This window comes from Schistocerca americana, chromosome 6 (assembly GCF_021461395.2).
Source record: "Schistocerca americana isolate TAMUIC-IGC-003095 chromosome 6, iqSchAmer2.1, whole genome shotgun sequence".
Lineage (NCBI taxonomy): Eukaryota > Metazoa > Arthropoda > Insecta > Orthoptera > Acrididae > Schistocerca > Schistocerca americana.
Window position 1 is genome coordinate 590,044,815 of NC_060124.1, and position 70,473 is coordinate 590,115,287.

The window sequence follows — 70,473 nt, forward strand, 5'->3', positions numbered from 1 at the left end:
GCTACATGTATTCTATAGTCTAAGTGGTTACAAGGAATTAAATATTTAGTTTTGACTTATTAGCATGAAAGGAAATGGCATAGTACGCTGCCTGCTTAAAACGGAAAGTGGTAAATAACTTAGTATTTGCGCCAAGCAGTGCATGGAGCTATTGCAGCACTTAATGAATGAATATGAACTGCCGACCTGTTGGTACAACTAACAGCACAGTTCTATGCCTGTTATAAGGGAAGTAGGATACATAAGCGCTAAAGCAGCTACATACACTGAATGGCGTAAGTAGTTACAAAGATGTACATATGTAGTAGCGCCGTCACATTAGCATAACGAAAGTAAATACAAACCTGTTTATGACAATCAGTACAATCGTAATGAGCAAGTTTCATTGCTCTATCTGGGGTAACGATGTGAACAATTACCGTATAGCGTTTTGTTTCATTTTAAGGTAGTTGTCATGAAAAAGTTTTACATCAAGCATATGTTGAAATTAATAATATATGAGACCAAATACAGAACATGAAAAACCTCAGTCAGAAGCATTGATAGCAATTAGAAATCAAATAGTAAACCTCTGGTTCTTTATGCAATCGAACTCCCATGTTTTGAACTCACTTGTAAAGCAATCTGAAGTTTATGCTGTTCGAGTGTGTTAAATATCTGACATTAGGAGTGTAAGCAAGAAAATATTGTTAAGCGTTTTTGTAATCATGCTTAGCGACGCCCAACTAACATTGAATATCCTCACTACGTAACACTAAGTCTGGTTGATTTGTGCGCCGTGAGCTATGCATCCTATAGAAACATACGTAGATCGCAGGTTTCATACGGTAAAACAAGTATTGTAGACCAAATACTAAGATTCTCCCTCTTAATGAGCAGATTATGAGTCATTTGGTTTCCAAAATTATCTTCTTAAAACTGAGTCTTTAAAATTTTGTTGCTCCTAAAAGCCATTATACAGGCAAAATGCACCTGGCGCTGGGTGTCATGAACCGAATTAATAGTGTAGTAATATCTATCTACTGTCTGTGCTGTATCCTTCAACGTCTTACATTTATGGCTATCCACCAGCAGTAGTGAATGGGGGCAGGGTGCAAGTCTGCCTTGTCTGACAGATGTTCTGTTGTAATACTGGTGTCATCCGTCAGTCAGTAACAACTTTTTACATAAATGTTATTAATTGGTTTGCAGGTACCTCCCTCCCTGCGCGCCTAAGAAAGTAATTTAACGGAATTTACATTACGTCACAGAGCCAAAGAAATTCTCAGTGACAGTAACGAGCACGATCGATATTCCTGGCCTTTCACAGACTGAAAACTACACTGGGAACGTCCCAGTCTGAAAACTGATTTGGCTCAGCAGCTTTCGGATCCAGAATGCCCTCTCGTATTGGATACGAAACTGTCACAAAGGCTGCTTTTTTGGCTTCTGGGTATTCACTGTCACACGGAATTATCTTCTGAGGGAGTTTCTCTATTGCTCAAAATATTTTCATTGCTTAGTAGAGTGATCGGGGTCATATGTAGATGTAGTCTAAGAATGTCCTGTTTCAAATTATTGAGCAAGCCGAGAATATTTACCAGCAGCTCTTTTAACATTTTTTCTCTAATCTATTGTCACGGTCACCATACTCTTTGGACGCGACCAGTTCCGTGTGAGACAAAAATAGAATGACTAACGTAATTTGTCCCTGCTGTAGAGAGACTAAGTACGCTGCTGTAGAATTTTATTAACTTCTTCCGATTAGCGTGCAAAATGCACGTATATTAAATCTGTTCAAATCAAATGCACACCAGTTTCTCTTAAATGTCTCATTCCATTCTTGTGAGGAACATTGGAGTAGACAGCTTACCGAAGGTAACCGTCAATTCTTGAGCTGTATCTTTCTATAAGTATATCAGCGATCGATGTACTTTCATATCTGTAGGTGACAACCTATACGTGTCTACAGATGCTTGGGTGCTGCTAAGAAAGCAACGGAACTGACTGCTAGAGAATCTTTTCAGATACATGAGAAGTAACCAACTTTGATCCCAAAAGGAATCACTGTGCACAGCGACTGTAGATTAAGGATAAGGACACTGCAATTAGAAGAGGAATGACTCAGCATATCAGAAGCTCTTTTCCAGGGTCAACCATCTGCAAAAGTGGGATCATATTAAAATACGTCAACTGAACATTGAGAGCATTACGAGAACCAAATTCCAAAGCTTTCAAGAGGTACTGTTTAAGCCCATGGTCGACATTCTTTTCCTAAATACTGGGATATGATATCGTCAGTGCAACGTATCACCATGTCTACGGAGCAGTCACGCGTCCGGCGTAAAACCGTGAATGACGACTTGCTATCCCATTCCATGAACTATATTCGTCAACTCTGAATCGAAATTTGAGAAGTGACCATACGTAATATCTACAAACCGCCACGTCGTCCCTTGCTAATCCCTGTTGTTGAAACATACCGACATCCTGCACCAGATTCAATGGATATACACACTGACGTAGAAGAAACCCAACACCAAAAACTACAGTGATGAAATTTCAGGAATACATTTGTCTAGGTGACATATTTAAGTGACCAACATTGCGGAATCACAGGTTAACGTCAGCGCGAAATAAGCCATTGCAAATGTGAAATGCTGTTACATTAACAATCCGTGTAACACCCAGAATGTTGAATCTAAGCATGCAAACGTGCATACATTGTGTTTCACACGTGTCTAATACCAGCGTGTAGGACTGAGATACACGCCTGTTGCACTTAGCCAATACAGGGAAGGTTAACGCTGGTTGCGGATGACTAGCTGCCTTCGGATAATGTCCAGTATTTGATCAGTGGAAGACAGTTCTGGTGACTGACCAGGGCAAGGTAATGTATCTGTACTCTGTAGAGCATGTTGGGTTACAACAGCGGCATGTGGCCGAGCATTGTCTTGTTTGAAATCACCAAATCTGGTGTCAGGGTGCGTGGGGCAGTCACGGCAGTCGTCCTGCTGTCATACAAAGTTTCGCCCGAGACGAAAACTGCTGGTTTGGGTCCAGTGTGTCCAGCAAACAGGCAGGAGCATTTCTTCAGGGAACGTAACTGACCCCCACCCTGCCCTGCCATGAGCTCTCCCTTGACACCACTGAAGTTGCAGACGGCGATGGTTTGGTGTGAGTGGAACACACGCCACAGGTCGCCTGGCTCAGCTCATCTCTAATCAATTTGGACCAGCTCCTCGTGTCACTGTGGTGCCAACAGCTGCTGAAACTGCTGCTGCACACGCACTACCATGCAGCAAAGCTGTAATTCCAACATGATGGTCTTCTCGGTAGCACTACATGGTCGTCCGAAGCGTGGTCTTTTGACCATACATCCCCATGACCAACTCTACCAGCAATCATTCCTTTTAAGTTTTTCTGCAATATCGCAAAAGGAATATCAATTTTCTTGTAGCCCTACTACATGTGTTCCCTCAAACTCAGTGCGTCGTTATCGCCTGAAAGGCATTCTCTACTAACGTCAGCGTATCACATCCAATCTCGAAAGTAGAATCAACGACCGTTACAGCGTCTATTTGAAGCAAACCTGATTTGTATCCTCACAGTGGAGCTAGTAGTGGCTGTCACGCGAATGGAGCGATATCTGAAGAGAGATCTTTCAGATGTTGTAACGCAATGGGCGAGTTGTGGCGCCCTCAAAATCTTCAAAGTTCGGAGTGTGCATGGCCGCACGCGCCACTCGGCAAGCAGGGGCTCGTCAGCAGCTGCGTGGTGCCCAAGACTAGCCAGAGCGAGATCAACAGGGGCAGCCACACTCTGGGCCGACCGCGTCGCTGCCAATTCAATGTCGAAGCGGTGTCAAGGAATGGGCTTCGTGTCTAGGGAGATCTGTGTGCTGGGGGTGCCAAAGCTGGTCGACTTTGTGAAACCATAATGGCAGACATTTCACAGTTCATGTAGAAATTAGTAATAGCCAGGGGAATCATGATACCTTAAGAAGAAACATGTACATCACCATTATTTGCATGACGATTCTGATGGTGTAATCATATTTTCCGTATCTATGTTACTTTTAAGTTTAGTATCTGCGAATTGTACAAGTAACAGCCAGCAACGAATTTCCAAAATCTAAACCGTTCATCCGAGTTTTTCTATCGACATCAGAAAGCTATTGGTGTAAACCTAAATTGGTGTGAATTACAGGCATGTAACATCAATAGTACATGAATTATTGAGGTCAAAGTGGTCGATTACTATTTGTCGCGTTACACGACGATCGGTTTGTGCCGCGCTCAACTGCGCGGTTATAAGCGCCCATACAAATTCCCAACCTTTGCTCAGCCAAATCTCGCCACTTTCATGAATGATGAAATGATGAGGACAGCTCGAACACCCAGTCATCTCGAGGCAGGTGAAAATCCTTGACCCTGCTGGGACCCTGTGCTCGAGAAGTGAGAACGCGACCGCGAGGCCATGGGCTGCGGACACGGCTACACGAAAAAAAGGTAGAAGCATCCTTGTAAATATATTTTTCCATCTAGGTCTCTGTTTATATCCGATATATACTATTCATGAAGAAATTTATCAAATATTTACTGTGTTTTAGAAAGCACAGAGACATTAGGCTACTGCCCTACTTTTGTTTCTGTTCGTTTCATGTGTGTTAGATTGGTCTATGTATTTAATAATGTGTCTGAGTTTATGGTCGAGCCACAGGAATATTTATTTATTTATTTATTTTTAACTCATTTAAATGTAAACCCTGTATTTTGTAAGCGTTTCAATATGTTTGAGTGTGCATTGGCTTTGAGACATTGCGGAAGCGCTCTAGTCAATCACAGCGCTCGTTACTACCGAGGTCAATGGAGAGACTGTATGGAGGTGGGGCAGCAGCATCAGGTCGCACAGGACATGGAGTGCTGGAAATGCTTTGAGAGTGTTGAGCATTTTGCGAGTGGTCGCCGAACATAAAAATATTTCGTAGTGCCAAATTGTGAGATTTCCGTGGCTTCTGCAATGAAGACGTAGTATGCGTGTAATAGTGTATATCTTGCGAACTATGTTCATAACTGATTACGTAAAGTAGGAATCTATTGTTCCCTGTTATTCAACTAATATTTTATTTAATTGCTGGACCATCGACAACAAAAGTCATTTCGCAGTAATAAACTGCATTCTGCAAGGTACTTCTGCTATCGTACTCATCATTTAAAGTCGTTAAAATAGTACCAGCAGATTTTAATTGCCACCTTTCACTTATAAATTTCCATGTTACACTCAAAATTCGCTATTGCCGAGTAATAGGAACCTTCGACCATTCGATTCATGTGTATTTATATTGTATACGTTAGACTCAGCAGTACTTGGCCTGTAATGCGGCAACTAGGTATTAAAACCCCTACACAACGAAACGAGCCATAACTTAATTACGTAACCTCATACTCAGTTGAAATATTTAGGTCGAATTTTGTTTATTTTGAAAGACCGCAGTGTGGATACACGACTATGAGCTTTTGTTTATCTCTAACAGCCCTTCCTTGTTGCTGCTATTTTTCCTTTAGTGTAGAATAACTCATCAATATGAGGAAATAGATGGAAATAACATCCATTTTTCTTTCAATTCTTTCAATTCAGTTCAGCAGCTTGGAAAAATGGTTTCCAGTCAGACTTATGTTTTATCACTGCTAATGGAAACCATAGCTTGTTCGCTGCAACTGAAAACATTGTCAGATTTCCCTCTTAATACTATCTCTTTATAACAAGCCAGCACAAGTATTTCATTTATTAGGATGCTGTTTAAGTTTGTATCATTTTTGTGTAACTTTAATAAACACAACATACATAACAATTTAGACATTCTTAATATATTATCCTTGGCTATTCAAATCTGTTTGCCTAAGCTGGGTGTAACTTTTCGGTTCAGTAGCTGTGCGAATAACGTGAATTTGAGGCGAGTAAGTCTCACGAAAGGAAGTTTCTTGGACGCAGTTTGATAGAGCGGAAAATCTGAAAGATCTGAGAGTGCAAGATCAAGCGAATAAAGTGAGTGTTCAATGACTTCACAGCGCAATTTCTGTATAGCGTTCTTTTGTCAGTCTAGCCATGGGGGCGGGCGTTGTCATGGAGTATCATCGCATCAGGCAGTCTACGTTATGGTCGTCGTTGGATTGCGTCTGCAACACGTCTCAGTTTTTGCGAAATATCAGTAATGGTGAGGTCTCGGGGAAGCAATTTGTAGTACACCACATCGTCCCTGTTCTACCAGATTAATAAATTATCTTTTGTGGAAGCGCAAAGGTCCTTGTAAGCGGAGTTGTTTCTTTGTTTGGCCTCAACCATTCATCTCTCTTCTCACGTCAGCATGAAGAGACAGTTTCCCGTGACCACTAACAATACAGGGTAAGAATCTTCGCTGTCGTTCACGAGCAGATTTATGATGATCATACAGATGCACATATGACCACCCCCTGATTTTCGCTTAGAGCATGCAGTACCTATACAACCCGTTTTTAATCCTTCTCATTGCATGCTAATATCTCACGGTGGTGGAATGATCACAGTTCACATTTACGATTCCTCCAGTAAACTGACGTGAATCATTTGTGGATTAATTCATGAAAGATTTTAAGTCCCTAAAGATCTTCCTGTACCTGGAGACAGTCACTAATGACTTTTAACTAGGAAACAGTTTGTCGTGTTTTGTCCAGTGGTATCTCCACACACACACACACACACACACACACACACACACACACACACACCTCATGTTTCTGGCTGCCTCAGCTGCTGTCACTCCACTACTCAACTTAAACAGAAGAATATGTACAAAATTGCAATTTGTCCATATGGCACTGCATTTTCTAGCTCCATAGCTCCACTTCCTCCAATGACAAAATACCAGTATGGAAACCCATGTGAACAGTGAACTGCAAATAAAAGTAATCCATCAATCCTTAGCAACCGAAATACCAACATGCGAAACAAAAACGCCATTAGCTTGTGCACCAACCTAATATAACAGCAATTCCTCAGTCCATATTTAACCGAAAAAGCGGACTGGAACGTCTTCCGTAATAAACACCTTGACTGGATTCTACCGTCTGCCGGTATCTTCAAGACTTTAGTACGAGCATTTACCACATGGACGAATGAGCGCAAGTCCTGAGAATCTCGGGAAAGATATTCTAGGCTGGCACAAGAAATGTGAGGATCACCACAATGGTTTTCGAAGTGGTGGTTACAATTATCTGATGAACTGAAGCACAGCGTTGGCACGAACAGGGGGGCGGCGAACACGGGACGTTGGTGTGGGAGGCACGTCCACAATGCCGACAGGTAGGGTTGGCGTCACATCTCTATGACATATGCCCAAACCTCCAGCACTTAAAGCAGCGTTGGGAGGAGGGACGTAAGGCTTAACATCACATCGATGTCGACCTTCTCGGGCAGGGTGTCACCCTCTAAAGCCAAGATGAAGGCGCCGGTGGCGACCCTACTACCTTTAGGTCCCCTGAAGACACGTCGTACAAAGTGGACACCACGGCGTTCCAGATTTGAACGGAGCTCGTCGTCAGACTGCAACAACAGGTCACGATGAAAAGTTTCTGAACCATATTGAGGTTCTTATGAGGCGTAATGGAGACAAACATCACCGAGCTTGTCACAAGCAAGCAATGCAAATGACTGCTGGGGATGCTATCTGAATGATGACTGCTCCAGACCTCATTGTAGACATTCCCTCAACTTCTCCACACTTGTCCTCTAAATTTTCCACAAAAACTGAGGCTTTGTGGTCAGAAATGAATCCGCATCTGTTCGGCTGCAAACCAGAAATAGAGGAGAATACGTCTCACCAGGTAATTTAGACCGTCGTTCCTCCCCTGGTGTGGGCAGGGAAGGGAACAATTGGGGGTCATACTGTAAAGCATTGAACTTTCCTTTCTTAGAGACTCGTGCTTGCACACTATGCGTATTTCGTTTCATGGTGGTCCCACGAGCAGCTAAGGAAAGGAATGTCCACCCAGACAGAGCCCCACTTGCCTGGGTAAGCCTAATACAACCAGTACAACCGGGGGCGGGCGGGGGGGGGGGGGGGGTGGCAGGTTCCCAGAGTTCGCCCGCTAACAACTGTTCTACCTCAACAGCCGTGCGTCTCCTCAGCGCGTAGCACACCTTGAGATTGATTTTTTTTATAGAGGTTTATACCATCCTCGCGACCCAGGCAGTTAAGCCAAGATCTGTGGGCTCTGTACCGTACGACGTTCCACCGTCGCGCCTTACGGTGGTCGTTCAAGCATGCTCAGAACTTACAGGCAACTAAACGCTGAGCCCCTGAGTGTCCCTGTGTAGTGCAAGTGTTAAAAAACATCAATGGATTACACTAGGTTGAAACTTAAATTTTTTTGCTTTGTTACGTCTAGAACAGCCAAGGAAAACCCTCCTTGTTTCTGTACAAAACCAAGGAGCAACTTTCAGAACAAACTCAATGAAGTTAAGGTTAGCAAATCACAACACACCGGCGCTGTAATCGCCGAGTGCAGTCTGTCGAGACGTGGCTGAACGCTGCCACGAAACAGGGCGGTCGGTTGGCCCAAATCCTGAAGCGTGTGTAGGGGTCTTTGAACTGTTACATGTTCTATTGGCCATCAAACGTATTCTAAGTCTAAGTCTACCCCAGCCTGTGGGTAAAATTACATTTTCTGAGGGATAAAAACTGAATCATTCAATTCTGTTTCGGTCACGAAACAATTATTTTCAAAAGACCATTAGTATCCTCAATTTTGTAAGACATTCTGATGATTTAAGCTACCAGTAATTAGGATGAGATTTTCACTCTGCAGCGGAGTGTGCGCTGATATGAAACTTCCTGGCAGATTAAAACTGTGTGCCCGACCGAGACTCGAACTCGGGACCTTTGCCTTTCGCGGGCAAGTGCTCTACCAACTGAGCTACCGAAGCAAGACGCACGCCCGGTACTCACAGCTTCACTTCTGCCAGTACCTCGTCTCCTACCTTCCAAACTTTACAGAAGCTCTCCTGCGAACTTTGCAGAACTAACACTCCTGAAAGAAAGGATATTGCGGAGACATGGCTTAGCCAAAGCCTGGGGGATGTTTCCAGAGTGAGATTTTCACTCTGCAGCGGAGTGTGCGCTGATATGAAACTTCCTGGCAGATTAAAACTGTGTGCCCGACCGAGACTCGAACTCGGGACCTTTGCCTTTCGCGGGCAAGTGCTCTACCAACTGAGCTACCGAAGCACGACTCACGCCCGGTACTCAAAGCTTCACTTCTGCCAGTACCTCGTCTCCTACCTTCCAAATTTTACAGAAGCTCTCCTGCGAACCTTGCAGAACTAGCACTCCTGAAAGAAAGGATTTTGCGGAGACATGGCTTAGCCACACCCTGGGGGATGTTTCCAGAATGAGATTTTCACTCTGCAGCGGAGTGTGCGCTGATATGAAACTTCCTGGCAGATTAAAACTGTGTGCCCGACCGAGAATCGAACTCGGGACCTTTGCCTTTCGCGGGCAAGTGCTCTACCAACTTAGCTACCGAAGCACGACTCACGCCCGGTACTCACAGCTTCACTTCTGCCAGTACCTCGTCTCCTGCCTTCCAAACTTTACAGAAGCTCTCCTGCGAACCTTGCGGCCTAGGTCTTCTTGTCTTCATTACGTATGGGAGTTCAGAACCCTTCGTTTCTGCAGAGGGTACTGAATATGCCGCACTTTGGGTGGGTCACTCATAGTCCTGGATTCACTCCATTAGTGTTAATGGTGAAGCTGCTATCAGCAAGTCGTTTCGCCAGTCGCAGGGTTGGGAATCTGTAACCAGCTCGGCTTGTTGTCAACCCAGGAATATCTTCATGGTGGGAACTTGAAGACTATTCATCATTTTGGAATATTCTTTCAAAAGTGCTTCTTGTCTTCTTACCATAGGAGGGACTATATGGCTGAGTATTGGAAGCCGGTATAGGGGAGCAGTTATCTCCACCCAGAGATGATCCTTGTGGTTTTATTGAGCTGAGTGTTTGTCCTATTTACGTGCCGGCTGTCCAAGCACACCGGAGCACAACACTCAACTGCGGAAGTTCGAAGCCTTTCTACTGATGCTCTACAGTTAGCACTACAAAGTTTCTCGGTAAGTTTCTTGTTTCATCGCCGGCATTGATTTTTTAATGTAAAAATGTCTTGTTGCATCGTGATTCTGGTTCCCATTGAGCTGTTGGTCCCCTTGAGGTTGGTTGTGGGGGTAAGTTCAAGGGTCGGAGGAAGACAAGGGCGTACCACATTCTGTAGGAACACGCTCAGCAACGCATAGGGGTATTCAGATCAGCCTCCGGAACGGTGACAGCCTCAACTTGTTAATGTAGCCACCAATGACGTAGCTGACACGTACTGAGTGCCTTTAACACAGAGCCCAGGTCTCCAAGGCGAAGCTCGCTGCCTTGGTTTCTGACATAGTTGGCGAACGCTCTGAAGTTATTTGGTAGATCACGCACATATCATGCGGCTTTACTTACGTAAAGATGTATTCGTATACGGTATCTTCTCAGGACTGTCTGTTGCGTAGAAACCTGTCTCTCGTTACATTCGTAGACGCTCGATCGAAAGTTCGTACTAGTTTCCTATAACGTAGATAACTGAAATGTGGTCATTATCAAGGAAACTGCAATGTGAAGAAATCTGCTACTAAACGTAAATGATCTCTGCTTCAACCTTATACAACCTCTACTGAAAGAACAGGTTCTAAATTGCTACGTAGAAACAATGACGGACCGTACAGGGTGTTCGTAAATTCCCGTTACAAACTTCTATGACTTGTAGAGAGGAGTGAGTACGTAACACTTTGAGCAGGAACACATGTCTAGAAACGTCATCCAACGTCGCTGCAGAGCCTCAAAGTTATACTGTGCACACATACATTTACAGGCGCCGGTGCATATGATTCCTTAATGATGTTACAAACTTTCTTGGATGAAAGCAGGAAGATAAATGTATCAATTTGAGGTAAGGGTCCCTGGTCCGGAGACGAAGGACTAAGGTTGCAAGAGAAAGTCGTTCTTATATCTCTGGTAGCGGAATACATGTACCGCTACTGTTGTTGCTGAAATTGTAGGGTAGGCAACTTTCGGAGGTAGAAGTATTCACCCAAAACAAGAAAAGACATTTAGCAAACGTGGGCTTTAAAATGTATACCTTAAGAGCTATGAACACTTGTTCAGCAGAGGAGATGTTTCACAGCAGCATAGATAAACAAGTGCTCGTAGCGCCTCAGGTATGTGTTTTAGAGCCCTAGTTTACGGAACGTTTTTTCTTGTTTTGGTCCCTACTAGCACATCCGGAAGTTGCTTGTCCTAAAATCTTAGCAACAACAGTACCAGTACATGTATTCCACTGTCAGAGGTATCAAAATGGTTTTCGCTTATAACATTCGATCGTTCGTTGCCGTACAAGGACTTTACTCCAAATTGATACATTTATCCTTCTCCATCGTCTTAGAATGTTGTAACATCATCACGGAATCATCCAGCATATACTTACATTTACAGACACCGGCGCATGTAACTTTGTCGGTCTGTAGCGTCGTTGGGTGACGTTTCCGAAAATGGGTTTCTAAACAAATTATTATTCACTCCACTCTAAAAGTCCTAGAAATCTATAACGGGAATTTGGGAATACCCTGCATGCTAAGCACTTAATGATGAACTTATAGGGCTAAAAATTTTTATTGCATCTTGAATAAAATTTTGAACTCAAGCTTGACTTTTCTTTCTTTGATATTGTTTTCCTTCATCAACTCGTTAGCGCTAGGAATGATACGCAACGTGTTTTTAGTGATATCATTACATCACAGTCTCGACAGGTTATTTTTCCACGTTTATGTATGCAGTTCATGTGGTGCACGCTCTATAGAACGTGATGCAGTTAAGGGATTGGAGAAAAAAAAGTATAAGCGCTATGTCTCATCTCTTTCTTTATGTTTTTAATTGTCTTTTTTTGTTCTGGATCTAATTTCATTCTTCCCAGCTTAAGCGAAATACTAAGGGATCTTCTGCAAAGCAAGGCAAAAGTAAATAATTTGAAAAAAATTCTAGTAGTTTACACAAATTTTAAAAAAAGTTAGCGAATGAAATAAGATATTTTTTGCCCTAAACTGTCTGTCAGTGGCAGTTTACTTACTTCTTTGTTCGTATCGATCATTTGGATTCTCAAAAATGTTCGAATGTGTGTGAAATCTTATGGGACTTAACTGCTAAGGTCATCAGTCCCTAAGCTTACACACTACTTAACCTAAATTGTCCTAAGGACAAACACACACACCCATGCCCGAGGGAGGACTCGAACCTCCGCCGGGACCAGTCACACAGTCCATGACTGCAGCGCCTTAGAGTTTGGATTTTCGAATGAGTTGTTCTTCACTTCATCCTTCTAAACAATACCTCTCGTTCCTCTTGTTTCTCCCTATTTTCGTCTTGTTTTTGAGCCCGGTACTAGTCCAGCTAGGATATCCCACTTTTTTCCTGTGCCACAATCTATCTTGTGTTTCTGTGCATCAATCTTTTCCAATATCGCAGTTGCTTCCCATTATTTTCCGACTTCTTTCACTCAGTTCTTCCCCGTTAAATCTGTTTCGTTCCACATCTTTTGAGTCAAATTCTTACCGTTCACAATCATGATGTGCTTGAAAATCTCAATCTTCTCTTCTGTAACATGCTTAAATCCATATATCCATATATCCAAAATTCACCCTGTTTTTCCGTTCGCCAAATGTCTCTTCAAATTTTCAGACCCTTATTCGCCAGATGTATGCAGACTCCCTTGCCCAACATGGTTGCTTCAGATCCGTACATCTCGGCATTTCTGATTATTTTTGACATATTTCTGTAATTTGGCTGTAATTCATTACAGACATTATAATGTCTGCAAGTTGTCTTTTCAGCATATCGTGGTTTTTGCAGTATGTAAGGCCTGTCTAATATGATCTTGTTCATCTGTTGGTAAATTGTTATTTGGCAGTACATACTAACTGATAAGGGAATAAAAAACTCTTACAATTCCCTGTCTTTTTCTTCTTTAAAACGTCAGATGGCATTTCAGGTCCACGACTCTATCCTGTAGTTACGTTACTTCTATCATGTTGGATTTTGATGTGTAGATTGAAACCATTTATGATATAAAAGAAAAATTAAAACTGTTGTCTGTGTCAGTCACCTTTATTTTGTTTATCTTCTAACAGATAATTGGTCTACATTAGCATTTCTTTTCATGGACGTAGCTGGATGTCTGTCTTAGGCTTCATTTCGTTAAAAATGAGTTATTATGTCCCACTTGTTATCATAATATGTCACTGAAGGCACACATTATAAACGACGACAAAACTTCTTATAAGATGATAAATCAAAAGGCATATTATATGTTGTTATGTATACGCGTTTGTGCAACTGATTATTGCTAGACCACGCATTTTTTAGGTCGTGAAAGTACATTTTTGGCACCTAAAATATGCTCTTTTAGATCTTCATTTTGGCTATATAAAACCTGAAATAGGCCCTAAAAAGTATTATGTAGTAGAACTAACTACAATGTAAAGTAAACATTCTTGACATATGAGCATATTGTTACTCATAAAAAAAAGGAAAATATAAATATGCACAACAACTCTACACAGCAGATGCTATACCACTTTCATGCACAAACTGATCTCAAACCTCCTCAGTTTTCCTAAGGTAAAAATATAGTATAAAACCCATACAGCCATACGTTGAAATAGTGTAATATGTAATGTAATTAATTGCTGATAAACCAGTGGTTTCATACGTTCAGACCATAGCTGGCCTCGCGCTAAATAACTAAAACCTTATCTACGTTTTCCAGAGTAAAGCTAAGGTGCTTGTCAGTCAGTATTGATCTATAAGCCGGAAAAAAAGTTCTTCCTCAACAGATGTGACAGGGGTGAGTTTTACTTTCGTCTCATGTTAGACATGAATACTGCAATCAAGGGACGAGGATTTTCCGTTACTTATGTATGCTGTTGTATAGTAATTCAGCCGTTTTCGCTCATGCTTTTCCTCCCACTTCACTCGGCGCTTCATTAACTTTCTTTTTCACTTCCTTCAGTAAGGATATGCTCTCGTTGGTCGGTCTCCCGAGCCTTCTAATTCGGAAATGGTCCTCGCTACAAATGTGTAGTGGGCTCTAATATATGCCATGTCCCGCTGGATTGAAGAATTTTGGAGCACGTGCTTTGCAAAAGTTACAGAGGCGACATCGTACATTAGATTTCCAGTTACCTTCTGCGGTCCTGGCAGGTGCTTATTGTAGCCCACTGCCGCTAACCACCTGCTCCAGCGATTAACATGTTTATGTGGCTGGGAAAAAAAATTCTTTACTATAGAGATAATTTAATTTACGTTAGGGAATTCTAGCCATACTTGCTCTGCTATACGGTTGGTGCCATGTACATGCAGTATGAAAGGGTAGAAAATTTGAAGCAACTGAAACGCTACAATCATATATGCAGCGGCATCTGGAAGACAGAAGCACCTCGTTTCTATCCAGGCCTTTTGGATTCAGCACATTCAAAGTGTGCAATTGTTTGCTAGTTACTCTTTGGGAGCTGTTTTGAACAAATCAGCTAAGTCCTAGAAGTGGCATCTGGGTCCGACGTGCCAACAATCAGATTTACAGTGTACCGGACAAGACTGTCAGTATTTTGATCAACATAAATCCATGTGCAAGATTCCGTAATATTCTCTCGGGTTCTACGCAGTGCGTCAGTGGAAACTGAATCCACGTAATTTTTACGCAACTTTGCCTTTGCCGGAACCGACTGATTGCAGTACTTTTCAAGAAAACCTTTGAAATTAGGATTTTTTAGATTTCGAAAAGGGATGTTTGATGCCACAATAGCATGACACAAGTCACCGCTGAAATGGTTCTTTCTGATGGATTCTTCAGATTTCTTTGTTAAAAGCGATTGCTTTGATTTTGATTTTCGTTCAACATTTACCTTATGTAATGCTCCACCTCTATGATGACGCCAAGGGGATTTTTCACAACGCACGTTACCAAGGGGTGAGGGGGTGAGAGCGTACTTTGTGCCCTCCCGAAAAAAATCAAAAGAAACAAAAATTCGTTAATTGTTGTTGATTTATATAAACAACACACTTTTTAAAGAGTTGTTGATTTGTAAGAATGATCTAGAGACTCAAATCACGTTTTATCACGTTCTTTGCAATATCAACACACTTTCAATAATGTATACCACTGACTTCATGACCGCCAAAAAAAAAATTGGAAAAATGCAAACTTCGTTCATTGTTATTGACTTTTATTTTCAACATACTTTTTAAGAAATACTGGTGTGTAAATACGGCCCTGAACCACGAACCACTGAATAACACACTTAGCGGGAAAGTGAAAACTGTTACAGAGACTTAAATTTGTGGGTAGTGTTTAACTGGAAATTTTTAAAGGTTCATGAAGTCTGGCAGAAGAATTCATTAGAACCAACAAACATTTTTCAGAATTTTAAAATAAAAAATTAACTGACTAAATTACAGCTTTTTCGAAAGGCGGGCATGAAGTACTGCCTCCCCCCCTTGGTATTGCGAGGGGTAAGTGGGACTTTTTGTGACTCAGAGCCTACTACAAGAAAGAAACAGGAGAGTGTATACAGGTGCATATAAAAAGTATTTGGTGTTGTTAGAGTACACTGGTACTTATTTTTAGAAAAATAATAAAGGTCAAACAGGAAACATAGAATAAAGTTTGACAATTTTAGTTTTCCATCCATCCTGCCACTGAACAGAGTTTCGTTACAACTCAAAACTTTGAGCAAATTAATACCCGGTGCATGATTTTAAGAACATGAATGCTTTTACCTATAGGTTTGCCATTTTCACACTGCTTACTTTCCCTTTGTACAAAGACTGAGCTCAGTAACCAACGTGTTCTTGTGTCTCTTAGCATGATATTAAGCAATATTTACATAATAATATGCTTCAGGAATGCTCTGGTGGTGAAAGATGTAACGACTTTGAGTAGAGGGAAAACATGTGTTCTGAGACAATTTTTTAGTGCAGGTTGCAAACATTCAGGGAAAAACTTGATTGATTTATGACCCCTCCCCTTGCCCTTAACAAATTGCTCTGTTAATTTATGTATGACCACCTGGGGATAATACGTCCTTCTGATAAAGCCCCCTCAACCCTCCCCCCTCCCCTACCCCTGCCGCTCTGGGAAACACTTCGTTGATACAAGTACACTTTTGATATCAAATTAATTGACTAATTAATTAAATTGATATATTAATTACTCCCTTCCCCTACTGAGAAATCTCCAGCCCTCCCCTCTGACCCATCATCCCCCTATCCTCCGCCACCTCTCTGAAAACCTTCAACCTTCCCCCCTCCCCCTCGCCAATATAGGCACAGTTTCAGGCCCCCTCCCTCTCCATTAGTTTGAGTGACTAATTAATTAAATCAATAAATTAATTAACCTCTCCCCCTCTGGCAAATTCCCTCGGCCCCTCCCTTTCCACACCTGGCTATTGACGACTACATGCTGGGGAGGAAGGATCTCATAGCAAGAAATTCAATTACAAAGCAGAGGATATGCTGTTTATTTATAAAATTCAATTTGGAGGAGTTGTATTTCTGTTGCTCATTATTCTCTGCCATATTGGAAGATGCATGTCTTGTAAAATAAATAAAAAAGACGTAATTGAATAGATCGCTTTTTTTTCAATCACACAAAGGATATCATCAACATAACTCACCATAAGTAATTACACTGTTAAATGTCTTTCGCACTGACTGCAAAGCATTGTGCGCCTATATGCCAACCGATTCGCTGGACTGCACCATGCACTGATGTCCGAGAGATGGCACTATGCTCTCTCAGGCCCGTTCACCATGTGATCCTGGACACGAATTTTGAGCCTCGTTATAAAACTCTGACTGATGGCTTGGCTGTTCGCTTACGTGAAATTCCGAAAGAATGAGCCTGAATAGTGCGCCTTGGCTGCAGTTGATTCATTTTTATTCTATTACTCTAATGGCCCGCCCAATGGTGTAGATATTACCTGACATCTTCGATGCAGTGTGTGTGTGTGTGTGTGTGTGTGTGTGTGTGTGTGTGTGTGTGTGTGTATGCTTACATCCCACCCTTAAATAGTGCAAGTTGCTGTCCTCTCCGGAGTTGACCTAAATTGGGCGTCTGTTTGGTTTAACCTTCCGTCTGTTAGCCACCTCTTTGAGTTGTTCTGGATGTCTGTAACGTCTCTCTTGCGATGTCGTTCAATGTGGCTACGTGGCGTTGCCGGCCTTGATTTCTGTATACTGCATTTTGCGCCCCTGTTAGCTCAGTGCTTCCATATTGACTCTGGTTTCAAAAAGGCTCTGTTCTATTTTGTACTGGACTTGTATTCCCTTCCCTTATGTATTTATTAAAACTCTTTCTGGACAAGTGGTATGGAACCGACCGTTAACACATGTCTTAGTGAGTGGTAGTTTGGCAGCGTGAGGGCCTCGCCTTGCGGAAGACGACGCGGGCCTGATGGGGTGGAAGGACGCTCGGAGCTGCGACAAGCGACGGACGACAGTTCTGCAAACGGCTCACTGAATCAACAGTTACGTAAAGCAGTTTATACGCATTTCCAAAGCGGCACATTTTGGGGGTGTGTCTCAAATAGTTGTCTTTTCTCCTAGAATGGTTGATGGCTTAAGAATTTTACGGAAAGTAATTGTAAGATTTTATTATGGTAACGCACAGAGACTTTAACATTTTCAAAGCAAAATACAGGAATTTGGGGAAGGTGGGTTGAAAGCTCATTTTGGGGGTGTGTCTTAATTTTTTTTAATGGTTAACACTTCTCTTAAGAATTGGACCATTGCAAATCTTCCTAAAGCACTCGAGTAGGTCTGTAGTTTGCGCTATGTGTATCTTTTATTTATTGATGACGTAATGAAGTAGGTCAGCAAATCGAGTTTTGTATCTTCTTCAAGTATGTGTAAATTCCTAAGAGACCAAACTGCTGAGCCCATCGGCCCCTAGACATACACACTACTTAGACTAACTTAGGCTAAGGACAACACACACACACGCACACACAGCCATGCCCGAGAGAGGACTCGAATCTCCGGCCGGCCGCGCAATCCGTGACATGGCGCGTCAAACTGAGCGGCCACTCAGGGGCATGCTTTTGTTTCTTGTTGTGAAAGTACTTTCTTTCAATGCTGCTCGTTGCGTCAATTTATATATGACTCCTGTGTGCATGTCGTATTCTTACAAGGACTTCAGTTCACTATTTGTCCTCTCTCTCCTTTTTTGCTCTGCGTTGAACATGGCTCCTGGATGTTCGACGGCACTGCCTATTTTTGTTATGAAGGAGCTTGCCATTGAAGGGGTCGAAGTCCTTGGTAATGATAGAGAAATGGAGTATACCTTTTTTCTGCGCCAGACCTTGATTCTATTTGTGCACCGTCCAGTTCCGGACGGACTTTGGAACGTTCCCGATTTTATGAAAAAGGATTGCGTTTTGTGTTGTGGAAAACTCCGCGGCATATTTCGCTACGTGCTGATTTTAACTATGTTGCGTCTTGTGGATCAGTTTCCCTGTCCTCAATTCTGTCGGAAATTGCAAGATTTAGTACATTCCTTGAAACTGCAAAACTATTAGATCTGTGAATATTTGACTCGTCAAATTTACTTATTTTACTGCTATTTCTAACTGTAGCCTTGACTGATTTTATTCATCTGATTGACTGCGTGATTAGTCGATGTTATCCCCACCAGTATGTTGTCGGTGCATAGGGACAGTGCAGCTAAATAAGGGACGATCACATAAAATATGGGACTTCTGGTCACCCTACCCCAGTCAGTCCGACGAAGAATCAGCAACGCTGGTGCCCTGTCCCTGGACTATAGTGAAGACTTCTGGATCCACCCATGTGCAACAGTGGCAGGTTGTGGTGTTACACTCAAAGACTGGTAATTACGGCGAGGTAGCCGTCTCAACCAATAACGGCTGCCGTTGCTCAGTAGCGTGTGCCAGGCGTCGCTTTACTGTAAACAGCAATCAATTGCGAAGGTCATGTACGTCATCGATCCGTCTGACCGCCTGCCTTACGAGCTACAATGCTGGGGTACGTATGGAGCGAAGTGGTGGCTCATGTTTACCTGACGACACACCGCATAGGTCTTGCTGTTACGGAGGTATCAGCGGATCTCGCTGTGCCGTGCTAGGTTAAAGAGATTTTTCTAGTGTGCGACGTGATCCTGTCCTGCGGCTTTGCCGCACTAAATTTCTCTGAGGTCCGCTGTCTGACCATCCAGAAGCGCTGGTGTTGTGTTTTCCCCCGACCCGCTCTCGGTGCAGAAATGTTATTCTTCGCTCCTGCCTCCTGTCGACTCCACCGTAATGCTAGCGAGATGGCTTCGCTCTGGGACTTTAAAAATCCTAACCGTTTACTGCCTTGTTGCTGTACAACAGCAGGTGAGGTTGACCAGCTATCTGGCCAGTGCTGTCCGAGTTAAATGCGCCGGTACAGCTGTTTGAATGTACGATTCCTACCGATGTGCGCGTAACGCACAGAATAAACTTTTTACTATTATGGTACTTGACTGTACTCGAGACTTGTTGGCTCCTGCTCCATGTGAAATAAAATCCAGTGAGATTCCAGTAAACGCGGAAGAATACATGGTGTAATCTTTACATCAGTTTCATTCTTGTGAATAACACAGTATACCATCTCCGACTGTGGCTCTTGCGGAAGAATGGATTGTCATTTCTTCCGAAATTCAGATACCAGAATGAAAGTGTCCCCAGCGGAGTTCAGTTCGTTATAAAGAGGGATACACACTATCCCAAATTAAAATCCAATAATAATTCTGGAGATATTCCTCATCAGAAAATATCGCAGGCGGTAGCTGGCATGGCGGCCTTGTACACGGGCGTGCGGGACTGCAGCGGCAACTAAAGCTGTAATATGTCACGTTAAGCATTAAAGAGTAGTTCTAAGACTGTAGTTTGGCCCTGAGAGGTCTTTTTTATTCGTGAAAGTGAATGTAATCTTGCGTGCCGCGTGGCGAGTTTCGTAGGCGGAGCGTCAGGCCACGGTGGTGTCAGCGTGGAGTGCAGGGGGCTGTGGTGACGTCAGAAGCGGACGGTGCTCACAGCGTGGAGTGCAGTGGGCTGTGGTGACGTCGGACACAGACAGCACTGAAAGCGTGGAGTGCAGCAGGCTGTGGTGACGTCGGACACGGACGGTGCTGACAGCGTGGAGTGCTGCGGGCTGTGGTGACGTCGGACGCGGACGGTGAACACAGCGTGCAGAGCAGCGGGCTGTGGTGACGTCGGACACGCACGACGCTGACAGCGTGGAGCGCAATGGGCTGTGGTGACATCGGACACAGACGGCACTGAAAGCGTGGAGTGCAGCAGGCTGTGATGACGTCGGACACGGACGGTGCTGCCAGCGTGGAGTGCAGCGGGCTGTGGTGACGTCGGACGCGGACGGTGCCGGCAGTGTGGAGTCCAGCGGGCTGTGGTGACGTCTAACGCAGACGGTGCTGACAGCGTGGGGTGCAGCGGGCTGTGTTGACGTCGGACACGGACGCTGCTGACAGCGTGGAGTCCAGGAGGCTGTGGTGACTTCGGACACGGACGGTGCTGACAGCGTGGAGTGCAGCGGGCGGTGGTGACATCGGACGCGGACGGTGCACACAGCGTGGAGACCAGCGGGCTGTGGTGACGACGGACACGGACGGCGCTGACAGCGTGCAGTGCAGTGGCCTTTGGTGACGTCGGACGCGGACGGTGCTGACAGTATAAAGTCCAGTGGGCTGTGGTGACGTCGGACACGAACGGTGCTGACAGCGTCGAGTCCAGCAGGCTGTCGTGACGTCGGACGCGGACGGTGCTGAAAGCGTGGAGTCAAGCAGGCCGTGGTAATGTCAGACCCGGATGGTGCTGACTGCGTGGAGTGCAGCAGGCTGTGGTGATGTTCAACACGGATGGTGCTCACAGCATGGAGTCCAGCGGGCTGTGGTGATGTTGGACGCGGATGGTGCTCACAGCTTGGAGTGCAGCGGCATGTGCTGACGTCGGACGCGGACGGTGCTGACAGTGTGGAGTCCAGTGGGCTGTGGTGTGTCGGACACGGACGGTGCTGACAGCGTGGTGTGCAGCGGGCTGCGGTGACGTCGGACGCGGATGGTGCTGACAGCGTTGTGTGCAGCGGGCTGCTGTGACGTCGGACGCGGATGGTGCTGACAGCGTTGTGTGCAGCGGGCTGTGGTGTCGTCGGACGCGGACGGTGCACACAGCGTGTAGTGCAGCGGGCTGTGGTGACGTCGGACGCGGACAGTGCACACAGCATGGAGTGCAGCGGGCTGTGGTGACGTCGGTCACGGACGGCGCTGACAGCGCGAAGTGCAGCGGGCTGAGGTGACGTCGGACGCGGACGGTGCTGACAGTGTGGAGTCCAGTGGGCTGTGGGGACGTCGGACGCGGACGGTGCTGACAGCGTGGAGTGCAGCGGGCTGTGGTGACGTCGGACACAGACGCAATGACAGGGTGGAGTACAGCAAGCTGTGGAGCCGTCGGACACGGTCGGTGCTGACAGCGTGGAGTCCAGCGGGCAGTGGTGACGACGGACACGGACGACGCTGACACTGTGGAGTGCAGCAGGCTGTGGTGACGTCGGACACGGACGGAGCTGACAGAGTGGAGTCCAGCAGGCTGTGGTGACGTCGGACGTTGACGGTGCACACAGCGTGGAGAGAAGCGCGCTGTGGTGACGTCGGTCACCGATGGCGCTCACAGCGTGGAGTGCAGCGGGCTATGGTGACGTCGGACACAGGCGGCACTGACAGGGTGGAGTCCAGCAAGCTGCGGTGACGTCGGACACGGACGGTGCTGACAGCATGGAGTCCAGCGGGCTGTGGTGACGTCGGACGCGGACGGTGCTGACAGCATTGGGTGCAGCGGGTTGTGGTGTCGTCGGACGCGGACGGTGCACACAGCGTTGAGTGCAGCAGGCTGTGGTGACGTCAAAGAGGTACGGCGCTGACAGCGTGGAGTGCAGCGGGGTGTGGTGACGTCGGACGCGGACGGTGCTGACAGTGTCGAGTCCAGCAGGCTGTGGTGCTGTCGGACGCGAACAGTGCTAACAGCGTGGAGTGCAGCGGGCTGTGGTGACGTCGGACGCGAACGGTGCACACAGTGTGGAGTGCAGTGGGCTGTGGTGACGTCGGTCACGGACGATGAACACAGCGTGGAGTGCTTCTTGCTGTGGTGACGTCGGACGCGGACGGTGCTGACAGCGTGGAGTGCAGCGGTCTGTGTTGACGTCGGACATGGACGATGCTCACAGTGTGGACTGCAACAGGCAGTGGTGACGTCAGACGCGGACGGTGCTGACGGCGTGGAGTGCAGCGGGCTGTGGTGACGTCAGACGCGGACGATGCTCACAGCGAGGATTGCAGCAGGCGGGGGTGACGCCGGACACAGCTGGCACTGACAGCGTGGAGTGTAGCAGGCTGCAGTGACGTCGGACACGGATGGTGCTGACAGCGTGCAGTGCAGCGGGCTGTGGTGGCGTCGGACACGGACGGTGCTGACAGCGTGTAGTGCGGCGGGCTGTGGTGACGTCGGACGCGGGCGGTGCTCACAGCGTGGAGTGCAGCGAGCTGTGGTGAAGTTGGATGCGGACGGTGATGGCAGCATGGAGTGCAGCTGGCTGTGGTGACATCGGACGCGGACGGTGCTGACAGTGTGGAGTCCTGTGGGCTGTGAAGACATCGGACGCGGACGGTGCTGACAGCGTGGAGTCCAGCGGGCTGTGGTGACGTCGGACGCGGACGGTGCTGACAGCGTGGAGTGCAGCGGGCTGTGGTGAAGTCAGACCCGGGCGGTGCTGACACCGTAGAGTCCAACGGGCTGTGGTGACGTAGGACGCAGACGGTGCTGACAGCGTGTAGTGCAGTGGGCTGTGGTGATGTGAGACCTGTACGGTGCTGACAGCGTGGAGTGCAGCGGGCTGTGGTGACATCGGACACAGATGGTGCTCACAGCATGGAGTCCAACGGGCTGTTGTGACGTTGGACGCGTACGGTGCTGACAGCCTGGAGTCCAGCGGGCTGTGGTGACGTCGGATACGGACGGCGCTGACAGCGTGGAGTGCAGCGGTCTGTGGTGACGTCGGACGTGGACGGTGCTGATAGCGTGGAGTCCAGTGGGCTGTGTTGACGTCGGAAGCGGACGTTGGTGACAGATCGTTGTCCAGCGGGCTGTGGTGACGTCGGAAGGGGACGGTGCTGACAGCGTGGGGTGCAGCGGGCTGTGGTGACGTTGGACACTGACGGTGCTCACAGCGTGGAGTGCTGCTGGCCGTGGTGTCGTCGGACGCGGACGGTCCTGACAGCGTGGGGTGCAGCGGTCTGTGTTGACGTCGGACGTGGACGGTACTGACAGCGTGGAGTGCAACGGGCTGTGGTGAAATCGGACACGGACTGTGCTGACAGCGTGGATTCCAGCGGGCTGTGGTGACGTCGGACACGGACGGTGCTGACAGCGTGGAGTCCAGGCGGCTGTGGTGACGTCGGAAGCGGACGGTGATGACAGAGTGGAGTGCAGCGGGCTGTGGTGACGTCGGACACGGACGGTGCTCACAGCGTGGAGTGCTGCAGGCTGTGGTGATGTCGGACGGGGTCGGTGCTGACAGCATGGGGTGCAGCGGGGTGTGGTGACGTCGGACATGAACGATGCTCACAGCGTGGACTGCTGCATTCAGTGGTGACGTCGGACACGGACGGTGCTGACAGCGTGGAATCGAGCCGGCTGTGGTGACGTCAGACACGGACGGTGCTGACAGCGTGGAGTGCACCAGGCTGTGGCGACGTCGGACGCGGGCGGTGCTCACAGCGTGGAGTGCAGTGGACTGTGGTGACGTCGGACGCGGACGGTCCTGACAGCGTGGAGTGCAGCGGTCTGTGTTGACGTCGGACGTGGACGGTGCTGACAGCGTGGAGTCCAGCGGGCAGTGGTGACGTCGGACGCGGACGGTGCTCACAGCGTGGAGTGCAGCGTGCTGTTGTGACGTCGGACGCGGACAGTGCTGACAGCGTGGAGTCCAACAGGCTGTGGTGACGACGGACACGGACGACGCTGACACTGTGGAGTGCAGCAGGGTGTGGTGACGTCGGACACGGACGGAGCTGACAGAGTGGAGTCCAGCGGGCTGTGGTGACGTCGGACGTTGTCGGTGCACACAGCGTGGAGAGAAGCGCGCTGTGGTGACGTCGGTCACCGATGGCGCTCACAGCGTGGAGTGCAGCGGGCTGTGGTGACGTCGGACGAGGGCGGTGCTGACAGTGTGGAGTCCTGTGGGATGTGAAGACATTGTACGCGGACGGTGCTGACAGCGTGGAGTGCAGCGGGCTATGGTGATGTCGGACACAGGCGGCACTGACAGGGTGGAGTCCTGCAAGCTGCGGTGACTTCGGACACGGACGGTGCTGACAGCATGGAGTCCAGCGGGCTGTGGTGTCGTCGGACGCGGACGGTGCACACAGCGTGGAGTGCTTCTTGCTGTGGTGACGTCTGACGCGGACGGTGCTGACAGCGTGGAGCGCAGCGGTCTGTGTTGACGTCGGACAAGGACGATGCTCACAGTGTGGACTGCAGCAGGCTGTGGTGACGTCAGACGCGGACGGTGCTGACGGTGTGGAGTGCAGCGGGCTGTGGTGACGTCAGACGCGGCCGATGCTCACAGCGAGGATAGCAGCAGGCGGAGGTGACGCCGGACACAGCCGGCACTGACAGCGTGGAGTGTAGCAGGCTGTGGTGGCGTCGGACACGGATGGTGCTGACAGCGTGTAGTGCGGCGGGCTGTGGTTACGTCGGACGCGGTCGGTGCTCACAGCGCGGAGTGCAGCGGGCTGTGGTGAAGTTGGACGCGGACGGTGATGGGAGCATGGAGTGCAGCTGGCTGTGGTGACATCGGACGCGAACGGTGTTGACAGTGTGGAGTCCTGTGGGCTGTGAAGTCATCGGACGCGGACGGTGCTGACAGCCTGGAGTCCAGCGGGCTGTGGTGACGTCAGACGCGGACGGTGCTGACAGCGTGGAGTGCAGCGGGCTGTGGTGAAGTCAGACCTGTGCGGTGCTGACAGCGTAGAGTCCAGCGGGCTGTGGTGACGTCGGACGCAGACGGTGCTGACAGCGTGTACTGCAGCGGGCTGTGGTGATGTGAGACCTGTACGGTGCTGACAGCGTGGAGTGCAGCGGGCTGTGGTGACATCGGACACGGATGGTGCTCACAGCATGGAGTCCAACGGGCTGTTGTGACGTTGGACGCGTACGGTGCTCACAGCGTGGAGTGCAGCAGGCTGTGGTGACGTCAAACGAGGACGAAGCTGACAGCCTGGAGTCCAGCGGGCTGTGGTGACGTCGGATACGGACGGCGCTGACAGCGTGGAGTGCAGCGGTCTGTGGTGACGTCGGACGTGGACGGTGCTGACAGCGTGGAGTCCAGTGGGGTTGTGTTGACGTCGGAAGCGGACGTTGGTGACAGATTGGAGTCTAGCGGGCCGTGGTGACGTCGGAAGCGGACGGTGCTGAAAGCGTGGGGTGCAGCGGGCTGTAGTGACGTTGGACACTGGCCGTGCTCACAGCGTGGAGTGCTGCTGGCCGTGGTGACGTCGGACGCGGACGGTCCTGACAGCGTGGGGTGCAGCGGTCTGTGTTGACGTCGGACGTGGACGGTGCTGACAGCGTGGAGTGCAACGGGCTGTGGTGAAATCGGACACGGACTGTGCTGACAGCGTGGATTGCACCAGGCTGTGGCGACGTCGGACACGGACGGTACTCACAGCGTGGAGTGCTGCAGGCTGTGGTGATGTCGGACGGGGTCGGTGCTGACAGCATGGAGTGCAGCGGGGTGTGGTGACGTCGGACATGAACGATGCTCACAGCGTGGACTGCTGCATTCAGTGGTGACGTCGGACACGGACGGTGCTGACAGCGTGGAATCGAGCCGGCTGTGGTGACGTCAGACACGGGCGGTGCTGACAGCGTGGAGTGCACCAGGCTGTGGCGACGTCGGACGCGGGCGGTGCTCACAGCGTGGAGTGCAGTGGGTTGTGGTGACGTCGGACATGGACGGTGCTGACAGCGTGGAGTGCAGCGTGCTGTGGTGACGTCGCAAATGGACGGTGCTGACAGCGTGGAGTCCAGCGGGATTTGGTGACGTCGGACGCGCACGGTGCTGACTGCGTGGAGTGCAGCGGGCTGTGGTGATGTCTGACCCGGATTGTGCTGACAGCGAGGAGTCCAGCAGGCTGTGGTTACGTCGGACACGGACTGTGCTGACAGCGTGGAGTGCTGCGGACTGTGGTGACGTCGGACGCGGACGGTGCACACAGCGTGGAGAGCAGCGGGCTGTGGTGACGTCGGACACGGACGGCGCTGACAGCGTGGAGTGCAGTGGGCTGTAGTGACGTCGGACACAGACGGCACTGAAAGCGTGGAGTGCAGCAGGCTGTGGTGACGTCGGACACGGACGGTGCTGGCAGCGTGGAGTGCAGCGGGCTGTGGTGACGTTGGACGCATGCGGTGCCGACAGCGTGGAGTCCAGCGGGCTGTGGTGACGTCTATCGCAGACGGTGCTGACATCGTGGGATGCAGCGGGCTGTGGTGACTTCGGACACGGACGGTGCTGACTGCGTGGAATGCAGCAGGCTGTGGTGACGTCGGACGCGAACGGTGCACACATCGTAAAGAGCAGCGGGCTGTGGTGACGTCGGACACGAACGGTGCTGACAGCGTCGAGTCCAGCAGGTTGTCGTGATGTCAGAAGCGGACGCTGCTGACAGCGTGGAGTCCAGCGGGCTGTGGTGATGTCAGACCCGGACGGTGCTGACTGCGTGGAGCACAGCGGGCTGTGGTGACGTCGGACACAGACGGCACTGATAGAGTGGAGTACAGCAAGCTGTGGAGACGTCGGACACGGTCGGTGCTGACAGCGAGGAGTCCAGCGGGCAGTGGTGACGTCGGATGCGGACGGTGCTCAGAGCGTGGAGCGCAGCGTGCTGTTGTGACGTCGGTCACCGATGGCGCGCACAGCGTGGAGTGAAGCGGGCTGTGGTAACGTCGGACGAGGGCGGTGCTGACAGTGTGGAGTCCTGTGGGCTGGGAAGACGTCGGACGCGGACGGTGCTGACAGCGTGGAGTGCAGCGGGCTGTGGTGACGTCGGACACAGGCGGCACTGACAGGGTGGAGTCCAGCAAGCTGCGGTGACGTCGGACACGGACGGTGCTGACAGCATGGAGTCCAGCGGGCTGTGGTGAAATCGGACACGGACTGTGCTGAGAGCGTGGATTGCAGCAGGCTGTGGTGACGTCGAACACGGACGGTGCTGACGGGGTGGAGTCCAGGGGGCTGTGGTGACGTCGGAAGCGGACGGTGATGACAGAGTGCGGTGCAGCGGGCTGTGGTGACGTCGGACACGCACGGTGCCCACAGTGTGGAGTGCTGCAGGCTGTGGTGATGTCGACGGGGCGGTGCTGACCGCGTGGAGGTCAGCGGGCTGTGGTGACGTCGGACATGGACGATGCTCACAGTGTGGACTGCTGCAGGCAGTGGTGACGTCATACGCGGACGGTGCTGACGGCGTGGAGTGCAGCGGGTTGTGGTGACGTCAGACGCGGACGGTGCTCACAGCGAGGATTGCAGCGGGCGGGGGTGACGCCGGACACAGCCGGCACTGACAGCGTGGAGTGTAGCAGGCTGTGGTGACGTCGGACACGGATGGTGCTGACAGCGTGGAGTGCAGCGTGCTGTGGTGGCGTCGGACACGGACGGTGCTGACAGCGTGTAGTGCGGCGGGCTGTGGTGACGTCGGACGCGGGCGGTGCTCACAGCGTGGAGTGCAGCGTGCTGTGGTGAAGTTGGACGCGGACGGTGATGGCAGCATGGAGTGCAGCTGGCTGTGGTGACGTCGGACGCGGACGGCGCTGACAGTGTGGAGTACTGTGGGCTGTGAAGACATCTGACGCAGGCGGTGCTGACGGCGTGGTGTCCAGCGGGCTGTGGTGACGTCGGACGCGGACGGTGCTGACAGCGTGGAGTGCAGCGGGCTGTGGTGAAGTCAGACCCGGGCGGTGCTGACAGCGTAGATTCCAGCGGGCTGTGGTGATGTCGGACGCAGACGGTGCTGACAGCGTGTAGTGCAGCAGGCTCTGGTGATGTGAGACCTGTACGGTGCTGACAGCGTGGAGTACAGCGGGTTGAGGTGACATCGGACACGGATGGTGCTCACAGCATGGAGTCCGACGGGCTGTTGTGACGTTGGACGCGGACGGTGCTCACAGCGTGGAGTGCAGCGGGTTGTGGTGACGTCAAACGAGGATGGTGCTGACAGCCTGGAGTCCAGCGGGCTGTGGTGACGTCGGATACGGACGGCGCTGACAGCGTGGAGTGCAGCGGTCTGTGGTGACGTCGGACGTGGACGGTGCTGACAGCGTGGAGTCCAGTGGGCTGTGTTGACGTCGGAAGCGGACGTTGGTGACAGATTGGAGTCCAGCGGGCTGTGGTGACGTCGAAAGCGAACGGTGCTGACAGCGTGAGGTGCAGCGGGCTGTGGTGACGTCGGACACGGACGCTGCTGACAGCGTGGAGTCCAGCAGGCTGTGGTGACTTCGGACACGGGCGGTGCTGACAGCGTGGAGTGCAGCGGGCTGTGGTGACGTCGGACGCGGACGGTGCACACAGCGTAAAGAGCAGCGGGCTGTGGTGACGTCGGACACGGACGGCGCTGACAGCGTGGAGTGCAGTGGGCTTTGGTGACGGCGGACGCGGACGGTGCTGACAGTATAAAGTCCAGTGGGCTGTGGTGACGTCGGAAACGAACGGTGCTGACAGCGTCGAGCCCAGCAGGCTGTCGTGACGTCGGACGCGGACGGTGCTGACAGCGTGGAGTCCAGCGGGCTGTGGTGATGTCAGACCCGGACAGTGCTGACTGCGTGGAGCGCAGCGGGCTGTGGTGATGTTGGAAACGGATGGTGCTCACAGCATGGGGTCCAGCGGGCTGTGGTGATGTTGGACGCGGACGGTGCTCACAGAGTTGAGTGCAGCGGCATGTGCTGACGTCGGACGCGGACGGTGCTGACAGTGTGGAGTCCGGTAGGCTGTGGTGTGTTGGACGCGGACGGTGCTGGCAGCGTGGAGTGCAGAGAGCTGTGGTGACATCAGACACAGACGGCACTGACAGGGTGGACTGCAGCCGGCTGTGGTGACGTCGGACACGGACGGTGCTGACAGAAAGGAGTCCAGCGGGCTATGGTGACGTCGGACTAGGACGATGCTCACAGCATGGAGTGCAGCGGCATGTGCTGACTTCGGACGCGGACGGTGCTGACAGTGTGGAGTCCAGTGGGCGGTGGTGTGTCGGACGCGGTCGGTGATGACAGCGTGGAGTGCAGCGGTCTGTGGTGACGTCGGACGCAGACGGCACTGACAGGGTGGAGTACAGAAAGCTGTGGAGACGTTGGACACGGTCGGTGCTGACAGCATGGAGTGCAGCGGGCTGCGGTGACGTCGGACGCGGATGGTGCTGACAGCGTTGTGTGCAGCGGGCTGCGGTTTGGTCGGACGCGGACGGAGCACTCAGCATGGAGTGCAGCGGGCTGTGGTGACGTTGGTCACGGACGGCGCTGACATCGTGGAGTCCAGCGGGCTGCGGTGACGTCGGACGCGGACGGTGCTGACAGTGTGGAGTCCAGCGGGCTGTGGTGCCGTCGGACGTGGACAGTGCCAACACCGTGGAGTGCAGCGGGCTGTGGTGATGTCGGACACAGACGGCACTGACAGCGTGGAGTACAGCAAGCTGTAGTGACGTCGGACACGGACGGGGCTGACAGCGTGGAGTCCAGCGGGCTGCGGTGACGTCGGACGCGGATGGTGCTGACAGCGTTGTGTGCAGCGGGCTGTGGTGTCGTCGGACGCGCACGGTGCACACAGTGTGGAGTGCAGCGGGCTGTGGTGGCGCCGGACGCAAACAGTGCACACAACAAGGGGTGCAGCGGGCTGTGGTGACGTCGGTCACGGACGGCGCTGACAGCGCGAAGTGCGGCGGGCGGAGGTAACGTCGGACGCGGACGGTGCTGACAGTGTGGAGTCCAGTGGGCTGTGGTGACGTCGGACGCGGGCGGTGCTGACAGCGTGGAGTGCAGCGGTCTGTGGTGACGTCGGACGCAGACGACACTGACAGGGTGGAGTACAGAAAGCTGTGGAGACGTCGGACACGGTCGGTGCTGACAGCGTGGAGTGCAGCGGGCTGTGGTGACGTCGGACACAGGCGGCACTGACAGGGTGGAGTCCAGCAAGCTGCGGTGACGTCGGACACGGACGGTGCTGACAGCGTGGAGTCCAGCGGGCAGTGGTGACGTCGGACGCGGACGGTGCTCACAGCGTGAAGTGCAGCGTGCTGTGGTGACGCCGGACGCGGACGGTGCAGACGGCGTGGAGTCCAACGGGCTGTGGTGACGACGGACACGGACGACGCTGCCACCGTGGAGTGCAGCAGGCTGAGGTGACGTCGGACACATTCGGCACTGACAGGGTGGTGTCTAGCAAGCTGCGGTGACGTCGGACACGGACGGAGCTGACAGAGTGGAGTCCAGCGGGCCGTGGCGACGTCGGACGTGGACGGTGCACACAGCGTGGAGAGCAGCGCGCTGTGGTGACGTCTGTCACCGACGGTGCTCGCAGCGTGGAGTGCAGCGGGCTGTGGTGACGTCGGACGCGGACGGTGATGGCAGCATGGAGTGCAGCTGGCTGTGGTGACGTCGGACGCGGACGGTGCTGACAGTGTGGAGTCCTGTGGTCTGTGAAGACGTCGGACGCGGACGGTGCTCACAGCGTGGAGTGCGGCGCACTGTGGTGACGTCGGACACCGACGGCGCTGACAGGTTGGAGTCCAGCAAGCTGCGGTGACGTCGGACACGGACGGTGCTGATAGCGTGGAGTCCAGAAGGCTGTGGTGACGTCGGACGCGGACGGTGCACACAGTGTGGAGTGCAGTGGGCTGTGGGGACGTCGGTCACGGACGGTGCTCACAGCGTGGAGTGCTTCTTGCTGTGGTGACGTCGGACGCGGACGGTGCTGACAGCGTGGAGTGCAGCGGTCTGTGTTGACGTCGGATATGGACGATGCTCATAGTGTGGACTGCAGCAGGCAGTGGTGACGTCAGACGCGGACGGTGCTGACGGCGTGGAGTGCAGCGGGCTGTGGTGACGTCAGACGCGGACGATGCTCACAGCGAGGATTGCAGCAGGCGGGGGTGACGCCGGACACAGCAGGCACTGACAGCTTGGAGTGTAGCAGGCTCTGGTGACGTCGGACACGGATCGTGCTGACAGCGTGGAGTGCAGCGGGGTGTGGTGACATCGGACGCGGACGGTGCACACAGCGTGGAGAGCAGCGGGCTGTGGTGACGACGGACACGGACGGCGCTGACAGCGTGGAGTGCAGTGGCCTTTGGTGACGTCGGACGCGGACGGTGCTGACAGTATAAAGTCCAGTGGGCTGTGGTGACGTCGGACACGAACGGTGCTGACAGCGTCGAGTCCAGCAGGCTGTCGTGACGTCGGACGCGGACAGTGCTGACAGCGTGGAGTCCAGCAGGCCGTGGTAATGTCAGACCCGGACGGTGCTGATTGCGTGGAGTGCAGCGGGCTGTGGTGATGTTGGACACGGATGGTGCTCACAGCATGGAGTCCAGCGGGCTGTGGTGATGTTGGACCCGGACGGTGCTCACAGCTTGGAGTGCAGCGGCATGTGCTGACGTCGGACGCGGACAGTGCTGACAGTGTGGAGTCCAGTGGGCTGTGGTGTGTCGGACGCGGACGGTGCTGACAGCGTGGTGTGCAGCGGGCTGCGGTGACGTCGGACGCGGATGGTGCTGACAGCGTGGTGTAAAGCGGGCTGCGGTGACGTCGGACGCGGATGGTGCTGAGAGCGTTGTGTGCAGGGGGCTGTGGTGTCGTCGGACGCGGACGGTGCACACAGCGTGTAGTGCAGCGGGCTGTGGTGACGTCGGACGCGGACAGTGCAAACAGCATGGAGTGCAGCGGGCTGTGGTGACGTCGGTCACGGACGGCGCTGACAGAGCGAAGTGCAGCGGGCTGAGGTGACGTCGGACGCGGACGGTGCTGACAGTGTGGAGTCCAGTGGGCTGTGGTGACGTCGGACGCGGACGGTGCTGACAGCGTGGAGTGCAGCGGGCTGTGGTGACGTCGGGCACAGACGCAATGACAGGGTGGAGTACAGCTAGCTGTGGAGACGTCGGACACGGTCGGTGCTGACAGCGTGGAGTCCAGTGGGCAGTGGTGACGTCGGACACAGGCGGCACTGACAGGGTGGAGTCCAGCAAGCTGCGGTGACGTCGGACACGGACGGTGCTGACAGCATGGAGTGCAGCGGGCTGTGGTGACGTCGGGCACAGACGCAATGACAGGGTGGAGTACAGCTAGCTGTGGAGACGTCGGACACGGTCGGTGCTGACAGCGTGGAGTCCAGTGGGCTGTGGTGACGTCGGACGCGGACGGTGCTCACAGCGTGGAGTGCAGCGTGCTGTTGTGACGTCGGACGCGGACAGTGCTGACAGCGTGGAGTCCAACAGGCTGTGGTGACGTCGGACACGGACGGAGCTGACAGAGTGGAGTCCAGCGGTCTGTGGTGACGTCGGACGTTGACGGTGCACACAGCGTGATGAGAAGCGCGCTGTGGTGACGTCGGTCACCAATGGCGATCACAGCGTGGAATGCAGCGGGCTGTGGTGACGTCGGACGAGGGCGGTGCTGACAGTGTGGAGTCCTGTGGGATGTGAAGACGTTGTACGCGGACGGTGCTGACAGCGTGGAGTGCAGCGGGCTATGGCGACGTCGGACACAGGCGGCACTGACAGGGTGGAGTCCAGCAAGCTGCGGTGACGTCGGACACGGACGGTGCTGACAGCATGGAGTCCAGCGGGCTGTGGTGACGTCGGACGCGGACGGTGCTGACAGCGTTGTGTGCAGCGGGTTGTGGTGTCGTCGGACGCGGACGGTGCACACAGCGTTGAGTGCAGCAGGCTGTGGTGACGTCAAAGAGGTACGGCGCTAACAGCGTGGAGTGCAGCGGTCTGTGTTGACGTCGGACATGGACGATGCTTACAGTGTGGACTGCAGCAGGCAGTGGTGACGTAAGACGCGGACGGTGCTGACGGCGTGGAGTGCAGCGGGCTGTGGTGACGTCAGACGCGGACAATGCTCACAGCGAGGATTGCAGCAGGCGGGGGTGACGCCGGACACAGCCGGCACTGGCAGCGTGGAGTGTAGCAGGCTGTGGTGACGTCGGACACGGATGGTGCTGACAGCGTGGAGTGCAGCGGGCTGTGGTGGCGTCGGACATGGACGGTGCTGACAGCGTGTAGTGCGGCTGGCTGTGGTGACGTCGGACGCGGGCGGTGCTCACAGCGTGGAGTGCAGCGGGCTGTGGTGAAGTTGGACGCGGACGGTGATGGCAGCATGGAGTGCAGCTGGCTGTGGTGACATCGGATGCGGACGGTGGTGACAGTGTGGAGTCCTGTGGGCTGTGAAGACATCGGACGCGGACGGTGCTGACAGCGTGGAATCCAGCGGGCTGTGGTGACGTCGGACGCGGACGGTGCTGACAGCGTGGAGTGCAGCGGGCTGTGGTGAAGTCAGACCCGGGCGGTGCTGACAGCGTAGAGTCCAGCGGGCTGTGGTGACGTCGGACGCAGACGGTGCTGACAGCGTGTAGTGCAGTGGGCTGTGGTGATGTGAGACCTGTACGGTGCTGACAGCGTGGAGTGCAGCGGGCTGTGGTGACATCGGACACGGATGGTGCTCACAGCATGGAGTCCAACGGGCTGTTGTGACGTTGGACGCGGACGGTGCTCACAGCGTGGAGTGCAGCGGGCTGTGGTGACGTCAAACGAGGACGGTGCTGACAGCCTGGAGTCCAGCGGGCTGTGGTGACGTCGGATACGGACGGCGCTGACAGCGTGGAGTGCAGCGGTCTGTGGTGACGTCGGACGTGAACGGTGCTGACAGCGTGGAGTCCAGTGGGCTGTGTTGACGTCGGAAGCGGACGTTGGTGACAGATTGGAGTCCAGTGGGCTGTGGTGACGTCGGAAGCGGACGGTGCTGACAGCGTGGAGTGCAACGGGCTGTGGTGAAATCGGACACGGACTGTGCTGACAGCGTGGATTGCAGCGGGCTGTGGTGACGTCGGACACGGACGGTGCTGACAGCGTGGAGTCCAGGCGGCTGTGGTGACGTCGGAAGCGGACGGTGATGACAGAGTGGAGTGCAGCGGGCTGTGGTGACGTCGGACACGGGCGGTGCCCACAGCGTGGAGTGCTGCAGGCTGTGGTGATGTCGGACGGGGTCGGTGCTGACAGCATGGAGTGCAGCGGGGTGTGGTGACGTTGGAAATGAACGATTCTCACAGCGTTGACTGCTGCATTCAGTGGTGACGTCGGACACGGACGGTGCTGACACCGTGGAATCGAGCCGGCTGTGGTGACGTCAGACACAGACGGTGCTGACAGCGTGGAGTCCACCAGGCTGTGGCGACGTCGGACGCGGGCGGTGCTCACAGCGTGGAGCGCAGTGGGCTGTGGTGATGTCGGACGCGGACCGTCCTGACAGCGTGGAGTGCAGCGGTCTGTGTTGACGTCGGACGTGGACGGTGCTGACAGCGTGGAGTGCAACGGGCTGTGGTGAAATCGGACACGGTCGGTGCTGACAGCGTGGAGTCCAGCGGGCAGTGGTGACGTCGGACGCGGACGGTGCTCACAGCGTGGAGTGCAGCGTGCTGTTGTGACGTCGGACGCGGACAGTGCTGACAGCGTGGAGTCCAACAGGCTGTGGTGACGACGGACACGGACGACGCTGACACTGTGGAGTGCAGAGGCTGTGGTGACGTCGGACACGGACGGAGCTGACAAAGTGGAGTCCAGCGGGCTGTGGTGACGTCGGACTTTGACGGTGCACACAGCGTGGAGAGAAGCGCGCTGTGGTGACGTCGGTCACCGATGGCGCTCACAGCGTGGAGTGCAGCGGGCTGTGGTGACGTCGGACGAGGGCGGTGCTGACAGTGTGGAGTCCTGTGGGATGTGAAGACGTTGTACGCGAACGGTGCTGACAGCGTTGTGTGCAGCGGGTTGTGGTGTCGTCGGACGCGGACGGTGCACACAGTGTTGAGTGCAGCAGGCTGTGGTGACGTCAAAGTGGTACGGCGCTGACAGCGTGGAGTGCAGCGGGGTGTGGTGACGTCGGACGCGGACGGTGCTGACAGTGTCGAGTCCAGCAGGCTGTGGTGCTGCCGGACGCGGACAGTGCTAACAGCGTGGAGTGCAGCGGGCTGTGGTGACGTCGGACGCGGACGGTGCACACAGTGTGGAGTGCAGTGGGCTGTGGTGACGTCGCTCACGGACGGTGCTCACAGCGTGGAGTGCTTCTTGCTGTGGTGACGTCGGACGCGGACGGTGCTGACAGCGTGGAATGCAGCGGTCTGTGTTGACGTCGGACATGGACGATGCTCACAGTGTGGACTGCAGCAGGCAGTGGTGACGTCAGACGCGGACGGTGCTGACGGCGTGGAGTGCAGCGGGCTGTGGTGACGTCAGACGCGGACGATGCTCACAGCGAGGATTGCAGCAGGCGGGGCTGACGCCGGACACAGCCGGCACTGACAGCATGGAGTGTAGCAGGCTGTGATGACGTCGGACACGGATGGTGCTGACAGCTTGGAGTGCAGCGGGCTGTGGTGGCGTCGGACACGGACGGTGCTCACAGCGTGGAGTGCTTCTTGCTGTGGTGACGTCGGACGTGGACGGTGCTGACAGCGTGGAGTGAAACGGGCTGTGGTGACATCGGACTCGGATATTGCTCACATCATGGAGTCCAACGGGCTGTTGTGACGTTGGACACGTACGGTGCTCACAGCGTGTAGTGCGGCGGGCTGTGTGGCGTCGGACGTGGACGGTGCTGACAGCGTGGAGTGCAACGGGTTGTGGTGAAGTCGGACACGGACTGTGCTGACAGCGTGGATTGCAGCGGGCTGTGGTGACGTCGGACATGGACGGTGCTGACAGCGTGGAGTCCAGGCGGCTGTGGTGACGTTGGAAGCGGACGGTGATGACAGAGTGGAGTGCAGCGGGCTGTGGGAACGTCGGACACGGACGGTGCTCACAGCGTGGAGTGCTGCAGGCTGTGGTGATGTCGGATGGAGTCGGTGCTGACAGCATGGAGTGCAGCGGGGTGTGGTGACGTCGGACGTGAACGATGCTCACAGCGTGGACTGCTGCATTCAGTGGTGACGTCGGACACGGACGGTGCTGACAGCGTGGAATCGAGCCAGCTGTGGTGACGTCAGACACGGACGGTGCTGACAGCGTGGAGTGCACCAGGCTGTGGCGACGTTGGACGCAGGCGGTGCTCACAGCGTGGAGTGCAGTGGGCTGTTGTGACGTCAGACGTGGACGGTGCTGACAGCGTGAAGTGCAGCGTGCTGTGGTGACGTCGGACATGGACGGTGCTGTCAGCGTGGAGTCCAGCGGGATTTGGTGACGTCGGACGCGCCCGGTGCTGACTGCGTGGAGTGCAGCGGGCTGTGGTGATGTCAGACCCGGAAGGTGCTGACAGCGAGGAGTCCAGCAGGCTGTGGTTACGTCGGACACGGACTGTGCTGACAGCGTGGAGTGCTGCGGGCTGTGGTGACGTTTGACGTGGACGGTGCACACAGCGTGGAGAGCAGCGGGCTGTGGTGACGTCGGACACGGACGGCGCTGACAGCGTGGAGTGCAGTGGGCTGTAGTGACGTCGGACACAGACGGCACTGAAAGCGTGGAGTGCAGCAGGCTGTGGTGACGTCGGACACGGACGCTGCTGACAGCGTGGAGTCCAGCAGGCTGTGGTGACTTCGGACACGGACGGTGCTGACAGCGTGGAATGCAGCGGGCTGTGGTGACGTCGGACGCGAACGGTGCACACATCGTAAACAGCAGCGGGCTGTGGTGACGTCGGACACGAACGGTGCTGACAGCGTCGAGTCCAGCAGGCTGTCGTGACGTCAGACGCGGACGCTGCTGACAGCGTGGAGTCCAGCGGGCTGTGGTGATGACAGACCCGGACGGTGCTGACTGCGTGGAGCACAGCGGGCTGTGGTGACGTCGGACACAGGCGGCACTGATAGAGTGGTGTACAGCAAGCTGTGGAGACGTCGGACACGGTCGGTGCTGACAGCGTGGAGTCCAGCGGGCAGTGGTGACGTCGGACGCGGACGGTGCTCACCGCGTGGAGCGCAGCGTGCTGTTGTGACGTCGGTCACCGATGGCGCTCACAGCGTGGAGTGCAGCGGGCTGTGGTAACGTCGGACGCGGACGGTGCTCACCGCGTGGAGCGCAGCGTGCTGTTGTGACGTCGGTCACCGATGGCGCTCACAGCGTGGAGTGCAGCGGGCTGGGGTAACGTCGGACGAGGGCGGTGCTGACAGTGTGGAGTCCTGTGGGCTGTGAAGACGTCGGACGCGGACAGTGCTGACAGCGTGGAGTGCAGCGGGCTGTGGTGACTTCAGACACAGGCGGCACTGACAGGGTGGAGTCCAGCAAGCTGCGGTGACGTCGGACACGGACGGTGCTAACAGCATGGAGTCCAGCGGGCTGTGATGAAATCGGACGCGGACTGTGCTGAGAGCGTGGATTGCAGCGGGCTGTGGTGACGTCGGACATGGACGATGCTCACAGTGTGGACTGCTGCAGGCAGTGGTGACGTCATACGCGGACTGTGCTGACGGCGTGGAGTGCAGCGGGCTGTGGTGACGTCAGACGCGGACGGTGCTCACAGCGAGGATTGCAGCGGGCGGGGGTGACGCCGGACACAGCCGGCACTGACAGCGTGGAGTGTAGCAGGCTGTGGTGACGTCGGTCACGGATGGTGCTGACAGCGTGGAATGCAGCGTGCTGTGGTGGCGTCGGACACGGACGGTGCTGACAGCGTGTAGTGCGGCGGGCTGTGGTGACGTCGGACGCGGGCGGTGCTCACAGCGTGGAGTGCAGCGTGCTGTGGTGAAGTTGGACGCGGACGGTGATGGCAGCATGGAGTGCAGCTGGCTGTGGTGACGTCGGACGCGGACGGTGCTGACAGTGTGGAGTCCTGTGGGCTGTGAAGCCATCGGACGCGGACGGTGCTGACAGCGTGGTGTCCAGCGGGCTGTGGTGACGTCGGACGCGGACAGTGCTGACAGCGTGGAGTGCAGCGGGATGTGGTGAAGTCAGACCCGGGCGGTGCTGACAGCGTAGATTCCAGCGGGCTGTGGTGACGTCGGACGCAGACGGTGCTGACAGCGTGTAGTACAGCAGGCTGTGGTGATGTGAGACCTGTACGGTGCTGACAGCGTGGAGTGCAGCGGGTTGTGGTGACATCGGACACGGATGGTGCTCACAGCATGGAGTCCAACGGGCTGTTGTGACGTTGGACGCGGACGGTGCTCACAGCGTGGAGTGCAGCGGGCTGTGGTGACGTCAAACGAGGATGGTGCTGACAGCCTGGAGTCCAGCGGCCTGTGGTGACGTCGGATACGGACGGCGCTGACTGCGTGGAGTGCAGCGGTCTGTGCGTGACGTCGGACGTGGACGGTGCTGACAGCGTGGAGTCCAGTGGGCTGTGTTGACGTCGGAAGCGGACGTTGGTGACAGATTGGAGTCCAGCGGGCTGTGGTGACGTCGAAAGCGAACGGTGCTGACAGCGTATGGTGCAGCGGGCTGTGGTGACGTCGGACACGGACGCTGCTAACAGCGTGGAGTCCAGCAGGCTGTGGTGACTTCGGACACGGACGGTGCTGACAGCGTGGAGTGCAGCGGGCTGTGGTGACGTCGGACGCGGACGGTGCACACAGCGAAAAGAGCAGCGGGCTGTGGTGACGTCGGACACGGACGGCGCTGACAGCGTGGAGTGCAGTGGGCTTTGGTGACGGCGGACGCGGACGGTGATGACAGTATAAAGTCCAGTGGGCTGTGGTGACGTCGGAAACGAACGGTGCTGACAGCGTCGAGTCCAGCAGGCTGTCGTGACGTCGGACGCGGACGGTGCTGACAGCGTGGAGTCCAGCGGGCTGTGGTGATGTCAGACCCGGACAGTGCTGACTGCGTGGAGCGCAGCGGGCTGTGGTGATGTTGGACTCGAATGGTGCTCACAGCTTGGAGTCCAACGGGCTCTGGTGATGTTGGACGCGGACGGTGCCTACAGAGTTGAGTGCAGCGGCATGTACTGACGTCGGACGTGGACGGTGCTGACAGTGTGGAGTCCGGTGGGCTGTGGTGTGTTGGACGCGGACGGTGCTGGCAGCGTGGAGTGCAGCGAGCTGTGGTGACATCAGACACAGACGGCACTGACAGGGTGGAGTGCAGCCGGCTGTGGTGACGTCGGACACGGACGGTGCTGACAGAAAGGAGTCCAGCGGGCTGTGGTGACGTCGGACTAGGACGGTGCTCACAACATGGAGTGCAGCGGCATGTGCTGACTTCGGACGCGGACGGTGCTGACAGTGTGGAGTCCAGTGGGCGGTGGTGTGTCGGACGCGGTCGGTGATGACAGCGTGGAGTGCAGCGGTCTGTGGTGACGTCGGACGCAGACGGCACTGACAGGGTGGAGTACAGAAAGCTGTGGAGACGTCGGACACGGTCGGTGCTGACAGCGTGGAATGCAGCGGGCTGCGGTGACGTCGGACGCGGATGGTGCTGACAGCGTTGTGTGCAGCGGGCTGTGGTGTGGTCGGACGCGGACGGAGCACTCAGCATGGAGTGCAGCGGGCTGTGGTGACGTTGGTCACGGACGGCGCTGACAGCGCGGAGTGCAGAGAGCTGAGGTGACGTCGGACGCGGACGGTGCTGACAGTGTGGAGTCCAGTGGGCTGCGGTGACGTCAGACACAGGCGGCACTGACAGGGTGGAGTCCAGCAAGCTGTAGTGACGTCGGACACGGACGGGGCTGACAGCGTGGAGTCCAGCGGGCTGCGGTGACGTCGGACGCGGATGGTGCTGACAGCGTTGTGTGCAGCGGGCTGTGGTGTCGTCGGACGCGCACGGTGCACACAGCGTGGAGTGCAGCGGGCTGTGGTGGCGCCGGACGCAATCAGTGCACACAGCAAGGGGTGCAGCGGGCTGTGGTGACGTCGGACGCAGACGGCACTGACAGGGTGGAGTACAGAAAGCTGTGGAGACGTCGGACACGTTCGGTGCTGACAGCGTGGAGTGCAGCGGGCTGTGGTGACGTCAGACACAGGCGGCACTGACAGGGTGGAGTCCAGCAAGCTGCGGTGACGTCGGTCACGTACGGTGCTGACAGCGTGGAGTCCAGCGGGCAGTGGTGACGTCGGACGCAGACGGTTCTCACAGCGTGGAGTCCAGAGTGCTGTGGTGACGACGGACGCGGACGGTGCAGACAGCGTGGAGTCAAACGGGCTGTGGTGACGACAGACACGGACGACGCTGCCACCGTGGAGTGCAGCAGGCTGTGGTGACGTCGGACACAGGCGGCACTGACAGGGTGGAGTCTAGCAAGCTGCGGTGACGTCGGACACGGACGGATCTGACAGAGTGGAGTCCAGCGGGCTGTGGTGACGTCGGACGTGGACGGTGCACACAGCGTGGAGAGCAGTGCGCTGTGGTGACGTCTGTCACCGACGGTGCTCACAGCGTGGAGTGCAGCGCGCTGTGGTGACGTCGGACGCGGACGGTAATGGCAGCATGGAGTGCAGCTGGCTGTGGTGACGTCGGACGCGGACGGTGCTGACAATGTGGAGTCCTGTGGTCTGTGAAGACGTCGGACGCGGACAGTGCTCACAGCGTGGATTGCGGCGGGCTGTGGTGACGTCGGACACCGACGGCGCTGACAGGGTGGAGTCCAGCAAGCTGCGGTGACGTCGGACACGGACGGTGCTGACGGCGTGGAGTCCAGCGGGCTGTGGTGACGTCGGACGCGGACGGTGCACAGAGTGTGGAGTGCAGTGGGCTGTGGTGACGTCGGTCACGGACGGTGCTCACAGCGAAGAGTGCTTCTTGCTGTGGTGACGTCGGACGCGGACGGTGCTGACAGCGTGGAGTACAGCGGTCTGTGTTGACGTCGGACATTGACGATGCTCACACTGTGGACTGCAGCGGGCAGTGGTGACGTCAGACGCGGACGGTGCTGACGGCGTGGAGTGCAGCGGGCTGTGGTGACGTCAGACGCGGACGATGCTCACAGCGAGGATTGCAGCAGGCGGGGGTGACGCCGGACACAGCCGGCACTGACAGCGTGGAGTGTAGCAGGCTGTGTTGATGTCGGATACGGATGGTGCTGACAGCGTGGAATGCAGCGGGCTGTGGTGGCGTCGGACATGGACGGTGCTGACAACGTGTAGTGCGGCGGGCTGTGGTGACGTCGGACGCGGGCGGTGCTCACAGCGTGGAGTGCAGCGGGCTGTGGTGAAGTTGGACGCGGACGGTGATGGCAGCATGGAGTGCAGCTGGCTGTGGTGACATCGGACGCGGACGGTGCTGACAGTGTGGAGTCCTGTGGGCTGTGAAGACATCGGACGCGGACGGTGCTGACAGCGTGGAGTCCAGCGGGCTGTGGTGACGTCGGACGCGGGCGGTGCTGTTAGCGTGGAGTGCAGCGGGCTGTGGTGAAGTCAGACCCGGGCGGTGCTGACAGCGTTGAGTCCAGCGGGCTGTGGTGACGTCGGACGCAGACGGTGCTGACAGCGTGTAGTGCATCGGGCTGTGGTGATGTGAGACCTGTACGGTGCTGACAGCGTGGAGTGCAGCGGGCTGTGGTGACATCGGACACGGATGGTGACACAGCATGGAGTCCAACGGGCTGTTGTGACGTTGGACGCGTACGGTGCTCACAGCGTGGAGTGCAGCGGGCTGTGGTGAAGTCAAACGAGGACGGTGCTGACAGCCTGGAGTCCAGCGGGCTGTGGTGACGTCGGATACGGACGGCGCTGACAGCGTGGAGTGCAGCGGTCTGTGGTGACGTCGGACGTGGACGGTGCTGACAGCGTGGAGTCCAGTGCGCTGTGTTGACGTCGGAAGCGGACGTTGGTGACAGATTGGAGTCCAGCGGGCTGTGGTGACGTCGGAAGCGGACGTTGCTGACAGCGTGGGGTGCAGCGGGCTGTGGTGACGTTGGACACTGGCGGTGCTCACAGCGTGGAGTGCTGCTGGCCGTGGTGACGCCGGACGCGGACGGTCCTGACAGCGTGGAGTGCAGCGGTCTGTGTTGACGTCTGACGTGGACGGTGCTGACAGCGTGGAGTGCAACGGGCTGTGGTGAAATCGGACACGGACTGTGCTGACAGCGTGGATTGCAGCGGGCTGTGGTGACGTCGGACACGGACGGTGCTGACAGCGTGGAGTCCAGGCGGCTGTGGTGACGTCGGAAGCGGACGGTGATGACAGAGTGGAGTGCAGCGGGCTGTGGTGTCGTCGGACACGGACGGTGCTCACAGCGTGCAGTGCTGCAGGCTGTGGTGATGTCGGACGGGGTCGGTGCTGACAGCATGGAGTGCAGCGGGGTGTGGTGACGTCGGACATGAACGATGCTCACAGCGTGGACTGCTGCATCAGTGGTGACGTCGGACACGGACGGTGCTGACAGCATGGAATCGAGCCGGCTGTGGTGACGTCAGACACGGACGGTGCTGACAGCGTGGAGTGCACCAGGCTGTGGTGACGTCGGACGCGGGCGGTGCTCACAGCGTGGAGTGCAGTGGGCTGTGGTGACGACGGACGTGGAGGGTGCTGACAGCGTGGAGTGCAGCGTGCTGTGGTGACGTCGGACATGGACGGTGCTGACAGCGTGGAGTCCAGCGGGATTTGGTGACGTCGGACGCGCACGGTGCTGACTGCGTGGAGTGCAGCGGGCTGTGGTGATGTCAGACCTGGATTGTGCTTACAGCGAGGAGTCCAGCAGGCTGTGGTTACGTCGGACACGGACTGTGCTGACAGCGTGGAGTGCTCCGGGCTGTGGTGACGTCGGACGCGGACGGTGCACACAGCGTGGAGAGAAGCGGGCTGTGGTGACGTCGGACACGGACGGCGCTGACAGCGTGGAGTGCAGTGGGCTGTAGTTACGTCGGACACAGACGGCACTGAAAGCGTGGAGTGCAGCAGGCTGTGGTGACGTTGGACGCATGCGGTGCCGACAGTGTGGAGTCCAGCGGGCTGTGGTGACGTCTATCGCAGACGGTGCTGACATCATGGGGTGCAGCGAGCTGTGGTGACGTCGGACACGGACGCTGCTGACAGCGTTGAGTCCAGCATGCTGTGGTGACTTCGGACACAGACGGTGCTGACAGCGTGGAATGCAGCGGGCTGTGGTGAAGTCGGACGCGAACAGTGCACACATCGTAAAGAGCTGCGGGCTGTGGTGACGTCGGACACGAACGGTGCTGACAGCGTCGAGTCCAGCAGGCTGTCGTGACGTCAGACGCGGACGCTTGCTGACAGCGTGGAGTCCAGCGGGCTGTGGTGATGTCAGACCCGGACGGTGCTGACTGCGTGGAGCACAGCGGGCTGTGGTGACGTCGGACACAGACGGCACTGACAGGGTGGAGTACAGCAAGCTGTGGAGACGTCGGACACGGTCGGTGCTGACAGCGTGGAGTCCAGCGGGCAGTGGTGACGTCGGACGAGGGCGGTGCTGACAGTGTGGAGTCCTGTGGGCTGTGAAGACGTCGGACTCGGACGGTGCTGACAGCGTGGAATGCAGCTGGCTGTGGTGACGTCGGACACAGGCAGGACTGACAGGGTGGAGTCCAGCAAGCTGCGGTGACGTCGGACATGGACGGTGCTGACAGCATGGAGTCCAGCGGGCTGTGGTGAAATCGGACACGGACTGTGCTGAGAGCGTGGATTGCAGCGGGCTGTGGTGACGTCGGACACGGACGGTGCTGACGGGGTGGAGTCCAGGGGGCTGTGGAGACGTCGGAAGCGGACGGTGATGACAGAGTGGGGTGCAGCGGGCTGTGGTGACGTCGGACACGCACGGTGCTTACAGTGTGGAGTGCTGCAGGCTGTGGTGATGTCAACGGGGCGGTGCTGACAGCGTGGAGTGCAGCGGGCTGTGGTGACGTCGGACATGGACGATGCTACAAACTGTGGACTGCTGCAGGCAGTGGTGACGTCATACTCGGACGGTACTGACGGCGTGGAGTGCAGCGGGCTGTGGTGACGTCAGACGCGGACGGTGCTCACAGCGAGGATTGCAGCGGGCGGGGATGACGCCGGACACAGCCGGCACTGACAGCGTGGAGCGTAGCAGGCTGTGGTGACGTCGGACACGGATGGTGCTGACAGCGTGGAGTGCACCGTGCTGTGGTGGCGTCGGACACGGACGGTGCTGACAGCGAGTAGTGCGGCGGGCTGTGGTGACGTCGGACGCGGGCGATGCTCACAGCGTGGAGTGCAGCGTGCTGATATGAAGTTGGACGCGGACGGTGATGGCAGCATGGAGTGCAGCTGGCTGTGGTGACGTCGGACGCGGACGGTGCTGACAGTGTGGAATCCTGTGAGCTGTGAAGACATCGGACGCCGACGGTGCTGACAGCGTGGTGTCCAGCGGGCTGTGGTGACGTCGGACGCGGACGGTGCTGACAGCGTGGAGTGCAGCGGGCTGTGGTGAAGTCAGACCCGGGCGGTGCTGACAGCGTAGATTCCAGCGGGCTGTGGTGACGTCGGACGCAGACGGTGCTGACAGCGTGTAGTGCAGCAGGCTGTGGTGATGTGAGACCTGTACGGTGCTGACTGCGTGGAGTGCATCGGGTTGTGGTGACATCGGACACGGACGGTGCTCACAGCATGGAGTCCAACGGGCTGTTGTGACGTTGGACGCGGACGGTGCTCACAGCGTGGAGTGCAGCGGGCTGTGGTGACGTCAAACGAGGATGGTGCTGACAGCCTGGAGTCCAGCGGGCTGTGGTGACGTCGGATACGGACGGCGCTGACAGCGTGGAGTGCAGCGGTCTGTGGTGACGTCGGACGTGGACGGTGCTGACAGCGTGGAGTCCAGTGGGCTGTGTTGACGTCGGATGCAGACGTTGGTGACAGATTGGAGTCCAGCGGGCTGTGGTGACGTCGGACGCGGACGGTGCACACAGCGTAAAGAGCAGCGGGCTGTGGTGACGTCGGATACGGACAGCGCTGACAGCGTGAAGTGCAGCGGGCTGTGGTGACGTCGGACATGGACGCTGCTGACAGCGTGGAGTCCAGCAGGCTGTGGTGACTTCGGACATGGACGGTGCTGACAGCGTGGAGTGAAGCGGGCTGTGGTGACGTCGGACGCGGACGGTGCACACAGCGTAAAGAGCAGCGGGCTGTGGTGACGTCGGACACGGACGGCGCTGACAGCGTGGAGTGCAGTGGGCTTTGGTGACGGCGGACGCGGACGGTGCTGACAGTATAAAGTCCAGTGGGCTGTGGTGACGTCGGAAACGAACGGTGCTGACAGTGTCGAGTCCAGCAGGCTGTCGTGACGTCGGACGCGGACGGTGCTGACAGCGTGGAGTCCAGCGGGCTGTGGTGATGTCAGACCCGGACAGTGCTGACTGCGTGGAGCGCAGCGGGCTGTGGTGATGTTGGACACGGATGGTGCTCACAGCATGGAGTCCAGCTGGCTGTGGTGATGTTGGACGCGGACGGTGCTCACAGAGTTGAGTGCAGCGGCATGTGCTGACGTCGGACGCTGACGGTGCTGACAGTGTGGAGTCCGGTGGGCTGTGGTGTGTTGGACGCGGACGGTGCTGGCAGCGTGGAGTGCAGCGAGCTGTGGTGATGTCAGACACAGACGGCACTGACAGGGTGGAGTGCAGCCGGCTGTGGTGACGTCGGACACGGACGGTGCTGACAGAAAGGAGTCCAGCGGGCTGTGGTGACGTCGGACTAGGACGGTGCTCACAGCATGGAGTGCAGCGGCATGTGCTGACTTCGGACGCGGACGGTGCTGACAGTGTGGAGTGCAGCGAGCTGCGGTGACGTCGGACGCGGATGGTGCTGTCAGCGTTGTGTGCAGCGGGCTGTGGTGTGGTCGGACGCGGACAGAGCACTCAGCATGGAGTGCAGCGGGCTGTGGTGACGTTGGTCACGGACGGCGCTGACAGCGCGGAGTGCAGCGGGCTGAGGTGACGTCGGACGCGGACGGTGCTGACAGTGTGGAGTCCAGTGCGCTGTGGTGACGTCGGACGCGGACGGTGCTGACAGCGTGGAGTGCAGCGGTCTGTGGTAACGTCGGACGCAGACGGCACTGACAGGGTGGAGTACAGAAAGCTGTGGAGACGTCGGACACGGTCGGTGCTGACAGCGTGGAGTGCAGCGGGCTGTGGTGACGTCGGACACAGGCGGCACTGACAGGGTGGAGTCCAGCAAGCTGCGGTGACGTCGGACACGGACGGTGCTGACAGCGTGGAGTCCAGCGGGCAGTGGTGACGTCGGACGCGGACGGTGCTCACAGCGTGGAGTGCAGCGTTCTGTGGTGACGCCGGACGCGGACGGTGCAGACAGCGTGGAGTCCAACGGGCTGTGGTGACGACGGACACGGACGACGCTGCCACCGTGGAGTGCAGCAGGCTGGGGTGACGTCGGACACAGGCGGCACTGAGAGGGTGGAGTCTAGCAAGCTGCGGTGACGTCGGACACGGACTGAGCTGACAGAGTGGAGTCCAGCGTGCTGTGGTGACGTCGGACGTGGACGGTGCACACAGCGTGGAGAGCAGCGCGCTGAGGTGACGTCTGTCACCGACGGTGCTCACAGCGTGGAGTGCAGCGGGCTGTGGTGATGTCGGACGCGGACAGTGATGGCAGCATGGAGTGCAGCTGGCTGTGGTGACGTCGGACGCGGACGGTGCTGACAGTGTGGAGTCCTGTGGTCTGTGAAGACGTCGGACGCGGACGGTGCTCACAGCGTGGAGTGCGGCGGGCTGTGGTGACGTCGGACACCGACGGCGCTGACAGGGTGGAGTCCAGCAAGCTGCGGTGACGTTGGACACGGACGGTGCTGACAGCGTGGAGTCCAGCGGGCTGTGGTGACGTCGGACGCGGGCGGTGCTCACTGTGTGGAGTGCAGCGGACTGTGGTGAAGTCAGACCCGGGCGGTGCTGACAGCGTAGAGTCCAGCGGCATGTGGTGACGTCGGACGCAGACGGTGCTGACAGCGTGTAGTGCAGCGGGCTGTGGTGACATCGGACACGGATGTTGCTCACAGCATGGAGTCCAACAGGCTGTTGTGACGTTGGACGCGGACGGTGCTCACAGCGTGGAGTGCAGCGCGCTGTGGTGACGTCAAACGAGGACGGTGCTGACAGCCAGGAGTCCAGCGGGCTGTGGTGACGTCGGATACGGACGGCACTGACAGCGTGAAGTGCAGCGGTCTGTGGTGACGTCGGACGTGGACGGTGCTGACAGCGTGGAGTCCAGTGGGCTGTGTTGACGTCGGACGTGGACGGTACTGACAGCGTGGAGTGCAACGGGCTGTGGTGACATCGGACGCGGACCGTGCTGACAGCGTGGATTGCAGCGGGCTGTGGTGACATCGGACACGGACGGTCCTGACAGCGTGGAGTCCAGGCGGCTGTGGTGACGTCGGAAGCGGATGGTGATGACAGAGTGGAGTGCAGCGGGCTGTGGTGACGTCAGACACGGACGGTGCTCACAGCGTGGAGTGCTGCAGGCTGTGGTGATGTCGGACGGGGACGGTGCTGACAGCATGGACTGCAGCGGGGTGTGGTGACATCGGACATGAACGATCCTCACAGCGTGGACTGCTGCATTCAGTGGTGACGTCAGACGCGGACGGTGCTGACGGCGTGGAGTGCAGCTGGCTGTGGTGACGTCGGACGCAGGCGGTGCTGACAGCGTGGTGTGCAGCCGGCTATGGTGATGTGAGAACCGTACGGTGCTGACAGCATGGAGTGCAGCGGGCTGTTATGATGTCGGACGCGGACGGTGCACACAGTGTGGAGTGCAGTGGGCTATGGTGACGTCGGTCACAGACGTTGCTAACACCGTGAGGTGCTGCTGGCTGTGGTAACGTCGGACGCGGACGTTGCTGACAGTGTGGAGTTTAGAGGACTGTGAAGACGTCGGACGCGGACGGTGCTGACAGCGTGGAGTGCAGCGGGCTGTGGTGACGTCGGACACAGACGGCGCTGACAGGGTGGAGTCCGGCAAGCTGCGGTGACGCCGGACACGGACGGTGCTGACAGCGTGTAGTGCGGCGGGCTGTGGTGACGTCGAACGCGGGCGGTGCTCACAGCGTGGAGTGCAGCGGGCTGTAGTGCAGTCAGACCCGGGCGGTGCTGACAGCGTAGAGACCAGCGGGCTGTGGTGACGTCAAACGAGGACGGTGCTGACAGCCTGGAGTCCAGCGTGCTGTGGTGACGGCGGATACGGAAGGCGCTGACAACGTAGAGTGCAGCGGTCTGTGGTGACGTCGGACGTGGACGGTGCTGGCAGCGTGGAATCCAGTGGGCTGTGTTGACGTCGGAAGCGGACGTTGGTGACAGATTGGAGTCCAGCGGGCTGTGGTGGCGTCGGAAGCGGACGGTGCTGACAGCATGGGGTGCAGCGGGCTGTGGTGACGTTGGACACTGACAATGCTCACAGCGTGGAGTGCTGCTGGCTGTGGTGACGTCGGACGCGGACGGTCCTGACAGCGTGGAGTGCAGCGATCTGTGTTGACGTCGGACGTGGACGATGCTGACAGCGTGGAGTGCAACTTGCTGTGAGACATCGGACGCGGACTGTGTTCACAGCATGGACTGCAGCTGGCTGTGGTGACGTCGGACGCAGGCGGTGCTGACAGCGTGGTGTGCAGCGGGGTGTGGTGACGTCGGACGCGGACGGTGCTCACAGCGTGGTGAGCAGCGGGCTGTGGTGACGTCGGACACAGACAGCACTGACAGCGTGGAGTGCAGCGAGCTGTGGTGACGTCGGACGCGGACGGTGCTGACAGCGTGGAGTGCAGCGGGCTGTGGTGACGTCGGGCACGGACGGTGCTGACAGCATCGAGTGCAGCGGGCAGTGGTGCTGTCGGACACTAACGGTGCAAAAATTGTATAGTCCAGCGGGCTGTGGTGAAGTCGTACACTGACGGTGCTCCCAGCGTGGAGTGCTGCAGGCTATGGTGACGTCGGACGCGGACTGTGCTGACAGCGAGGAGTCCAGCGGGCTGTGGTGACGTCGGACGCAGGCGGTGCTGACAGCGTGGTGAGCAGCGGGCTGTGGTGATGTGAGAACCGTACGGTGCTGACAGCGTGGAGTGCAGCGGGCTGTTATGATGTCGGACGCGGACGGTGCACACAGTGTGGAGTGCAGTGGCTGTGGTGACGTCGGTCACGGACGGTGCTCACAGCGTGGAGTGCTGCTGGCTGTGGTGACGTCGGACGCGGACGGTGCTGACAGTGTGTAGTCCTGAGGGCTGTGAAGACGTCGGACGCGGACGGTGCTGACAGCGTGGAGTGCAGCGGGCTGTGGTGACGTTGGACACAAACGGCGCTGACGGAGTGGAGTCCAGCAAGCTGCGGTGACGTCGGACACGGACGGTGCTGACAGCGTGTAGTGCTTCGGGCTGTGGTGACGTCGGACGCGGGCGGTGCTCACAGCGTGGAGTGCAGCGGTCTGTGTTGACGTCGGACATGGACGGTGCTGACAGCGTGGAGAGCAACGGGCTGTGGTGACATCGGACGCGGACTGTGCTGACAACGTGGATTGCAGCGGGCTGTGGTGACGTCGGACACGGACGGTGCTGACAGCGTGGAGTCCACGGGGCTGTGGTGACGTCGGAAGCTGCAGGCTGTGGTGATGTCAACGGGGACGGTGCTGACACCGTGGAGTGCAGCGGGCTGTGGTGACGTCGGACATGGACGATGCTCACAGTGTGGACTGCTGCAGGCAGTGGTGACGTCAGACGCGGACGGTGCTGACGGCGTGGAGTGCAGCGGGCTGTGGTGACGTCAGACGACGACGGTGCTCACAGCGAGGATTGCAGCGGGCAGGGGTGACGCCGGCCACAGCCGGCACTGACAGCGTGGTGTGTAGCAGGCTGTGGTGACGTCGGACGCGGACGGTGCTGACAGTGTGGAGTCCTGTGGGCTGTGAAGACATCGGACGCGGACGGTGCTGACAGCGTGGAGTCCAGCGGGCTGTGGTGACGTCGGACGCGGACGGTGCTGACAGCGTGGAGTGCAGCGGGCTGTGGTGAAGTCAGACCCGTGCGGTGCTGACAGCGTAGAGTCCAGCGGGCTGTGGTGACGTCGGACGCAGACGGTGCTGACAGCGTGTAGTGCAGAGGGGCTGTGGTGATGTGAGACCTGTACGGTGCTGACAGCGTGGAGTCCAACGGGCTGTGGTGACGACGGACACGGACGACGCTGCCACCGTGGAGTGCAGCAGGCTGTGGTGACGTCGGACACAGGCGGCACTGACAGGGTGGCGTCCAGCAAGCTGCGGTGACGTCCGACACGGACGGAGCTGACAGAGTGGAGTCCAGCAGGCTGTGGTGACGTCGGACGTGGACGGTGCACACAGCGTGGAGAGCAGCGCGCTGTGGTGACGTCTGTCACCGACGGCGCTCACAGCGTGGAGTGCAGCGGGCTGTGGTGACTTCGTACGCGGACGGTGATTGCAGCATGGAGTGCGGCTGGCAGTGGTGACGTCGGACGTGGACGGTCTTGACAGCGTGGAGTGCAGCGGTCTGTGTTGACATCGGACGTGGACGGTACTGACAGCGTGGAGTGCAACGGGCTGTGGTGACATCGGACGCGAACTGTGCTGACAGCGTGGATTGCAGCGGGCTGTGGTGACGTCAGACACGGACGGTGCTCACAGCGTGGAGTGCTGCAGGCTGTGGTGATGTCGGACGGGGACGGTGCTGACAGCATGGACTGCAGCGGGGTGTGGTGACGTCGGACATGAACGATCCTCACAGCGTGGACTGCTGCATTCAGTGGTGACGTCAGACGCGGACGGTGCTGAGGTGTGGAGTGCAGCGGGCTGTGGTGACGTCGGACGCAGGCGGTGCTGACAGCGTAGTGTGCAGCGGGCTGTGGTGATGTGAGAACCGTACGGTGCTGACAGCATGGAGTGCAGCGGGCTGTTATGGTGTCGGACGCGGACGGTGCACACAGTGTGGAGTGCAGTGGGCTGTGGTGGCGTCGGTCACAGACGGTGCTGACAGGGTGGAATCCGGCAAGCTGCGGTGACGTCGGACACGGACGGTGCTGACAGCGTGTAGTGCGGCGGGCTGTGGTGACGTCGGACGCGGGCGGTGCTCACAGCGTGGAGTGCAGCGGGCTGTGAAGTCGTCGGAAGCGGACGTTGGTGACAGATTGGAGTCCAGCGAACTGTGGTGGCGTCGGAAGCGGACGGTGCTGACTGCATGGGGTGCAGCGGGCTGTGGTGACGTTGGACGCGGACGGTGCTGGCAGCATGGAGTGCATTTGGCTGTGTTGACGTCGGACGCGGACGGTGCTGACAGCGTGGAGTGCAGCGGGCTGTAGTGAAGTCAGACCCGGGCGGTGCTGACAGCGTAGAGATCAGCGGTCTGTGGTGACGTCGGACGTGGACGGTGCTGACAGCGTGGAGTCCAGTGGGCTGTGTTGACGTCGGAAGCGGACGTTGGTGACAGATTGGATTCCAGCGGGCTGTGGTGGCGTCGGACTCGGACGGTGCTGACAGCATGGGGTGCAGCGGGCTGTGGTGACGTTGGACACTGACGATGCTCACAGCGTGGAGTGCTGCTGGCTGTGGTGATGTCGGACGCGGACGGTCCTGACAGCGTGGAGTGCAGCGGTCTGTGTTGACGTCGGACGTGGACGATGCTGACAGCGTGGAGTGCAACTTGCTGTGAGACATCGGACGCGGACTGTGCTGACAGCGTGGATTGCAGCGGGTTGTGGTGACGTCGGACACGGACGGTGCTGACAGCGGGGAGTCAAGGGGGCTGTATTGACGTCGGAAGCGGACGGTGATGACAGAGTGGAGTGCAGCAGGCTGTGGTGACGTCGGACACGGACGGTGCTCACAGGGTGGAGTCCAGCGGGCTGGGGTTACGTCGTTTGAGGACGGTGCTGGCAGCGTGGAGTGCAGCGGGCTGTGGTGAAGTCGGACACGGACTGTGCTGATAGCGTGGAGTCCAGCTGGCTGTGGTGACGTCGGACACGGATGGTGCTGACAGCGTGGAGTGCAGCGGGGTGTGTGGTTTCGACGGACGCGGACGGTGCACACAGCTTGGACTGCAGCGGGCTCTGGTGACGTCAAAGAGGTATGGCCCTTCAGCGTGGAGTGCAGCGGGCTGCGGTTACGGCGGACACAGACGGTGCTGACAGTGTGGAGTCCAGCGGGCTGTGGTGACGTCGGAAACGGGTGGTGCTAACAGCGCGGAGTGCAGCGGGCTGTGGTGACGTCGGAACCAGACGGCACTGACAGCGTGGAGTACAGCAAGCTGTGGTGACGTCGGACATGGACGGTGCTGACAGCGTGGAGTCCAACCGGCTGTGTTGACGTCAGACACGCTGTCAGCAGCATGAGTGGCCGACGTCACCACTGCCCGCTGGACTCCACGGTGTCAGCACCGTCCGTGGCCGACGTCACCACAGCTTGCTGTACTCTACGCTTTCAGTGCCGTCTGTGTCCGACGTCACCACAGCCCGCTGCACTTCACGCTGTCCGTGTCTGGTGGGGTGCATCGGGCTGTGGTGACGTCGTACACGGACGGTGCTCACCCCGTGGAGTGCTGCAGGCTGTGGTGACGTCAGGCGTTGACGGTGGTGACAGCGTGGAGTGCAGCGGGCTGTGGTGACGTCGGACACAGCCGGCACTGACAGCGTTGAGTGCAGTAGGCTGTGGTGATGTCGGACATGGACGGTGATGACAGCGAGGAGTCCAGCGGGCTGTGGTGAAGTCGGACACGGCCGGTGCTAACAGTGTGGTGTCCAGCGGGCTGTGGTGACGTCGGACCCGGACGGTGCTGACAGCGTGAAATGCAGCGGGCTGTGGTGACGTCGGATACAGACGGCACTGAAAGCGTATAGTACAGCAAGCTGTGGTGACGTCGGCCACGGACAGTGCTGACAGCGTGGAGTACAGCGGGCAGTGGTGACGTCGGACGCTCACGCTGCTGACAGCGTGCCGTGCAGCGGGCTGTGGTGATGTCAGACCCAGACGGTGCTCACAGCATGGTGTGCAGCAGGCTGTGGCGACGTCGGACGTGGGCGGTGCTCACAGCGTGGAGTGCAGTGGGCTGTGGTGACGTCGGACGTGGACGGTGCTGAGAGCGTGGAGTGGAGCGGGCTGTGGTGATGTCGGACATGGACGGTCCTGACAGCGTGGAGTGCAGCGGGCTGTGGTGACGTCGGACACAGACGGTGCTAACAGTGTGGAGTCCAGCGGGCTGTGGCGTCGTCGGACGCAGACGGCACTGAAAGCACATAGTACAGCAAGCTGTGGTGACGTCGGACACGGACGGTGCTGACTGCGTGTAGTACAGCGAGCTGTGGTGACGTCGGACGCGGACGGTGCACACAGCGTGGAATGCAGCGGGCTGCGGTGACGTTGGACACGGACGTCGCTGACTGCGTGGAGTGCAGCGGGCTCTGGTGACGTCGGACGCAGACGGTGCTAACAGTGTGGAGTCCAGCGGGCTGTGGTGACGTCGGACACAGACGGCACTGAAAGCACATAGTACAGCATGCTGTGGTGACGTCGGACACGGACGGTGCTGACTGCGTGTAGTACAGCGAGCTGTGGTGACGTCGGACGCGGACGGTGTACACAGCGTGGAATGCAGCGGGCTGCGGTGACGTCGGACACGGACGTCGCTGACAGCGTGGAGTGCAGCAGGCTCAGGTGACGTCGGAGACGGACGTTGCTGACGGCGTGGTGCCCAGAGGGCTGTGGTGACGTCCGACGCGTACGGTGCTGACAGCTTTGAGTGCAACTGGCTGTGTTGACGTCAGTTGCGGACGCTGCTGAAAGCGTGGTGTCCAGCGGGCTTTGGTGACGTCGGACACGGACGGTGCTGACATCGTGGAGTCCAGCGGGCTGTGGTGACGTCCGACGCGTACGGTGCTGACAGCTTTGAGTGCAACTGGCTGTGTTGACGTCAGTTGCGGACGCTGCTGAAAGCGTGGTGTCCAGCGGGCTTTGGTGACGTCGGACACGGACGGTGCTCACATCGTGGAGTACAGCGGGCTGTGGTGACGTCGGACGCGGACGGTGCTCACAGCGTGGAGTGCAGCGGTCTGTGGTGACGTCGGACGCATACGGTGCTCACAGCGTAGAGTGCAGCGGGCTGTGGTGACGTCGCACACGGATGGTGCTGACGGCGCGGAATCCAGCAGGCTGTGGGGAAGTTGGACGCGAATGGTGCTGACAGCTTGGAGTGCAGCGGGCTGTGGTGACGTCAGACCTGGACGGTGCTGACAGCGTGGTGTGCAGGGGGCTGTGGTGACGTCGTGCACGGACGGTGCTGACGGCGTGGAGTCCAGCGGGCTGTGGTGACGTCTTACGCGGATGGTGCTCAGAGCGTGGTGTGCAGCGGGCAGTGGTAATTTCGGACGCGGATGGTGGTGACGGCGCGATGTCCAGCGGGCTCTGCTGACGTCGGACGCGGACGGTCCTGACAGCACGGAGTCCAATGGGCTGTGCTGACGTTTTCCACAGACGGTGTTCACAGCGTGGAGTGCAGCGGGCTGTGTGGACGTCAGACCTTAATGGTACTAACAGCATGGAGTGCAGGGGGCTGTGGTGACGTCGGACACTGACGGTGCTCACAGCGTGGTGTCCAGCGTGCTGTGGTGACGTCTTACGCGGATGGTGCTCACAGCGTGGAGTGCAGCAGGCTGTGGTGACGTCGGACATGGACGGTGCTGTCAGCGTGGAGTCCAGTGTTCTGTGGTGACGTCGGACACGGACAGTGCTGACAGCGTGTAGTGCAGCGGGTTGTGGTGACATTGGACACGGATGGTGCTGACAGCGTGGAGTCCAGCGGGCTGTGGTGACGTCGGCCGCGTACGTTGCTCACAGCATGGAGTGCAGCGGGCTGTGGTGACGTTGGACACGGACGGCGCTTACAGCGTGGAGTGCAGCAGGCTGTGGTGACATCGGACTCGGATGGTGCTGACAGAGTGGAGTCCAGCGGGCTGTGGTGATGTCGGACCCGGACTGTGCTGACAGCGTGGAGTGCAGCGGGCTGTGGTGATGTTGGACGCGGATGGTGCTGACAGCGTGGATTCCAGCGGGCTGTGATGGCGTCGGACGTGGACGGTGCTGACAGCGTGGTGTGCAGCATGCTGTGGTGGTGTCGGACGCTGATGGTGCTGACAACACGGAGTCCAGCGAGCTGTGCTGACGTCTTCCGCAGATGGTGTTCACAGTGTGGAGTGCAGAGGGCTGTGGGGACGTCTGTTGCAGACGGTGCAGACGGCATGGAGTGCAGCGGGCTGTGGTGATGTCGGACGCAGATTGTGCTGACAGCACGGAGTGCAGCGGGCTGTGTTGATGTCAGATGCGGACGGTGCTGACAGCGTGGAGCGCAGCGGGCTGTGGTGACTTCGGTTGCAGACCGTGCTGACAGCGTGGAGTGCAGCGGGCTGTGGTGACGTCGGACGCGTATGGTGCTGACAGTGCGGATTGAAGCGTGCTGTGTGACGTCGGTCACGGTCAGTGCCGACAGGGCGGAGTGCGGCTGCAGACTGCGAGAGCCACAGCTGTTCATCGCGTCAGGAGTCCCAGACAGCAGCGGCCGACTTGACAGACGCCGTCTACGGAAAGCTGGCTGCAGGTATCGTCAACTGGCCTGTGGCTCCTGTTTCCTGTTGTTACCGAGTAACAGCGCGTGAAGGTGCAGGACAAACTACACAGCGTACTGCGCTTCATGAAACTGGTTGCACTCAGTTTAGAAGTGAACTACATGCGCAATAGATCCACAATTTGGGAATCGACTGCTGTACGGCAAATTTCGTCAGCTGCGTGCTCTGTTTGCCTCACTTTTTTGAAGCATTTGGTAAGTGTGCATTGGCTTTTGACTAAGTTAAGCTCCACGTCCGCGAGTATACGCGGACACTGGAGCATACAATCTGTAGACAAGAAAAAGATAATTGAAAAACATTACAGCTTAAGGACATTAGGTGTGATGAGCCCAAGAAGTTCAGACCCCTGCTGCCAGTGCACCATGTCTCAACATATTTAACTGACCAGGAATTCTTAGAAGCGCTCCTCGAAAAAAACCTGAGTGAACACATTACTAAAGATGGGTTCGATAGTGAGGTTAAAATAAAATTTAAAACAGGACCAAAGGGCAAAAGGACAGTAAACAATATTTTAAAAGTGTCGCCAAGAATACGGTTACCGCTGCTTCAGAATGAAAGGGTTTTCATTCAGTTTGAATCTTTGTTTATCAGTGACTTTGTTGCTGTACAAAAATGTTTTAACTGTTGGCTTACTATTCGGTCACCGATCGAAGCATTGCGAGAAGGACCCAGTATGTGGGAGACGTGCAAAACAGTGACACAAAGTGTCAGCATGCAGGCAGGAGAATCCTGTAAGCTGTATACCTATCAAACCCACAAATAAAACATGCGATAAGGCAGGGGGTGGGACTGTCCTACATATAAACAGCCCTACGAAAGACAAATAGAGTGCACCGCGTATGATGTTCTGGACAACGTCCAATAATAAGGAGTGCTACCGTAACTGTCAGAAAGCACCCCCCTAACACAAGCAGGGACAGACGTAACTAGTAACATAAACAGGCAAAGGTACAAATCGCCGTCAACTAGAATGAGAGGCTGGCGGCGAGCCATTGCCTTGCAGCAAAACATGGGGTTCCTGCAATCCCCATATGCCAATACTAGTAATGATGTCGAACCTCAGTTCTGGGAGAGAATACAATTTAGGTACTTAAGCATTACCGACTATATAGGAGATATGAGCATGCAGGGTGCAATTGAATATGAAGTTGCCAGGCAGCTGAAACATCACATGTTTGACAGGGCCTCTTCCAGGCTGGCCCCCTTTTGCGAGTTGACGAACTGGAAGACAAAATACACACAATATAGTTCAGAGAAATTTATCGACGTCCTTGGACCTCCTTAGGATAAAGATGTCACGGAGTTCATAAGAAATCCAACACCATAAGCAAACACAGACAAAGACAATCGTACACTACCCGCACAGCAAGTAGAGTGCAATACAACCAAATGTAGACCCTATATTACACCAGTTCGTTTTGCCTATAGGGTTAGCACACACAGTCAATACGAGAAATAAAGCAGTGAGGTAGTTGAACAGGAAGACACATCCTTCACCTACCCAACACAGGACCCAACCACCCCAGAAATGGACATACAAGAGTCACCATTCACAAAATAAGTCGCTGGAAGGCATCAAAAAGAACAAGTCACTATCAGGGAAAATGCTCAGCAAAAACACATCAAATTCCACACTACCAGAAACCATAAAGGAAGAAGAACACGCAGCACTGCAACATTACTCGAAACTGGAGCAACAAACAAACAGTCAAGAACACCAGCCAGACACAACCAAGGACCCCAGCTGAATACCGTTTATCACATAAACTACGAAAGCTTAGAAGCTAACCTACAGCTTAGCAGACTAGAAAACATGGATATATTTCAAACAGCTCTTCGCTACGTAATACGAAACAAGCGTGGAAATGGGGATAAAATCTGCTTCCCAACAACAGAACGAACTGATAGGCTGATCCTAAGAGTTGAAAATCGAACACCAAACAACTCTGTAGACTTTTAGGGGAGGCATGTGCACGAAGGGGAGATGGCCTATACCTATGGAAAGCATAGAAGGACTTCGTGAGAGAACATGTACGGGTGTTTCTGAATTTTAAAGAAACCACACCTAAGTGATTTTCCTTGATTAGACATCCCTTATGAACGTAATGCAACTAAACTGCCAGGGAAGTACCCTAGTAAACATGTAACTAGGTAGGCTCCTGGAAGAAACAAAAGCAGACATTGCCCGGGTTCAGGAACCCTTTCTGCGAGGCAGGAAGATTTCAGGACTCCCCTTGCATTAAACACAATAGTAGGTGCACTGAACCCGAAAACGACGATAATAGTAGTTCATAAAAACCTCTAGTAACACAGATCACCCACTTTTGCTCTGAACACATCGCCACAGCAGGATGTATGACTCATGTCGTCCATTTACGCTCAGTACTCGTATGATATAGAACCTTTATTAGACAAAATAAAAGACATTGCACGGAACTCAGAAAGAAAAAGGCTGCTCATTCTAACCGATATCAACGCGAAATCCCCCTTATGGAACTCATAACTGATAACGGAGGATAAACATTGGTTGGCGTGGTAAATGAATGCAACGTCTTTACACTGAGTAGGCAGGGTCAGCCGCCTACCTACCGCGGAGACTCTGGTGGTGTAAGTAACGTAGACCTTTCTCTAGGTAACGCAAAATCTCTTCCACTAGTGAGCACATGGAGGGTATGGGATAGAGCCACACACAGCGACCACAACGCAATCACCATAAGCACAGATATGTCATTACACATAACATGGGCCACGAACAACAGTATTTACTCACAGGAATAGGTGACTGGAAAAAGTTAGAGGTATTGTTGAGGCGTCGTCACTACACACAGTTCAAAGCAGTATAGATTGCAAAACGCATATACTGACAGAGGACCAACAAAGAGCAAAGAAAGCAGGTATACCACGGGAAAAAAACTGTATGGGGACAGAAACAATCGTGGTCGACAGAACTGGCAAGATTAAGGAAGGATTCACGGGACAAAAGAAAGTATTACCAACAAGCAAAAACAGCTCCTGAAAGACAGATTAGACTTGACCTGTATTGTGACGCTAAAAGAAATACCAGAAACAACTAAAGACAATAAGGCTAGACTACAGGACCAATTTCGTCAAAACCCAGCAACAGAATGACATTTGGGGACAACCTTTCAAGATAGAAACAGAACGAGTTAAGACACCGACAGTTCTGTCAACACTAAAACAAGCTGACGGCACCATGATCAGAGGATGGAGAAGCACAGCAGAATATTTTCTGAACAGGCTACTCCCACATGTCGATCCCACACAAGACGAGTGACACCACGCTGTCCTAAGAGAGAGCATGAGGCAAGCAGGCTTAAAAAACCGAAAAGCAACTGGCCCAGACAGTATACTTTCAGATACATTAAAACAAAGGGTAACACAAATCACACCTTTTCTTACTAACGAGGCACTACTAACAGGCAGAATTCCAAACTTTTGGAAAAGTACTAATGTAGTAATAATCAGGAAATCACAAAACAAAGAGCAAAAGACTCCAAAACGTACCGACCGATCTGCCTCTTAAACACTCTCTCCAAGGAACCGAGAAGGCTGCTGTCTGACCTCATACAACCGCACAGACATCTCCTTGGGTAAACGCCCCATCAATTCGGCTTCAAGGAAGCTAGATCAATAGAAGACGCCGTCAACCAAGAACTGAGAGTTACAAATAGCATCAGTGACAAATACGTGGCCGCCATAAAAATCGACATAGCCAGGGCTCTGAGAACCTGTGGTGGCCGACCCTCTTCGCCAGGTTAAGGGAAATGAGGCTATCAGCTTCCCTCCTCAATAGCCTCCTCGACTACTGCAGAGGCAGAGTGGCATAGTGGAGGGCTGGTACACACAAGGTTGTCAAGAGAATAACGAAGGGATGTCCACAGGGTTCGATTTGTGGACCAATATTCTAGGATATTGTAATTGTACCCTTGTTGAACATGCCGGGTGGTGACAATAGGGTAAGAGGTGTGGTGGCACACGGAGATGACCTGCTCATAGTGGTGTCAGCCAAGTTGAGAGCAGCAATAGAGACAACAGGCACGCAACTGGTTTAGAAAATTAACACTTGGTGCAAAGATTATAAATTAAAAGTCGCTCCCATAAAAAATGTATATTTATTGCTCAGAGCGACATTACAGAGGAATCCAATTCTAAAATTAGGCAATACAAGCATCAAGAGGAAGCAAGCCACACATTATCTACGGCTGCCAATTGGCTAAAAACAGACTTTCAACTATCATATCAAAGTTACAATTGACAAAGCCCCCAAAATCATCCACAAACTAGCAAGACTCGACACAACTCAGTACACATCACCTATTAAGCCGGTAAGGACCTACAACATTGTGATATTTGATTCCATCGCACACTTTGCCGCAAGTGTGTTGGCTCACAGACTGAACATAGACAAACGAGACAATTGCAAGATAAGAGTGGTAGGGCAACAAGGAGTCACCCCACTCTGCATTGTTGACAAATTTGCTCAAGATGGCGGGTCCAAGATGGCGGAGATAGATATGGCAACATCGCGATGATGGCACTGCGGGAAGTTCAAATTTTGGCGGGAAAACTGGTCGGTTGGGCTATCTCTCCAAACATATGGGGAGAGACAGACACTGTGTTACAGACGTGTGAGGGCTTCCCAGCGAAACTTCTGCAGCGTAGTCGGAACAGCAGGCACGCCTACTGTGGGAAACTCACAATAAACCTTTTCCTTTGACAGCAGGAGCCCACTGCTGACTGAGTTTCTGGAACACGACGTCACAATTAATGCCCATGGAAATGAAGATGTTTTGCAAAAATTGAAGCATTCGATCAAGTCCAAAAGCCCAGGAATCTTGACGAACGGCGCAATTCTGTTGCAGAATAATGGCTGACCACAGGTCGTCAATGTTGTTTCGATTATCCTTCAGAAGTGTTACAGGTAGCCCCTACTCATCCTTGGGTGGGCGATTGTGAAACAACCACCCTCAGGCCTACTCTGGCACCCTGTGATTACCACCTCTTCAGTAAACTGCTAAACAGTGGGTCAAAGGGGCTGGTCCTGTCTTCAGTCGTGCGGTTATACAGGCCTTAGTTCCACAGTGGTATAAGGCGACTGAAACGGACGGAGATTACGTCACAAAATTACATTTTGTCTGCCAAGAGTATGTCAAGATATGTAAAAGCTTTGGAGGTAAGGAAGTAAAATGCATGACAAAAAAAAAAAAAAATACATTATGCAATCCTTTTCGGAGTGATCCTCGTAAAAATACGGCCACCCAAGGCTGCACGGCAAATGAAACATGAGATATTTACACAACCATTTTGTACGAGAGGGTAGCCGATGGGCAGTTCGTAGAAGCGCACTCACTGCATAATTATTTCTACGTATGCGCCTAATATAACAAGCGAATCCGCAGGGAGGCGTGTGCGGTCGGCCGGCTTGTCTGACGCTCGCGGGTCTGCGTGCCGATAAATCCCGCTCTCTCATCGGCAGTCGCCATCCGTCGCTAAGCGAACGTCATTTCGCCGCCTGATTTCCGTTAAATGCGATCAGCCATCAATAACAGTTACCTGCAGCGAACGCAAGCTGGCGGCGACACGGAATGACACCAGCACTGGATGTGTAACTCGTCATGTTTCCTGTCTTGTACATACATAACCGCTGAACTACGTACCAAACACGGTGACGAAAATGGGAAGTCTAGCTCCTTGAAGCAACAGTCGACATGAATCACACTTTGTGGAGATGTTCGTCACATAACGGCCATTGAATGATTAAACTAAGACTCCGTTTGGAGGTGATGTCCGTCATCAGCAATGGTATTATGTGTGGCCATACCAGGTAGAAGAAGACTGAGAAGTGTTGTTAGGCTGTTTCTTTAATAGATCTGTCGTATTTTCCATGTGTTTTGCTAATACAGCGCAATTTTTTGTTCGTCTTCCGCACAACATTTGCTACTTGATCGTTCCATGTTAAGTTGTTCGTAACTATAATCCTAGGTATTTAGTTGCAGCGACAGTTCCTAGATTTGTGTGGTTTATGAAGCAACCGAAATCAGGAAATTCTCTTCAGCTACAAGTGCTATTTACATTCGTGATTTGTAGGATAGAAATGTGAAAGAAGTAACATAATTATACAGGTAATTTGTTTGTTTGTGATATTACATTCGAGTATTTCTCATTTACAAACAAACTGGAAATGCGTAACCTTGTGGCATATACCCTGGTCTAATTCCAGCCCCACCCCAACCTGCACGATATCAGCTATCGTTGTGTAGTCATAACCCATCACAAGCACAGTTCTTGCAATGCCTTACTGAAACATTTACTTCTTCAACCCACACTCCCAATCCAGCTGTGCGCCTCTGACAGGAATACAACTTGTACATTATCTTTTCCTACGGTTCATTCCCTTTCCATCGGAATTTCTTAGCCCGAGCTTGTCGTTGATCTCCAGTCGAGCTACAGCAGCTTCAGTGTCAGTAACATCATCAGCATTACGCCTCTAAATTACCATCAGCATCACATTCATACATCGTCACACCAACGTATCTCTTTCCAGTTCATCAAATGCGCACTCTTTATGATGCTTTTTCTTTAAGATTGTTGTAGTCATTACCTATACGAATGTAGAACACATACATCAGTGCAGCCAGCTCGCCCGAAATTGGAACGAAATTGTGAAAATGGGAAAACGGGTATTTGTGATTTTTAATTGTTGTCATTGAGAATACTCAAACATAAAATGCAAATAAATTTCTGCGGTAAGTGATAGTTAGCATAACCGTATTAAACATTTACATAAAGGCAATTCACATCAAGCCACCGGCAACGATCTGAGGTGAGCTTAGTATGGACTGCCTGCTTCGTATTTCGTTCACTGGGCTTCTTTGTCTAAGAATCATGATGTACTTACAAACTGGCAGAGTATCAGTTTGACACATAGTCAACAGCAACTCTGCAGGCATTCAGTGGCGGCTTGCGTGTAGGCACTGTGGAAATGTAGCACCTGCTATTTTCTTCCACTTTATATAATCAATAGTGTTTAATACAACGAATTCTTTATTTACATTTGTACAATGTACACAGACAGCAAAACTTGCAACAGCAAGAAGGAGTTGTCAGATGTAAACGAAAGCTGGTAGGCGTGTTGGTGCATCTGGAAGATTGTGTCCGCTCTGATGTCGCGGCGGTCGCAGAAGAGAGTCGCTGGTAGCTCCACTGTGAGGATGCAAATCAGTTTTACTTTAAATACACGTCGTAACGGCGGTGAGCGATAATTATCTCTCAGACTGGACGTGGTGAGCTCATGTTGGTCACGAATGCCTTTTAGACGACAAAGGCACTGAGTGTGAACTAGGTCCTGTAATAAGGCCACGAGTAGCAGGATGTTCCTCCTACAGTGCTGCACGAGGGCTGCGGCCACTGAAAACGACTGCTGGCGCAACGAGACCGGACTCCGGCCGACCGCGTGGCAGTACCCAGAGGGGAGACCGGCGTTCCCGGCGTATCGTTCTGGAGCGTCGAACTGCGTCTGCAGCAGCAGTCTGAGCAGCAGTTGGCTCCACAGCGACGCAGCCAGCTGTAACGAGTCAGTTACGTCGAGGGCAGCTCCGAGCCGGACGCCCTGCAGCGCCCTTCCCGCTGACCACAAACCACCGCCATTCGCGGCTCCAGTGGTGTCGAGCGAGAGCTCACTGGAGGGCAGCTGGAGGTGTGTTGTGATTCCTGACGAAAGCTGGTTCTGTCTCGGAACCACTGTCGGCCAATTGTTGGTTAGAGGAAAGCCAGTTGACGGCCTGTAGCCAACCTGTTTGCATGCTGGACACACCTGACCTACACCTGGAGCTGTGGTCTGGGGTGCGGTTTCGTGTGACAGCAGGAGCACTCTTGTGGTTATCCCGTGCGCCCTGACTGCAAATTCATGTGTCAGTATTGTGACAACGAGTCGTTGTTGTACTGCCATTCCTGTACAGCACTCCATTGGTGGTTTCCAGCAGGATAACGCTAGCCCACAACGCAACATGCTCTACAGAGTCTCGACGCGTTGCTTTGACCTTCTCCATCACCAGATCTGTCTCCAATCCGGCACACGTGGCACATCACCGGGCGACGACTCCAGCGTCTTCCACAAACAGTATTAACCGCTCCTGTACTGACCGACCGACAGCAACAGGCGTGGGACTCCAACCCACAAACTGATGTCCGGCACGTGCACAACACAGCGCATGCGCGTTTGCACGCTTGCATTCCACATTGTGGTGGTTACACCGTTTATTAGTGTACCAACATTTCGAAATTACATTAACCTGTGGTCTTGCAATGTGGATCACTTAAATGTCTACCCTAGACAAAAACATTCCCGAAATTTCATTTCTTTACATTAATTACTTTTTGGTGTTGCGATATTTTCTCCTTCAGAGTGTAATCATTATGCTTAATGTCAGAAGACATCCATCAATTTTTGAAAAAGATACAAAAAACTTTGCGTGGAATTCCGCTTCACACTTCCAGCAGCGTGGTTTTCGGTTGTTGAGCGCATGCGCGCACAGGAAGCTGTCAGAGTGGGTGCCCCGGGGGAGAGGGAGAGACAACACTGTCGCTTCTGCAGTGCCGAATCTGGCGAGGTGACTGCCGCTGGGAGACGGGCAGTCTTATTTTTTAACCCAGCTGTGTTGTGCTTAAAAACGGTGTTTCATTTTACTGAATGTGATCAATTGTAGAATGAGATTATAACTCTGTTTCCAGCTGTTCTTTCCGATTACTTTTCTTTCAATTCTTTTGTGAGAAAGAAAACTTGAACCGTGGCCCTCTATCCCCAAGAAATAATGTCTGTGACTATAAACCATAGGGTTCACGAAAATTTGTAACCTTTAAAAAGTCATTCATCAGTAACAGATTCAGATCAAACCTCTGCAGAGGTAACAGTAATTTAAAATACCTGAATGATGTTAATTTCAAGTTTTGGTTATTCTAATGAAATTATACCTCATGCTGAAATAATTTGCAACCAAATGCACTCTCAATAAATTAGTGTATTTAAAGGTAAAGCACATATAACAAATTTCATAAGTGTTTTTTTAGGATTTGCCGACTGCCTTTCCGCAGTGGTAACGTCGGTTCCTGCCACACCACCGAAGTTAAGCGCTGTCGGGCTGGGCTAGCACTCGGATGGGTGACCATCCGGTCTGCCTGACGCTGTTGGCAGGCTGGGTGCACTCAGCCCTGAGGAGCTACTTGAATTAGAAGTAGCGGCTCCGGTCTCGCAAAGTGACATACGTCCGGGAGAGCGGTGTGCTGACCCAGTGCCCCTCCATATTCGTAACCAATGACGCCTGTGAGCTGAGGATGACACGGCGACTGGTCGGTACGGTTGGACCTTCATGGCCTGCTTGGGCAGATTTTAGTTTAGTTTCATTTTAGGATTAAGAAAGTCGAAGTTGTGTGAGAATCCTTCAAATACACCCATGCCAAAAGCAAGGGAAGTGTGTGATAATGGACAAATACTCTTCCACTGAGCACACAGTAGCTGCTAAATTGTTCAACAAGGAATGCTTCATTCAAGAATGAACAACGTATAGAAGACGTAGCACTGACCACTGAACTTATCTCTAGAATGACAAAGAAAAGCTTGAAATTCATCAAAAAGTGTTCTATTGTGGGTCTGATATTCACAAATATTACAGATGTTGTTTGTGAAATTACGAAACTTATAGAAAGTGTTGTTAACAGTCCCGTGACTACATGAGAGGCAGAATGTTGATTTTCAAAGCTGAAAAAATAGTAAGTTTACGAAAAATCACCATGAATTCGAAAAGACTAAATACGCTTAAAGCTCTTTCAGTTGTTCTCAGCTGTCATCATCCAGATAATAAGGAACAAATTTTTCATATTTTCGCACAAATTAAAAAAAAAGAAGAAACATTTAAATGCTTAGATCAGACTAGAACTGTAACAATTAAGGTTCAAGTGAGTAAAAATGTTTGATTCTGTTCTTTTAGGATTCTATCAAGTTTCTGAAAATTCTGTTTTATACACGTTCGTTTCTTTTTACATCATATCTAAACTGAGGCTAAAAATTTTCTGGGTCAGGTCCCTCACTATTTTTAGCTGCGAGCTGACATTGCAAATATAGTTCAGTAAACCTCCTCTGCCGTTCTCATGTCAGGTGTCCGATCTTGTCCCTAAATACCCTGAACACTGGGCACTGTCACGGATCGGGCGTATCTGGTCCAGCGGTACGGTGTCACTGTATCGCCTACTGCACCAGCAAAGCGATAAAAATAACAGTAAATGGTGTCAGGTTTACTTTAGTGGTTACTTTAGCTGGCATAGAACTGAGCGTCAGCGCAGGTCGTTCGGTTATTCATTCCTTGGCGTCAGACTTCTGAAAGCAAATCAACAGCGGTTATGGGCTGCGAGCAGATCACGTGAAGGAAAAGCGAGTCTAGACGAGCCATTTATAGTAAAATCTTAGTCGACCAAAACCTCTGCAAACTACCGAAAAATTTGAAATAATAAGGAGAAAAGGAATATGTACCGGACGGAGATTCGAGGCGAGGGTGTGCTGGGCCGCCGCGGTTAGCAGGGAGAGGTGAACGCTGACATGGAGTTGTCATCCCACCCACTGACTCACCTGGCTAAGCAAAGCTACGATGCCAAAAATATTGCATTCGAGTGGCTGTTTCTTTCCATTGCGTACGCATTTTTGTGCTATGGCGACTAAACGGGAGCATGTTGTGATTACTTTCGCTGACCAGCTAGCTACTACCCATGAAGTTGAGAAAGGAATTTTACTGGAAACGTTGCAGCTAACTACAGAGTTGGTGCTTCTGTGGATTCAGAATGGGTGAAGTCGTGATCTAAATTTGTAGAGTAATCTGTGGGAAATCTAATGGGAAAAACAGTGAACACTTCCGAGAAAAAGAGATGCCTTTTCCGTCTTGAAACTGCAAAAAGAAGCTAAAATATTGGTTGTTGCTAGGCGAAGAAAGAAAAGATTTTTCTTCAAGCAGTGGGTGGTTAATCGGGTTTAGAAACATATGGCATTCCGCAATAGAATGTGTGTGGACTAAAGTTATTTGCAGACCCGGACGCGATATGTTTTCAAAACAGAATTTGGAGATTACACCCAAGACTACACTAAACGTCGATTTTATATTTTACAATTGCCTGAAACGGAAGTTATTTTCAAGATGTTGTCTCCAAAACCTTTGAGCTCCCTCAAATGAAACGTCTGCTTCAGGACACAAAATGAAAAAATAAACGCTTCCGGCACACGTAGACTGCCCCTAATGTGTTTCGGGAAGGTATTCTTGATCAACGGTATTTTTGGATAACTTATGAACTCATTGCCAGATGGTTTAGTGATCAGTTCGTAGCGAAAGTTGATAAGTTGTAACGAAAAAGGTCTGCTTAACAAAGACATCGCATGATTTCTCAATGCGCCTACATGTCATTGCGAGTTAAAATGTTGCGATATTGTGCATTTTCTTCCCCCAAGTGTTACGTCTGTATCTGTCCCTGGCTCAAGGCATAACAGCATTTAAATGGCGCCACCTGGGGCTGTTTGTGAGAACGATCCTGCATATTAGTGACATGCAAAACAACAATGAGAATGATGCGATGAGGGAAGTAAATATGAAATACATAATTTATTGGTGAATGCAGGCCTGATAATGTCAAAGCAGAAATTCTTCATAGGTGCTGTAGAAAGTTGTATGATTGGCATGAAGAAAATTATTCGTAAAATTTTGAGAACTTGACAGATATTGTAAGGAGAATTCGTGGTTAAGGAGACATGGATACTTGCGATGTAGATGAGTGGGTAGTGACGGACGATTCACAAGAAATAACGGACCAAGAAATTGTGAAAACGGTGTTCCAGTGAAACAACTGACGCGATCGAAAAGGCGAAGTAGATAATGTGAAAGACAGATTGACAGCGGCGATGGTTTTCGACTACTGCTGGTAGGTCTGTATTAATAATTTATCTTTCAAAAACCTACTTGCTATAGTATAACACAGAAATCACGGTATATGTTTTGTTTTTAGTGCAGGTTTCTCCAAGATTTGTTGAACAATGCATTGTGTCAACGCCAGCTGTTGTCCTTCTAATGAAACGATGGCGGGACATTGCTGCTCGAAAACGTGGCAGAGACCCAAGAAACAAGCAAAAATTACCGACTGTTTTGAATGATTGATTCGCATGCAACAAACTACTGTATTACGTACAGCGTATTGTATACGAATGTAATGTAATCCTAAAAAGGTAATTCTTACTTTCATAAAGATCATAAGTATAGCCTACAAAGAGATTTTTGAATTCGTTTCACCTTCAAAGCTTTTTAAATGTACTTACTGTAATTGCAATACAAAGTACTGCAGTACATCTTAGAGGTTCATGGGCTAACCAAAGAAACTGTTACCCAAAACGTCTTCCCCTCCTTTGATTCGGTTGTACTGTATAATACCAATCGACAAACACGGGGCACGGTAAACCGGCCCCAGTTTCAAGCATCCTATTAAACGGTTTCCACGGCCAACAAAAATTTGATTTTCAATGTTTCATACAATTATTGACGGAAATTAAAAATTTTGAATGTTGTCACAATTTGTCGTCATGACGTATAATCTTACGTTGCAGGTCAAACACAGTAAGACAAGTACACTCATACTCATAAATTAAGGATAATTGCACAACGTGGCACAGCAAAATACTGGTGCTAATAGCATAGGCACAAAGGCAACACACACGACACAGATTGGTAAGTCCACAATATTGGTGATAAGTTGAGAAAACCGTCCCGGAACACATGTGCTACAAGGCACCACTGTTTCCTGCGCATGTACCCCCACGTCAGTACGGGATATGATCACCATGCACACGTACACAGGCCGCACAACGGGGTGGCATACTCTGGATCAGGTGATCGTGCAGCTGCTGGGTTATAGCCTCCCATTCTCGCACCAGTGCCTCTCGGAGCTCCTCAAGTGTCGTAAGGGTTTGAAGACGTGCAGAAATACATCGACCAGGAGTATCCCAGACGTGCTCGATGGGGTTTAGGTCTGGAGAATAGGCAGGCCACTCCATTTGTCTGGTACCTTTTGTTTCGAGGTACTCCTCCACGATTGCAGTTGGGTGGGCCCGCGCGTTATTATCCATCAGGAGGAACGTGGGACGCACTGCACCTCTGAAAAGGCAGGCATACTGGTGCAAAATGACATCCAGATACACCTGACTTGCTACAGTTCCTCTGTCAAAGACATGCTGGGGTGTACGTGCACCAATCATAATCCCACCCCACACCATCAAACCACGACCTCCATACAGGTCCCTTTCAAGGACATTAAGGGGTTGGTATCTGGTTCCTGGTTCACGCCAGATGAAAACCTGGCGAGAATCACTTTTCAGACTATACCTGGACTCGTCCATGAACATAACCTGGGACCACTGTTCCAGTGACCATGTCACTGTGTTCTTGACACCAGGCTTTACGGGCTCTCATGTGACTAGGAATCAGTGGAATGCACCTTGTAGGTCTCCAGGTGTCTGTTCAGTCGTCTGTAGACTGTGTGTCTGGAGACAGCTGTTCAAGTGCCTGCAGTAAGGTCCCTAACAAGGCTACCTGCAGTACTCGGTCGCCGTCTGCGGGCACTCGTGGTGAGATATCGGTTTTCTTGTGGTGTTCTACACTGTGGACATCCCGTACTGTAGCGCCTGGAAACGTTTCATGTCTGCTGGAATCGTTGGCATAATCTTGAGATCACACTTTGTGGCACACGGAGGACTCGTGCTATGACCCGCTTTGTTTGACCAGCCTTGAGTCGTCCTAGTATTTTAACCCACATAACGTCATCAATATGTGTTCTTTGAGCCATTTTCAACACACAGTCACCATGAGCATGTCTGAAAACTTCTGTACAAATACTCACTGCACCGTACTCTGGCATGCACCAGCACACCTCAGCGTATGTGGACTGCTCCCAGTGCCACTGTGCGACTGTGCGACGACCTGTAGGGAAGCAGTCCACCCATGTCATGTAGAATTCATATGATTTCCATTGTGTGCCAGCCAAGTCCGCTGTAACTAACTATGGTGTCAAAAATGCTGTGCAAAACCTTAAAAGTAAAGTAAATAGTCTGAAAAGTTAATAGCATGTCAGAAGTGATGCTAAAATGATAATGTGTTAAGTTTCAGTTTAGTAACTTTAACAGATTTCGAAATTTGGATGTTTTACGTAAAAAACATCAGTGCAACAGGAAGGAGCTAGAAACTTCAAAATTTATATTGGGATTCCTTTTTTATTGTAATTTAACGGAAACACCATGCTGGATCTCACAAAATAACGTTTTGGTTGAAATTCATGATTTTCTGTTTTAGTGTCCTAAAAGTACGGAAGCAAGATAGATTAAGTGATTAGACAAGGCTAGGATGTTTCGATTTATGTTGAATGTAGATACGCTATAATAACGAAGATGTGAGAAGTTTCCAAAAGGTAGCTATAAAATTATAGCTGTATATATGTCTTTCCAAAGGGCAAGTTCAGAGCTCACCT

At 54.0% G+C, this 70,473-nt stretch overlaps 5 protein-coding genes across 5 annotated transcripts; all 5 read right to left on the bottom strand.

Moving 5' to 3' along the window:
- Positions 1–21,812: 21,812 nt before the first annotated feature.
- On the bottom strand, positions 21,813–25,296 carry LOC124620303 (flocculation protein FLO11-like). Its single transcript, XM_047146976.1, has 5 exons — positions 25,117–25,296; positions 24,767–24,934; positions 24,317–24,377; positions 22,667–24,167; positions 21,813–22,434 (listed from the first exon to the last, which is right to left on the bottom strand). Exons 1-5 carry the CDS (start codon positions 25,294–25,296, stop codon positions 21,813–21,815), a joined length of 2,532 nt encoding a protein of 843 aa, XP_047002932.1.
- Positions 25,297–25,577: 281 nt separating this feature from the next.
- On the bottom strand, positions 25,578–26,669 carry LOC124620304 (mucin-1-like). The gene has a single exon (XM_047146977.1). The coding sequence runs from the start codon at positions 26,667–26,669 to the stop codon at positions 25,578–25,580; it is 1,092 nt and encodes a 363-aa protein (XP_047002933.1).
- Positions 26,670–27,694: 1,025 nt separating this feature from the next.
- On the bottom strand, positions 27,695–32,117 carry LOC124620305 (mucin-6-like). Its single transcript, XM_047146978.1, has 4 exons — positions 31,314–32,117; positions 29,365–31,081; positions 28,251–29,232; positions 27,695–28,133 (listed from the first exon to the last, which is right to left on the bottom strand). Exons 1-4 carry the CDS (start codon positions 32,115–32,117, stop codon positions 27,695–27,697), a joined length of 3,942 nt encoding a protein of 1,313 aa, XP_047002934.1.
- Positions 32,118–35,638: 3,521 nt separating this feature from the next.
- On the bottom strand, positions 35,639–37,060 carry LOC124620306 (endochitinase 2-like). Its single transcript, XM_047146979.1, has one exon. The coding sequence runs from the start codon at positions 37,058–37,060 to the stop codon at positions 35,639–35,641; it is 1,422 nt and encodes a 473-aa protein (XP_047002935.1).
- An 11,039-nt stretch (positions 37,061–48,099) lies between these two features.
- Positions 48,100–54,126, bottom strand: LOC124620307 (mucin-2-like). The gene is made up of 10 exons (XM_047146980.1): positions 53,975–54,126; positions 53,475–53,769; positions 52,825–53,242; positions 51,277–52,347; positions 50,928–51,144; positions 50,077–50,595; positions 49,453–49,895; positions 49,195–49,371; positions 48,954–49,129; positions 48,100–48,822 (listed from the first exon to the last, which is right to left on the bottom strand). Exons 1-10 carry the CDS (start codon positions 54,124–54,126, stop codon positions 48,100–48,102), a joined length of 4,191 nt encoding a protein of 1,396 aa, XP_047002936.1.
- Between the last annotated feature and the right edge of the window lie 16,347 nt (positions 54,127–70,473).

Coding starts and splice junctions, on each gene's coding strand:
- LOC124620303 (XM_047146976.1), bottom strand. CDS start 25,296: ATGTCACCACAGCCCGCTGCACTCCACGCTGTCAGCACCGTACAGGTC. Junction 24,935..25,116: donor AGCCCGCTGCACTCCACGCT/GTCAGCACCGTC, acceptor ACTTCACCACAG/CCCGCTGCACTCCGCGCTGT. Junction 24,168..24,316: donor AGCCCGCTGCACTCCACGCT/GTGAGCGCCATC, acceptor TGCACTCCACAG/TGTCAGCGTCGTCCGTGTCC.
- LOC124620304 (XM_047146977.1), bottom strand. CDS start 26,669: ATGTCAGCACCGTCTGCGATAGACGTCACCACAGCCCGCTGGACTCCA.
- LOC124620305 (XM_047146978.1), bottom strand. CDS start 32,117: ATGCTGTTTGCACTGTCCGCGTCCGACGTCACCACAGCCCGCTGCACT. Junction 31,082..31,313: donor CGCCTGCTGCAATCCTCGCT/GTGAGCATCGTC, acceptor ACGTCCCCACAG/CCCACTGCACTCCACACTGT. Junction 28,134..28,250: donor ACGCTGTCAGCACCGTACAG/GTCTCACATCAC, acceptor ACTTCACCACAG/CCCGCTGCACTCCACGCTGT.
- LOC124620306 (XM_047146979.1), bottom strand. CDS start 37,060: ATGTGTGCACCGTTCGCGTCCGACGTCACCACAGCCCGCTGCATTCCA.
- LOC124620307 (XM_047146980.1), bottom strand. CDS start 54,126: ATGTCAGCACCGTCCGTGTCCGACGTCACCAAAGCCCGCTGGACACCA. Junction 53,770..53,974: donor AGCCCTCTGGGCACCACGCC/GTCAGCAACGTC, acceptor ATGTGCTTTCAG/TGCCGTCTGTGTCCGACGTC. Junction 53,243..53,474: donor AGCCCGCTGGACTCCACACT/GTTAGCACCGTC, acceptor ACATCACCACAG/CCCGCTGCACGGCACGCTGT.